Below are 58,740 nucleotides of genomic sequence, written 5' to 3' on the forward strand. Positions count from 1 at the left end.
CACGAAGTATTACCTCCGTCCTCAAATATATGTTCCAATTGACTTTTTTTGTGCATTCGAATTTTCATCTTTTCTATTAATATTTATGTAACTAGATAAATTGTAAATCAAATTTTAAGTACATTTAGTGGTAGATATAGTATTTACTTAACTAATTGAGTAAGTAAACTTTGTTGGTCAAAATTTGAGAAATGAATTCAATGGTTTCATATATTTATGAACGGAGGTAGTAACTTTCCTTCCAACATTGCCATCATTCAATCCAAGCGTTTGCACTCATGCATGTTAATAAATATGTATTCTTTACATGGTTTAACCAGAATATCTTTTAGAAAATAAAAAATTAACATAATAAAAAGGATAGAAAATACAAGATGAAAATAAATGCCTTTAGAAAGAAGAAACGGTATAATTAATGAGCAATTGGAATGATTCTAAAAATGCCTAGTATGCTACCTGGCACAGTAAACATTGGACATCAAAGGGGAAGAGACCGTCAACTGACCACTTGCATGGCCACAACAATTTTCCAGCCAGTAATTAAACAAAAATGTGTTTTTTCAATAATGGAAAAGCGTTAAATGCCTTCCACACACATAAGTAACTCAAAGATAATGAAAGTTGACCAACGACATAAGCCCTCATTACAAAATACCATATAAGTAAACACGTCCATGTCCACATTTATTTAAATGGCAAAGCCATATTATACTACAAATATTGCCCATTGTGCAGGATAATTGTTTCTCTCCTGCAAAAGAAATAAGCTATGAGAACAGAGTCTACATGAGTACATGATAAATACTCGATAAAAGATCATAAGAAAGGACAATATAAAACTTCATTTGTGAAACAATATGGATCTTTTTTTCATGAAAACAGAATATTGACCTTCAAAGCTTATTTAAACAACTTCCACCGGAGGACATCTTGTTTCATGCTTGCAGAGGCAAAGCGTGAACAAAGCTGCTCGAACTCTCGCAGATGGTGGTCTGGGTTCTCGCTACTTAACCCAGAGAAGGAAAGCTCCCGAACCATAGCGATAAGATCAGGACGAGGTTCATAGCCAGATGTGGAAGAGGATGGTGACTCATTGAACTCCCCCTTTGAGGCAGAGAGGCTGTGGAAGGATGGCTTCTCCATGGGTAACGGGGGTAAAGATAGCAGGAAGAAACTAAAGATGATACGGGATGAATCCCGTAGGGCAGAGAAGCTTTTAAAGAATAGCTCCTCTATGGGTAGCGGGGGCCAAGGTAGAAGAAAATAAAAGCAAAACATATGAGGACTACTAGGTACAAAGAAAGATACAATAACCGTTCCCCGACAATGGCGCCAGAAAGCTTGTTGGGTATTTTAGCGTCACGAATAAATCCACAAGCGCACGGATATTGTTGTAGCTTTCACCTCAGAGTATTCCAAGGGCTATCGAATCCACAGGGAACGTGTGTGCACTCTCTTCTATTCTAGTCGGTCCAAGGACACACCAAGATAAGTTGAAGGGAAGAGAGGATTCGTAAGATAGCACTATAGCTGAGTTAAACGTCGGTCTCTTAGGCACAATACTCGCTTCGGGCACCGGTTTACAACTGGTCTGCCTGTCGACTCCGGCCAACAGCTCTACGCTATATCCGAACGTGGAGGATTACAGAGGACCAATAGGGCTGTCACCACCTACGGCCTACCTTTACAAACCGTGGGATATAAGACAAACGAAGGATAACCCTTAGCCTAGACATCACGCCTACGCTATTGATTACTACTGCAGTCTAACTACGTATGATATCTCGTAGCAAACTACAGCACTTTGTATGAATACAGAGCGATGAACCCACGAGTAAGAGAACTGATCTCACTCAACTACAAGCACTACTAGCATATACTATACCAAGTATAAAATTAGAGATAGGAACCACGAATACTTACTATAGCGAGCATGTCGGCCTCCTTGATGGAGTGCATGCCTCGCTGTGGTGGTTGGAGGCGATCATCACTCCAACCTTAGTTGGACACCATCTTCTTGATTGCTGAACGCTCAAGTGTCCACAGCAGCCTTGTTAGCATAAAACCATTGCTTCGCTATCTCCAAGAGAGAGAATGGGAACAAACAGAGCTGGATTGCATTTTGTGATACACCCTTGATAACAAAAGTACTGCAGAGCTCTAGGAACTGCTGGAGATGAGCGCTGGCATCCTCATTGGCCTTGCCACAGAAAGGGCTGGCCTGCACCATTGTAATAAGACCCGTCTTGATCTCGAAATTTTCCCCTCCGGTGTTAACCTCGGGCCTGGTGGGGACCTGGTTAGCAGATAGAGCAGAGTAATCACAGAGTGTCTTTTGGGCCAAAGCTTGAGAAGCTGATGACGATGCAGTGACTGATTCGGCTGCCGAGAGTGAGATTTGAGGAGGTACGACACGAGGACGAACTCTTCTCAAAAGTGACTCTGGATTGGAATGAAAGTTTTGCGACAAGTCAAAACCGGTCATACACTACCCTGTTTTCATATCAACAAAGACAAAAAAACAAAGCCAAGTTGGCCTGTTTAGCAAGCGAATACCGATTTCGATTTTTGTTCATAACTTTGTCCATATACTTCAATCTTTGCCTTTCCCGGCAACGGCACCAAAAATGCTTGTTGGCGCCTACCAGCGTCACCATCGGGAAACAGCGATGACGCCCGCAGACGTCAATTAGGGTGGCAGGTATTTCATGAACCACAAATAAATCCGCAAGCGCACGAAATACCGCTGTAGCATTTTACCTGGGAGTATACTGGGGTGTCATTTATATTTCCGCAGGGAAAGCGGTGAATGAAGAGATATAGACTAGTTGATGAACTTTATCTAGATTGGGTATTCTCTTGCATAAACAGGGATAAGATATATAACGTGATAGGAGGTAGTGTGACACACACACAACTACCCTCAAGATAAATAAATAAATAAATAAAGATGCTATAGGCTGGGAGCAAGGCAGAAGTTAAAGCTCGAGTCAACTGTGCTAGGCTAGCTATATCTATGCTATCTTATGGTTAGATCGACAGAGATTAAACTACACAACAGGAAGACCGCTATCGAAGTAACGAGAGTTAGTTGCATAGAGGTAACAAAATCAAAATACTTGTCATTATGCTTGTCCACCTTGATTGGAGGTTGCTTGTTCACCTTATAGCCTGCACCCTTATCTGGTGTGAGCACTCGTCATGTCGTGGCTGTAGTATCTCGGAGAAATCCTTGTTGATTCTTAGTCAGCTGAAATGAGACATAAAATAGTCACAACACCATGCTGAGTATTGGAAAATATATTGCTGCAATAGATGTGGAAGCCTGATTCTTAAGTACCTTCTGTTTCTTTATTATTCTACCATCAGTTGGATTCCTTTTACGTGCATCAAGCTGAAAAGAAGCAAAAATATTTATATTTACATGCTGATACAGAATGTAACTTGCTTGCCATGACTGAAATAACATACCTTTTGTCGAGTAGATTGATTAGTAGAGCATTGTGGGGATGACGGTTTTGCTCCTTGATATGATACTTCCTTGTAAATAGGATCTTCTTGACAATGCTTCAAAAATAAATCTAGGTAATTTAAAACATGAGACCCATATAAAAAGTATATAAGCAAGTTAGAGTATAGTGCTGTTAAAAAGACAAGAAAAAATCATGATTACCTTTTCATTGGACAGGAATAAGTCATCATCATCATTGTTTGCTTTATTTCTTCTAGCATATGATTCTCTACATATGATGATGATCCATCTACTATAATTACATTAATGTCCCTAAAATGTCATGTTTTTCGGCCATAGACTTGTTTAGGAACTGGAAGCAATCCCATGACATGCACTTGTCCAGGTTTCTCTTCTCCCAACACCTGATGCAATGCATCGCCTTCCTATGCAACTCTCCCTTCAATATTTTGAGCCAACTCTGGTTGTTTATCTATGATTTCTAACTGAACCTACATATAACAAATGAGAACAGATAAAATTGTTCTTATATAAATTGAAACAATCTGAAAATTGCAAACATGATGCTCATATCATTGTGTATAAATCGCATACCGCAGCAGTATCCTCATTTGTCCCCAGGACCCTTTTCCTGTGAGTTGCTAAGTAAACCTGAGCTCTATGTAGTTTTTTTTTTGGGGGATCTGCCTGTCTCTAAAAAATAATGATAATACAACAATGATAAGAAAGATATACTACTGAAATCTATTGATCTACTAAAAGGACTCACCAATTCTTCAGACCAACGAGCATAACTCTTTGTACCCGCTGTATGTGGTATGTTTTTCATTTCACAGCTTATTTTGTTCTTCTCACTAAGGGCCTGTAGCACCAGTAAATTAGTTATATATTGAGAATTGTCTATTAAAAAGATATTAGAATAAACATTCATGCAATATTCCTTCCTTTCCTTCTGCAGACTTCCAATATCTTATTAGATTATCCCATTGATCTTGATCAACATCATGTGGACAGAGCTTGTACAAATAAGATTTTTTTCTTCTTTGGGTTAAATTGTTTCTTTTTTAATGTTGCCTTATATTTTCTCCAATCTCTTCCGATCGATTTCAAAATCCAATTCTCACATGTAGAGGATACAAGAACTTTGTCTACAATGAGATTACGAAAATGACTTAATATAACTATCTGCATCATTAAGTACTTATATTCATATAAGAATATCTTGTGAAATCTTGCAAACCTACAGTGTGGGTTTCCCTTGCTGTTTCTTTTAAATAAAACAATCTTGCAAACTTGAATGACTAGCATTATCCTTTTTGACCTTTCTCCAATCTTTGATATCTACAGGGCAATAACCACCATTTCATGCTACAGTGCCTAAAAATTGTCCTAGCAGACCACCTTCTTTTCCAATCGGTTGACCAAGATTATTGCATTTTACTACTATTCGTTTTCCCTCATACAAATTCCAAACATATGTCAAAATAGTCCCCTTTCGCATATGTAATTCATCACCATCAGCTACAAAAAAATAAACATACAATAGCAATGCAGTCCACATTATTTATATTAGAATGTAATGCAACTACATCTATACCTGATGGTTCTTGGATGTCATCATCATGCTGTTGGTCAATATCATTGGCATATTTTGATTTAGTTTGAATAACCAGCAGACACTCCTTGCTCTTTGCACCACTTTTTTCTGTGAATAAATGTGGGGCCAAACAATTATCAAGCGTTAAAAAAACATAACATCACTTGGTAAGTTATACTTGGATGGTCATACAAATCGAAATGAGTAAATGTGAGTTGTACCATACTCCTTTTAGTTTTAGTTGGTGCAGACTTGGTTGGTGGTTTCTTCGACTTAGATGCCATAATGGCCATTATCTGCTTTGTCACAAACAAGTTAACATCCTTTGTGGTTTCATTGTCTTTAAGCATTTCCATGACATCGGAATCCCATTCTATAGCAACCAAACTATCTCCTCTTGTAATACAAATAATCGTTTGATGTGTACCCATATTCCTGGACAAATTCCAAGTTGAAGAAACATATCATATCCTTGTCCATTTCCCTTTGCACACATGTTCCTGTCCTGGAGTTGCACCCTCACATTCAAGATGGAGAGTCCAAACATCTGAAGCCATGGTACCACAATCTAATTAAAATTGAACCCGAAGATCAGATAATATGGTTAGTGAAATCTGAATAACTAAAATTGATAATTCTTTTTTTCAGATTTGGGTGTAAACTGAAGATTAACTATCAAAAAAATGAGATACTTAGTTCAGATTTGCATCCTTTATCTACAACACTTATGCACGACAAGAAAAAAAATTCTTGATAAACAGATGTTGTGCAAAGATATTTGATCTCCAAATTCCTTCATAATATGAATTCTAAGTTCCCATTGATGGAAAATAATTTAGCATGGGTATATATAGTTTCTTCCTTGCTTGTATAATATAATATGACACACACTTGCTTATCAGCCTAGGCAACTAGAAGACCAAAAGATCATCTATACTTTTTGGAACAACACTGACCCGGCCACCTAGGCAACAAGAAGACCATAATCTGATCATCTATAATTTGGAACACTGACCCGGCCAGGGCCTTGAACTGATCACATCCAATTGAGAAGGGCTAGGGACTGCATACCAGTGGGGAAGATGCCATTGATCGTGGGACGACTTGACTGCCTGTTGAACCTGGGGAATTGAAAGCTAAAACATCAAGAGCAGCATGACCAGATATGTTAGTCCCTGTGGTTATGCTTCTACGGTTCGATTTTCGTTCGAATTCGTGAAGTTTTGAAGGAGTATTTTGAGTTTTAAGTTTGGGCGTTCCTTCACTGTTCTTGTGTGTTCCTTTTCTGTTCTTGTCCAGGCATCGAATGGGACACGAACGTGGAGGTGGTGCGCATGCGACAGCAGGCGTTTGCTAGCTTGGGGCATCGCGCGGAGGACGACCTGGCCGGCGGCAGCGGTGGCCGCGCTCGACGGACTGCTCTGCTGTGCCAGCCCTCAAGCGCACTGTAACACCCCTAAACATGCCCTAACAAGGATGCCACCAAAAACAACGTATATCAAGCCAAGAAGAATTTTTGGCAGCATCTCCCTTGTTTGAGTTCAAGCAGAAGCAACACCATAACATGATATATGATTAAATAAGCACACTAGCGGGATAAAACATTCTAGAGAGTAGATAACACCACCAGGGTCTAGGAACATCTAACATGATCCACGAGTCTAGAGTTTTAGTCTAATCAAATTCTAGCACTTCTTATATTACAACATAAGTTAAACTCGACAAAGGTGTGAAAGAGTGACGTGAGCTGCTATTTCCCACCCCTTCACGCAAAAGCCACTCGAGTACCTAGAAAGATAAAAAGGGGTGTGAGATGCAAGATCTCAGCAAGTAAACTGCCTTAACAAGCTATTTAATCTACAAGTTCATTATGCATCGATTTAAATTTCCAGTACAAGTGAACCAAAGAGGAGCAATAAAATATATCGATTTAAATTTCCACGTAAAGGATGAGATTAACCGTCACCAATCCTTAGTTAAGGATCACTTCTTACCAATATCTCCCAAAGTCATACTCCATGACATACAACTCACATCCCAAATTCACAATGCAAATGCAATGCCATGCAATGCAGTGCCATGTCTCCTGCCTTTGTACCCAACAAGGTATGAAGCTGCATCGTTATGCCCAATAAACGATGTTGTACCGGTACGGTCGGAACCATAGGTTCGCGACATAACTCCATATGCCAATGCAATGAATGAGATGCAATGCAAATGCCATATAAAGAAAAAGGTAAGCCATATATATATATCCTTAAGCAACCCCCATGGCAGAGAGTAAACATTATTTTATTCCACCACCAAAAGCATCATCAAGCCATAGATAAAGAATTATAGATTTTCCATCGAATCCATAGAGATGATATAACATACTAATCAAATAAGTTCAAATAGATGGTATTATATAAATTGTGGTTCTGAATTTTTAATGTGGAGGTAGAATAAATAACAATTTAAAGCGTGTAGCCACCACCGCCACATTTAATTGCCTCAAATGATAGAAGGGATGACCACTTTAGACACGATCTGAGGCACTACCACCTGTTTTAGACAATTCAAGATTAGATAACAACACATGCCAAAGAGATTTTCGGTAAGTAAAGAGCTCCTACGCCCCCTCCAAAACCATCATCCAACCCAAACATCAAAAAGTCCACAAGGCAATTGCAGCACTGCTGTTTCATTTTTTTGTATCTTATAATCTACACATGGTATGACTGAAAACGAGCACATTTTAGAAAGCCTAAGGAAGGATCTACAACCATGCAAAGGTCCTTTATTTTTAACATGACACCAAGAGGGATAAAACAGCATTGAATGTGAAGTAGAGAATCTATCTGAAATTCTGGGCAGCAGCATATAAAAATCCATATCTCCCAAACCTGTTGTCCGAATATTCTCAAATTTTGACAACATGTACATATTTGGAAGAACTACAACTTTGTTATTATGGGTTTCCTCTAATTCCATGGTTAAGGTCGGCTAACACACCTCTGAACATCTACTGTCCAAATCTGGACAATCAGGGACAGCGCCCAAACAAAAGTCAATAACTGATTATATACTCCACCAAAAAATGTGAAATTTTGACAGCAGCTAGATCCCATAAACCTCTACAAATTTTGTATAACCCACATTTGGAGGAAAAATCGTTTAGGTTGCCAAAACTATAAGGACAGCAGCACTGCCCGAGCTACAGAACAGCAGACCTCAGATCGGCCTTCAAATTGTGTTTTCCCCCACTAATCCACTAATCCCCATGACCAAGAACCATCTAAAAACATCAATTAGCAGGGATAAAACTAGATTCGCCTCACCTTGGTCGTTCCTCAAACCTAGGGCTGCGGGATTGGGGTGGGGAAGAGCAAGTCTATTCCAAAGATGCACCACATCTTGATCCTTCCCTCCTCCTCAATTCATTTTTCTCCTTTTCTCTTACTTATTGCTGCTGTGGTGGAGGTTCTAGAGAGGAGGGAGATGCTGAGGAGAGGGTGACGGGCGTTCCTCGAGGAAGAACGAATAGAAGGGGGAGGGGACAGCGCTGAGAAGGGGCTCGGCAAATGTTAGGAGTCGCTTGTGCTACTGGCAGTCAAACCATCGCACAATGCCCAACAACTATTTTTTTTTGTTCTGGAAAAAAAAAATTGTTCCCGAACAAATTTTTTGTATTGCTAGAATAATTAAAAATTATTTCGAAACAAAATAAATTTATTCTAGAACGAATTTGACTATGGGCCAGTTTGTTGGGTCAATTTAGACCCAGCAACATAAAATTTATAGTGGGTGACAGGTCTGCTGGGGTCACCCGCGTGACCCCAGCAGCGCCCCTCGGTCCCCCATAGGTTATGGGAAAAGAGTTTCGACTTAAGCCAAGTGTGTGGGCTGGTTTGTTAGGATCGGGCCCAAATTCGATTGGGCTCTTTTTCTCTATGTTTTTTTTTGTATTACACGCACGCGGCCACGTGGGGGCGAGCAGCTTGCTGCTGGGCGTGCGGCCCATGAGCTGGTGGCTAGCCCAACACGCGGCCCAAGGCCTTGCAGGCCACGCACAGGCAACTCAGCGGTTTTTTCTTTTTTATATTTAAAAAAATAAAATTTCAAAAATATATGTCCGTTTTGGAAAATTTCAAAAATATACCCCGGTCGCCCTATGGGGGGCGACAGGGCTCAAATGTAATTTTTTTTCTTCAAATTTGCAACGAAGTCCCTGGAGAAAAAAAAAGAGGGGGCCTGTTGCCCCCCAACGGGCGATAGGCCCCTGTCGCCCGTTGGGGGGGCGACAGGGTCCCTTCCCCCTATTTTAAACCCTGGCCACCCTTCGTCGCCATTCTCTTTGTCATTTGAGCCTAAAAATTCAGGATAAAAGAGAGGGGTGAGGAGAAGAAAAGCGGCGAAGCTCTGCCGAATTGCGTACTCCTGATCTACAGGTAACTTCCGTATGAATCCATTGATATTGTATAACAATTTAATTTAATTAGTGGATTAGCTGTATTAGATTTGGTGTTTTAGAACACTCGTTTAGTATTACAATTTCAGTACTATTACAGACTTTTTTTAAAATTAATTATGAATTAGAATAGAATTTTGAAAGTGCCTTATTGATATTGCAGCATAAGGCAATGGCTGCCTCAAATTGTGGAGGATTTTCATGGACCGAAGAAAAATCTAGTATAATACTTAATATCATGACCCATCTTTTTATCAGTAAGAAGTTGGATCCGTTAGCGGATGGTACGATAGAGATGGTGTTGTCCAAAGTAGTAGAGTTTAAAGATTTCACATTATTTCGAGGTATTACGACGCAAGATGTAAAGGGACACCTGATAGAACGTCGGAAGATATACATGAGAGTATGTGAACTAGCGAATCATCCTACTATCATTGGATTCTTACAAAGTTCTTCTAAGATATGGATGCGGCCAGAGGTGTATGAGATGCACATTAAGGTAACTCTCATTCAGTTGTAATCCCGTCCGTCATTTCGAATCCATATTTATGAAACAGTAACATTATTTTTTAATTATATGCTAGGATTACCCCGAGGACACAGAGTTGATTAACAAAACGATACCAAATTTCCGTAAATTGGTATGTATCTTCGGTGGTGGACTTATGCCGCAAACTAGACGAAGGAGGCGGATAAGATCTTCGGGTGATAGTACTTGGCCTGCGCAAGAACAGATGCCCGGAAGTTCGTCAAGTCATGTTGCACCACCTGCAGCACAAACTTGTGTTAACTGGGATGATGACATGGATGACTTCATGCCCCCCAAACCCTGGCCTCCAACACATGATGTTACTCCCCCTGTACATGAACCTAGAATCAGAATGGAGACAAAGGGAAAGGCAAGAGGTTCGTCAAGTCATGTTGCACCACCTGCAGCACAAACTTGTGTTAACTGGGATGATGACATAGATGACTTCATGCCCCCCAAACCATGGCCTCCAACACATGATGTTCATCCCCCTGTACATGAACCTAGAATCAGAAAAGAGAGAAAGGGAAAGCCAAGAGGTTCGTCGAGCCATACTACACCATCTGCAGCACCACCATCTGTCAACTGGGATGACGACCTAGATGATTTCATACCATGATCTATAACATATGATGTTCATCGGTTTAAGATGTATTCGCATTTAGTATTGTTAATGTTGTATTATGCTTGTATGTATGTCTCGTACCAAACTTGCATTCACTGGACATGTACATAATGTCGAGTTTGAATCGTACTTAGTCGTAATGGAGCATCAAAGTATAAACATATCATCTATTGATTGTAATGGAAAATACGAGAGTGATCAGAGGCGAACGTTGAAGTGTATAAATAAGCGGTCCACAGCTATCTCATTACAAATAAACATCAGAGATATGTAACCACCCCTATGGCATCGGACCCTCTTAGCCCTCTGCTGGGCACAGACATGGCACGAAATAAACATAAGAACTAAGAAATGCATTACGTAATGTGAACCACCAAATTTTACATCATAATACAATGATAATGAAACACACATCACACATGCAGTGGCATTTCAGAACCCGTTGCAAACTACGGTAAACAGATTCCAGACTAACCTAACATGCCTTAGGTAATTTAAAAAAAAACAGAACAAACACAATGATGCAGCATGTCACTAGCACTAGGGTAGTCCTAGTAGCCGTACCCCCACATAGCAAACTGCGTTGAGCCTTCTCCGCAGTATCCACCCATTGCAGGTGGTGCAGGCGGTGGTGCCGGAGGCGCATGGCCCTTCTTCTTGTGACAAGGGCAGTTGCAGTAAGGAATAGTGCATGGTTCATCCTGTGAACCGGCTGCATTGCTGGTATCATCAACTTCGTCATCTTTGTTACCCTCGCTCACTTTCTCATAATGGTTCACCTTGCATTCCAGATCAAAGATCTTTATCTGGAGGTACTCGATGAACTCCTGAACAGAATCAATTGGTGCAGGATCTACCCACCTAGTAAAACCACAGTTTTCTGGAGCATCGGAAGACTGCAAAATAAATTTCATGTAAGGTGTCTCATTAAAGATAAAGAAATGAAACAACCAAGTATTACCCATGCGTGTGGACATTTAAAGAAACGCCGACCGCCATCCATCCCGTCGGTGCACATTTGCACTAAGCAGTCCTCACCATGTCTGCATTTTGGCCACGGTTCTCTACGGTTATCGTATTGTCGAAGAGGAGTTTCATTGGTAAATTCACTCTTGTGCTGTGGCGGAAACTCAAACACTGGTTCCGGAAAGGAATCAGGTCCAAGAGGCCCCTCCCATATTATGGGGTCTCCCTTTCTTCCCCCTTTTCCTTTCCCAAAACCATAGTAATTCTTCCCGCTAGACCCACCTCCAGACATTGGGTATATAATGAGGTTTGATGTTTGAGTTGTGCTGGGAGTTCACAAACTTGGGAGTATTTATATGCGCACAAAAGTCTGATACCCGGAGTGTGGAGTGTAAATACACCTAAAAAATCTACATGACAACACAGTGAAGAGGCTAGCTGACCTAACACTGAAAAGGCTAGATTCAATTCTCGAAATGACTACTCGATGCATCTCTGTGCATGCAGACTCACAGCACTGCATTACTGTCGCTCGGTCGATCGCGCCTAGATGCCGCCTTCCCCACTACACGCCACAGACCTTCGCTGTAGAATGACAGGTCCGTCGTCCTCGCCAGAGAGACTGCTTTGAAGGTGAGCTGGTGTGGTTGCCGTGTTGTCACATCTTTTTGAAATGTTGGAAGAGCACTGCTATTGGGTTGTCGTCTTTTGTCACGTATGTCTGGGCAAAGAATGCGACATTTGGGAAACCCGTGATCGCCGTGCTGAGCAGTGGCAACCTGTGATCTCGTACTCACAGCTAGATATACTATGGTTCCTATTTTGAGCTATTCGAGCTTTTTAGCAGCAGACCATGATGTATTTCTTAGTTCTTAATTCTTATCGTTATATTAATAAAATGTGTGCTTTTTAATATTCTAGTGACATGAAAAGCTCCGAAAATATTAAGGAAAAGTTCAAAGATTTCATAGACTCCCGGCTACAACTGCAAATTAATGGTAAAGGCTACAACACACAGAGTTAAGCTCTCAACTTAAAACATAAACAACTAATTGCAGTGACATGTGCACGCGATAAGATAATTTCTTGTTGCATCTAAACCTACCATGCCTTATGGAATGTAAAATACCGGGATTACATGGTACTACTCTACTGAGTGCACCTAGGATATTTGCCCTTCCTAATTGCTTCGGGCCCGGCTTCCTTCGCACGGCGTGCCCTCTCTCGCTTTCTCTCCCTGTCAGCTTCACGTTCGGCCGCCGCCTTACGATCCACCTCCTCCATCCTCTTGCGGATCTCTTCTTGCTCTTTGTTGTGCTTCTCCTCTTGCTGTTCCTCTTGCTTCATTCGGCGCCAACATTCTGCAGCCCATCTTGCTTTTTGTTCCACAATGTTCTTTGCCTGCTGCGACTGCACGGTGTCGAACCACTGCATAAAATCACAAAGAGGCGGAGGAGACTTTGTCCAACACAAGTTAGAATCATAACTCAATGTTAGGTCATAGAGAAAAATAGCGTATGTTGTCCTACTACATTGGCCCGGTCTTTGCCATATCGCTTATGTGGATCATATTCGTAGTTCTCACACATAAAGAACCTCATGCCGTAGTCATCTCCTAAAACCTCAGATTGCATGAATTTGCATAACGAACCGCAGAAGCACATTGGCACATTAATTCCTTTGGGTACGGTGGCTTTACACTTGCTCCACGGAATGTAGGTTGATCCTGACGAAGACATTGGCGCTATAGTGTGGTGCGCCAAATAACAAACAATGATTTAAGCAATGCACATATCGTATACCAAATCGATGCGTGAAAATATAGGTACTGTTATAATTCTATTGTCTTATACTGCAATATCAATAAGGTACTATCATAATTCTATTCTAATGTATAATTATTTTATTTGAAAAAATCTGTAATAGTACTCAAATTGTAATACTAAAACAGTGTTCTAAAACACCAAATCTAATTCAGCTAATCTGCTAATTAAATTAAATTGTTATACAATATCAACGAATTTATACGGAAGTTACCGGTAGATCACAAGTGCGGAATTCGGCAGAGCTTCGCCGCTTCCGTTCTTCTCACCCCTCTCTTTTTTCTGGATTTTTTTCGATTTTTTGAGGTCAAATGAGAGGAGGGAATGAGGGGGAGGCCTTAGGCCTGACCCGGTCGCCCGTGTTGGGGCGACAGGCCCCCCCCCGTCGCCCTCAGGAGGGGTGACCGGCCCCCTGGCGCCTGTAGGCTAGGCCCATTGGTTGGTCGCCCCTGGGGTGGGCGACAGGGGCCTGTCGCCCGTTGGGGGGGCGACAGGCCCCCTTTTTTTTCTCCAGGGACTTCGTTGCAAATTTGAAGAAAAAAAAATTACATTTGAGCCCTGTCGCCCCCCATAGGGCGATCGGGATATATTTTTGAAATTTTCCAAAACGGACATATATTTTTGAAATTTTAATTTTTTTTAAATATAAAAAAGAAAAACCGCGGCAACTCAGCTAGCACGCCAGCAGCGCATGCACACTTGCGGCCCAAGGCGGAGCAACGCAGCAGCCCAAGCAGCAAGCAGGCCGGTCGGTGTTGCAGACCGGAAGCTACACGCAGGCAGGTGAGCACAGCTGAGGTGAGCACTGTAGGAGCTCCACTTACTCACTAGTAAAACATTGTTTTCTTGCTACAGTCTCTAATTATTGCTACTGCTAATCACCTCTGCTAGTGTATTCTTTCATTGCTAATCTGGATCTTTGTGACCGTGGTGATTCAAATAGTTTATTTTGCTGCAGGCTTAGCTTGAGTTATTTAGTACTTGATCTTGCTTTTTGCTTCTAGATCTTTGCATACCTAATTGACTTGTGTTAAGTAATTTTAATTGCTAGTCTTTGCATGCTTTATTAAGAGGATGTTTTTGGCGTTCAGTTCTAATTTTTTTGGTGTCTCAAAATTAGTTTTATGGATAAGCTTTGCTTCCGTGATATTAAGCTGCACTAATCATTGTTGAATCTTTGCATGCTTGGTCAAGTGAAAGTTTTTCGGCACTTTGGTAAATTGATTGCTTCCGCGCGCTTCGTGCTGTGCCTTGTTCGAGTAGATTGCTTTTCGGCTGCTTTTGCTTTGCATCAAGTTTTTCCTTACCGTTCTAGGGTGAGGTCGTCACGAGTTAGCTTGTGTCACCTTAGCGGTTAGAAGAGATCGACGTGTCGGATTGAATTCAGGACATGGACCTTATTTTCATTGAGAAAATTCTTTTTAAGAACTGTCATTCACTCCCCCCTGGCCGCACTCCCGGTCCTTCACTCTGCGGGCTGCAGGGGTCAGGGTCACGGCCCACCGAAAACCAATGGTGGGTGGCTTCTTCCTTGAAGGGCGCGTCACCTGCCCAGACTCGGCTACTTTGTTGCAACATTTTGATGACGAGGATGTAAGCAATGTGACGTGTTTTTTTCTGGAGACATGCGTGTTATTACTATCTTGATGACAAGGATGACAGCAATGCAACGCCTAGCTAGTAGTGTCTTGCGGTCTTATCTCTAGATGCACCTCCAAGGCTTTCGCCAACTAGAGATATTTTGCAATCTCAATAATTAATGGCTCCGGCCTCAATATTGCCAGTCATCTTCGAGGATGTAAAATGCCACAACAATCCTTGTAAACACTAGAAGAGCAAAGTGCCTTTTTATCACCACCGGGATGCTTGGGAGTACTGACTAGGATATTATTAGAGTGTTTGGTTCTCTTCCTTACTTTGCCCTACCTAACATGCCACGAGCCACAAAACAAAAAGCTACTGCTTGGTTCAGCCAAAAGCCGCGACAACCATAGACCTTCATAGCACAAAATCCGGCTACAACTGTGACGCCGATTTTCAGCGCCGCAGTTTAGGCGCTGCCACAGCAGTGTGGCAGGCTGTGGCTGTCACCCAAACGATTATCCTTCATTGATACTTGCTTGTCTTAGATACTTGCTTTTCTTAGATAAGAAATAATCAAAAGTTACAAGAGATCTTAGTCTCTAAACCTCAAATGAGGGTTTTCAAATAACCGACCTCTATATCCACTGGTGGATGTATACAACCAAAAGTTACAAGAGTTTTTTTGACTCTAAACCTCAAATGAGGGTTTTAAAATACAACAAAGAAAACTAAAAGACTAAGATTCAGTTTTCTTCATCGCTCCATTCATCCTTGCAAAGTCTTAATGCAATACCAAACCATCACATCTCATCTTCTTAGAAACATGATGCTCAAATCATTTGATGCTGCTAAAGTAACAAAACTAAACTAAAAGATCCCCAAGAATTGAGAAAGGATCTCGTTGCCAAGCTACATCGCACTCTAGCGATGTAACAGCTCCGACTTCCCAATGAACAAGCAAGCACGTCAACCATAGGACAGCCAAACGACGTTGACGAGATCCTCCAAGATGATATCTCTAGCAAGAAATTTGGTGTCCATGGACGTCGGCATCGCCACTCCGATGAGCCGGAGCATGTTTTTCGCCCAAAGGATCCACTACTACAGAAACAATTTTTAGGGGCGGATGCAGTACCCGCCTCTAGTTTTCACAGCTAAAAATACCATTTTCAGGGATGAGTAATGCACCCGCACCTAAAAATCATTTTTAGGGGTGAGTCATGGCGTCACCCGTCCTAAAAATCGATTTCTAGGGGCGGGTCATGCCATGGCCAGCCCCTACAAATTCTTGTCCGGAAAATCAAATAGGTTATAAAAAAAATCGAAAACAACAAAATAAAAAAAAATTATCCTAACCAACCAGCCACCACCACTAGTCCAGTTGTGTCAAGCTACGATTTTTTGACGAAATATACACACTACACTACACAAGCACTTGTGACTCTATGAGGTATGCTATTCTTTTATATTAACTCGGAAATTGATTTGTAGGGGCGGGTGACACCATCACCCGCCCCTACAAATACATTTTTAGGGGCGGGTGATGCCATCACCCGCCCCTAAAAATATTTTTCTATTTTATCTGAAAATTCATTTAATTATTTACATATAGCAAAAAAATTAAAAAAATGTGATTATCGATGCCACTATATGTACACGTATGCTAGGTACACGTATGCTTGCAGTTTCTGATTATCGATGCCACTATATGTACAAGCGATTCTTTTTTAGAAGTCTTTTTGTGGACCATATGCATGCATGTGAAGGGTGGCCCGATTCAGTATACCGCTGGACGGAACCCCCTTGGGCGAGCTGGAGACGGTGCTGGACCCTGGGTGCATGGCCGGGGAGTGGAGCTGTGTTCCATCAACCTGGCCTACCAAGGCAAGGAGTACCGTTATGTTTACGCCTGTGGCGCGCAACGGCCTTGCAATTTCTTCAACTCGCTCACTAAGATCGACATTGTCAAAAAAGAGGCCAAGAACTGGTACGAGCCAGGGTCCGTGCCATCGGAACCCTTCTTTGTGGCGAGGCCAGGAGGAACTGACGAAGATGACGGTAAGTTTGAACTGACTGAAATGTATTTCTTTGATGTTTTGTCATCTATTTGAGCCAGTAGAAAACTGCTATGAGATGCATTGACATGCCATGGGAACGGTCTGTACTGTGTAGGCGTTGTGATATCTATTGTAAGCACCACAGAAGGTGAAGGCTATGCATTGCTACTCGATGCGGCGAGCTTCGAAGAGATTGCGCGCGCATGGTTCCCCTATGGCCTTCCCTACGGCTTCCACGGCTGCTGGATACCCAAGAAGATTTGAACGCACCGTGTCTCATCAGTTTAATAAACTGGAATTGAAGCACAAGACAGCAGTTAGCTTCGGTCCATCGATTTATTCGCAAACAAATTTACTTTGTTGATATCGGTCCTCCTTCGCGTTGGTGCAGTTGTAGTGACCTATTTGTCTGTATTTCTTGATCTAGCTCCACGACAAAGTGACTCATATCATCTTCCAACTCGGGCCACTTGCTAGATCTCAATCAATGGATACTCAGATCTTGCAAGATTATATTAACATGACAATGTTCGTAGCCAGATCGCGTCCTGTGAAACTCCCTTGATAACAAAGGTACTGCGAAACTCCCTTGATAACAAAGGTACTGCGAAGCTACAGGAATTGGTGAAGATGAGCACTGAAATTCTCATTGGCCTTGGCACAAAAAGAGCTGGCATGCACCATCGTTATAAGACCCTTCTTGATCTCGAAATTCTCCCCTCTAGTGCTGACATCTGGCCCAATGGAGATGTTGGCAGCAGACAGAGCAGAAAAATAACGAAGCATCTTATGGGCCATGGTGTTGGACATTCATGGCGCAATAGTGACTGGATCGACCCCCGAGAGTGAAATATGAGGGGGTACGACACGGGGTCGAACTCTTCTGAACAATGACTCCAGATTCTGAGTGAAATTTTGCGGCAGATCGAAATCAGTCGTACACTATCCTATTTTCACATTAAAGAGAAAACAAACCCAAGTTAGCCCGTCTAAACAATGAACACCAGTCAAGAGTTTATTCATAACTTTATCTATTTAATTAACTTATGCCTTTTCCGGCAATGGCACCAAAAATTCTTGTTGGCGTTTACCAGCATCACCACCAAGTGGGTGTTCCTAGGCAGCAGCGCTTTGTATACCAATGTGGGGGTATTTTATAGATTACGAGTAAATCCGCAGGAGCACAGAATACCATTGTAGCATTTTACCCAGAACTACACCAAGATTGTCATTTTTATTTCTGCAGGGAAGGCGACGGTTAATAAAGGTAAGTTGGTGAATAATTCTTGCTTGGATATTTAATTGAATAAATAGGGGGGGGGGGTAAGATAAATTGCAGTATCAAGCTCTTGACAAAGATCCTAGCTGAAAGATTGCAAAAGGTTATTCTGCAGATTTTGCATGCAAACCAATATGGTTTTAGCAGGTCTAAAACAATTCAAGATTGTATAGCTTGGTGTTTTGAATACATACATCAATGTTAGCAAAGTAAAAGGGTCATTTTAGTGTTGAAACTTGACTTTGCCAAAACTTTTGATACTATGGAACATAATGCAGTTCTAGAAGTCATGAAGCACATGGGTTTCCCGGATAAATGGTTAGCTTGGATCAAACTAATCTTCAATTCTGGTCTCTCCTCAATCCTACTTAATGGTGTTCCTGGGAAACAGTTCAAATGCAAAAGAGGAGTGAGACAAGGAGATCCTCTCTCCCCCCTCCTCTTCGTGCTTGCAGCTGAATTACTTCAATATGTAATTAATGATGCTTATCAGCAGGGTCACCTCACCATGCCATGACGCAGCCTCTCTGTGCTCGTGTCCTACTTGAGCTCGGCAGGTTTGGGTTACCTTTCTGCATGGAAATTTTTGTCTTTGCTGCTTGGGAAATTTGGAACCTACGCAACTCCAAGATCTTTGACAATGGAGTCCCAACATTTCGACTATGGATGAAGAAATTTCGAGAGCAAGTCTACCTTCAGCTCGTGAGAGTTAGGGAGGATAAACGGTCTAATATTATTTGATGCCTAGAGTCAATCACCTAATTTTGTACCCTCTCTTGTTTGTACATTCTACCCCCTACCCTCCCCTGTAAGTATGAACTGTGTATAACTTTTCTTTCTTTGTTATAAAACCTACTGTGGGGAACACCCCCCCCCCCCCCCCGTCTTTTCGCTCAAAAAAAAAGATAAATGATGGATAAGAAGTAGTGTGACACACAAGCTTCATGCTCAAAGTTAAGATAAGCCTAAGGCAGGGGGGAGAAAGGAAGAAGTTAGCTGTACGAATTTTATGTACTTTTAGTTAATTATATAGCTCATATTACATAATACACCATTCAAATGATTATTCTAACTCTAGACAACCAGAAAATACCATGAGATCGCTCATTACTGACAGATAAGAGACTATCTAGCTCATCACGGTACTTTAAGGACTTCCTACCCCCCCCCCCCCCAACCGAACTTGGAGGATTTCACTGTCCAAAACAGGCTATCACCACTTGCTGGCTACCTCTACAAACCGTGCGAAAGGGTGACATCTAGCAACACCTGATTAACCTAGACACATTGTCTACATTAATAAGCGATACTCTAGTATCCCGCACGGAGTCCCCACCATCCGGATGGAGAGACATCATACTAGAGCAAACATTCGAATACTGGAATGGGTACCGGTGTACTAAAGCTAATTATCAGTCATGCAAATCATAAAAGTAAGAATACAAACTAATCATGAAGTATATGTCTGACACCGCAGGATATAAGTCATGTCAATATAAATAACTATAAGATAAGTCTGTTATAATTATCTGAGAATTACAAAGGAAAGTAGAAGCTAAACTCATACCGAAACTCCTGAGCAACCTCAGGGAACCGAAGACTAGGTACTTTAGCCAAACTCCACTAGCCTAATGGACTAAGCAAGAAAGGAATGAGCACTTGTGCAACTTGTGGTGTGTCTTCAAATGAACCCCCTTTCATATTTATAGTAGGGAGCTATTGGAGTGCGCTTGTCATTTGTGGGTGCACCGATCTTGTCCTAGGTCGGTTGCACCTGCAAGTGGTCGCTTTGATTTGTGTAAGCATGAATTCTGTGATCTGATTTGTCGACGTAACTTGGATCATAAGGTGCTTGTAACTTGTATTTCTGCTTAATTTCCAACATTGCATATTTTTCAGAGCATATTGGGTTTTAGCATTATTTTAGATATAATTATGTGTAATAAATACAAACTCTCTAGATTTTCTGTTCAAATTAATGATTAAAAATAGTCCGTAGCAAGCGTCAACAATGACTAACGTGAACGGGCTTACAAGCTTTTTTTTCTCGATATATGTCTCACCCCCTCACCCGCTCCTAAAAATGTCACTTTAAGCGCCCCTACAAATGACATTTTCAGGGACGGGTCATCCTCTCACCCACCCTTAAAAATAGGCGTCATTTTCAAGGGAGTGTGAAGCGGTGACCCGCTCCTGAAAATAATTTTCTAGGGGCTGGTCGGTTGCTACAGTAACCCCACTCCATGTTTAACAACGAGTTACATTTTGACCCGCCACTAAAAGAAATCAGAATATTACTACAAATTATTTTTGTAGTAGTGAGATAGAAATGTGCTTGGCAAGTCTAGTAACATCACGAAGTTTGCGGGCACTCATGGAACATGCATTTTTCCACTCATCAAACATCGAACACAAATCATCGAGAGAAACATCAGAACAAAAAACAGTACACATGTCCATGTCATGTGCTAGAATTTCAAACACAGTCACGACATATGCTATCCAACAACTTTGGACAGAATTCTACATAGAACATGGACTAGGCAGAAGAAATCAGTTTTGGGAGCCTGAATCATCAGAAGACGTACTCTGGCAGCTGCAGAGGGAATGGAGCAATCTTGACAGAAAATTGATTATCATCAGGTTGGTGGTGCCTTGAGACAGAAAGAAAAATGTCACAATAAAGGTGTGAAAGAAACAAATGCTTATGTTTGGCATATTCTATTATCTATTGACATCAATATACAAAGATTACAACAATAGTCAAACTTCTATATGTCATCAATCAACAGAGACTGAAACTCAAATCTTGTATTGTTATTTATTTTAAAATTTCCTTATGGAAGCTTCACCAACGGAAATTACCTCAGTGGAATGAATATGAGAGATCCCTCCATGGTCGCCGGTAACTTTGACACTAATATGTAATTCCCATACTTAAACTCATCTGGAGCATCCTTTACCAATAGACCACTGTACTGAAGACAGCCAACAGAGATGTAAATGTAATATACACAATTTAATAGAACTGTTGTATGCACTTGCATGACTTCATATTTGAGTATCGTCGCTTTCAGCTTACCTCTGTATCATCATGAAAGACATCATTTCCTGTACGAATAATTAGGCTACATGATTGAAACTGGGAGGAAGAGTAGCACTTGCCATCGACAATGCATGCATCAGGAAGTGATACGCGAATAAAGTAATAGTAAACATATTTGCATGGATCACCGTGGACAGAAGAATCTTCTGGAACAAAAACAGCAGATGCACGGACCTGTAATTTTTTCACAGATATCAGTAGCAGCCATTGCTGTTTGGAAAAATTATGTATCATCCTCACTAAAAAACTAATCTGAAGGTCCCTGATGTAGTCTCATGTGGATACTGTACACCTGAGCACGTGCACTGTTATAACACATTTTCAGGTACCTATATCATTTTTTCATTAAAAGGAAATGATCTAGCTTTATGTGAAAACTTAATACAGCCACCTTCAACTCAAGTGAGCAAGATTTTATTTCAGTTTTTAGTTTGTTTCAGGCATCGCATTTCAGCATTATGTCCACTGGTACAATGAGACACAGCTTTGCCCATAATATTTCCATTCCAAGATTCCAACAATGTTTATGCATTAGTCTTGTTGAAGTTGCGTATCCGCTTCAGGGGATACTTATGCTTTTGTCACTTCTTTCAAATCTACATTCTACAGGTGTGCATTATAGCTGAGAAGAGCATCAATATTCTTTACAATGTACCAAACTGACAGATGTACATGACAAATTTTTTTTCCTGATATCTCTTCAAATCATTCTTAATATACATCAATTAGGGTACCATGTGCCATGTGGTGTCAAATTTAGTTGATTCCTAAGAATGGGAGGGAAACAATATGCTGCAACTGCATATTATTCTAGTTAATTCATAGAAAAAAACAAATTGCTTCAGTTGTGATTTGGCACAAAGGCAAAGGCAATTATAATTCAATCAGTCAAATCAAGCGGGAGCATTGAAACAGAGGAACACAACAACATTACCTTTATACCATGTGTAACTGCGGTTGAACAGGTAGGTGGTGTTTCTGGATACAAACTGATGTGTCTTGCGTCCCTTCTGAAGTTAGAAATCTGCACCTTGACCAGGCCACTCTGTAGTTTCCTAAGGTGCTCCTCCAGCCACAAAAGGAGCATCTTGTGGCATATCGTTATTATCTGTGTGCAGCCTTATTAGTGAACTAGGTACACATGGCATCATTTCGCCATTCAATTTAAAATTGTTGGTGACAACGTAGAGTTGGCCACTCAGACAATCAAGGAGAAATGTTTTTGCTTCAAAAGAAGAATCAGCAACTACGATGTAGTTAGATCTCCTAATGGCACCATTGTCTGAGCAGAGCAACTTGGCACCCTCAACAGCTTGCTTGAGAGGTAACAAGTGCACATTAACCATATCATGGTAGAACTCATAGCCTCCAATGATGCCACACGATTCCAGGTCATTTCTCCAAAGCTGACCATTACAGAAGCGGTACAATAACTTTGTGGGTATAGGGAGCTGAAAACCAAGATCGTACTCTGCTATTCTTATCTCAGTATCAGAAAGACCTTCAGCTAGCGTTTCAAGTGCGTCCGGAAAGAATTCAGAAAGCCAGCTTTTTAACAGTGTCCAGAACATTTTTACCCTTTTTACTAGTGGCAAGTGATACATGCGAAATGATCGCAACCAAGATACGTATGTTGCCTGACAAAAATTTTACAAACATTTGGCACATGTATTAAAAAAGGGAAACCGAAGACAATACTGAAAAAAAAGGGTAAAGACAATACTGAAAACATGGCTGGTTTTCTCAATTCAGCGCTTGTTTCATAAAAACTGAATAGCACAGCGTATTGAACTGGATCAGTAGCCTTCATGCTAGGCAAGTAGACAATTTGCAATTCAATGTACCCAAGAACTAATAAAGGATTATTTTCAGGCATTAAAGTTGATCCTAATCATTCTCTCTTCTGCAGAAATTTAATCCTATGAAACATGATCCCATTCATTTGATATGAGAATCCTATTCGTGGTGCGCATAACTCTTCAAAATTAATTTATGTACACCAAGCACATTAGGACATATTTATCTCCGGTGCCAAATTGAAGCAATCATGTAAGTTCAGTTTTTCATGGAACGTAATTGTAAAAGAAAAACCAGGCACACATTTTTAGTATGTTGTGAATAATGAAAGTTCTTTGTCCCATCATTTATGTTTTGTAGCAAGAATTTCTATTTACTTTTATAATTACTTTAAACTCTTCATGAAGCTGATACAGCAAGCCAAATCATTGATTGGTCCTTGTGATCTAAGTATCTAACGTAGTATAGCTAATATATAGGTGTCAAAATTCTCAGTCCCAAATTTCTATTCTTTTTTAGACAATGGGAAAAAGAGTTCCCGGCTTTAACCTCAGCAAGAGGCTACAGCCAATACAAAGTTTGCAGACCAAATTTCTATTCTACAATTGATTTTCTATGTCCCTAAATACCGACACTAAAAACCTAACTAATATATTCTATCTAAATACGGAAACTGCAAAAACTAACTAGTATTCTGATTTCTGGATCGAATCTTAAATCTGATTTTGGGAACACCTGAAAGGGCTCAATATCTTTGGTTGATGATGACATAACTAGGCATGATGGAGGAAGCCGCAGCCATCAGAGAGTACCTTGAAGGAGGGGAGCACGCGGCCTTCAGGGTCCACTGGAGCATCGATGCCAATGTCGTCAGTACAGAACCGTCGCCACCGCTTCTCGGAGGATGCGGCAGCGTGGAGAGTCTTGCTGGCGCAGGCTAGCGAAGCGGCGCCGCGAGGACCGGCCCTCGCAATGACTGTCGCCAAGGCGACCGGCGGCAGGTTCTCCAGCGCCGACGGCGTCGCGTGGGCGTGGCGCAGCGTTGGCCGCCGTTTCGCTGGCGACGGCATCGATGCACCTGCACCTGCCGGGTGGGATTTGCGTTTTCCTATTTGGCGATGTAGGGTTTTTGGCAGCGCTCGCAGTTAAAAACTGAAAACTGACGTGTCAACGTTTTGTAGGTGACCCGGGCGGAGTACGTTGCCACATGAGTCAAGAATTTTTTAATTATTTAACTTAACTAATGGAGTGCTACGTGACTGTGCGGCACGTATTTAGTTTTCTTTCATTAACCAACAATATCATTTATTTCTTTTCCTTCCATAAACAATAATGTTAATTATTATCCTTCCAAAATAATAATGCAAATTATAAGTGAATGCATGTGCAATGGAAAGTAAAGTGTAATACACGGGTACAAGAGTTGGGTATATAAAATTGCTGGTATAAAAAATATTAGGATTTTGATGAAAATATTTTTATTCTATCGAAAAATAGGACCACACTCCCTTTCGTCAAACCTCTAGCCCTGACAAATGTGACCTCTACGAGGGCTATATGTTGGGCCTAATCTTGGTAAAAAAAATAGCTCCAATTATTTTAACTTTTATAGTATATAGATATAGAATACATAGATTATAGTATAGACAGATTGATCCGCGCCCCTGTTTTGCTACCGGTGATCAAAAATATAGTTTCATAATAATAAACAAAGCATCTGAAACACATGATATTTTAAACGGGCTTGCTAGCATCCGGAGGTCTAAGAGAACATGTTCCCATCGGGTCACTACTAGAATCCTCCGGTTTCCCTAGAGCTTGAATTCCTAGGGAAAGACAAGAAAACAGTAGAAAAACAGTTTACCGAGGGGTATTCCGTAGGGAACGATTCCTAGGGATGAGTTTGACGGGAAAGGCGGATGTGCCCTAAGATCCCACTGTGAAGCCGTAGGGTATTCCTCTTTCCCTAAGATTTTGACTCGTAGGGAAAAATATTGACATGGCAGCCACCATCCTACATGGAAAGGTAATTTCCCTAGGAATTTGATTCTAAGGGAGCTTTCTCGCACTGCCAGATGTAACCCTCTATTCAGGTAGTCAATTAAATATTGTTTTTAGTTTAATTTGAATTTGATTCAAATTCAAATTTGAGTCAAATTGAAAATATGAATAGCAAATAAAAATAAACAAGTATGAATCAAAAATTGAAAAAAAATCCGACCGCAACATCTCCTCTTGTTTCATGCACCATCGCAAACCTAGTCACATCATCACAAAATGAATAGGGAAGAAGAAAATACGAAACAATTGTATAGCACGGCTGCAGCAATTGCAGTGAACTGTTGCAACGTCCAAAAAGAAAACACTAGAAACACCTTATGACTTAGCACAACAACATTCGAAAAAAATTGTTGAAACAATTTAGGCTCCGATAGGGCTCCTGTTAGAATAATAGCGCAAAAGCGATAATCGAAGAATGCAAAACCAAATCACAAGGTCACACAAACGAGATCGACACCGAGACATAATATTTTTAACGAGGTTCGATGATGTGTCTACATCCTCAGAGCATGACTACGGACACTCCTTCCCAAAATCAGCAGCTACATTGGCATCTAAGCACCACCGCGCCGCCGCCCACACCTGCCGCCAAGTCGTCTCACAGTTACACGGTAGTGCCCTCATATTTATGGGCCCTAGAGATACAAAGTATGGCCCAAACTATATCCATAATCTACCAAATTACAACTCAAGCCCAATTATAATCAAATTGTACACATATTCGACACAAAATCCAACAAATTCCATCTTGGCGAATATGAACGCCACCTTGAAGTCATCCATGCTCGAACCTTCGTGTACCGGACTAGAGTCGTCTCCTTTTGCTGCTCACTTAGAACAGTCCGACGATGCCAATCTCGCCGCCTCGCCGACCTTCAAACAGAACACCACCACTGTTGCAATATCATCCATGACTCTGCCACAACGATTCTCATCATCTTGTATTGGTGTGTACTTGACTTCTCTCCAATCATAACTGTCTTGCCTTCCCGCATGACACTCAAGGTCTTCTTATCAGGCACCGCCTGATACAACCATCCTTGAGTAGAGTATGGATTACTCATCTCAACTTGGATATGGATAGATATATATGGATAATGCCTGTTTTACCCACGTACTTGTTAGTTCTTTTCTATTCTCCTATGCTCTGTAGCTCCGCTCTTGGTGTGAGGCCCACGTATCTGTGTACATACACCGCTTTGCACATAGTAGCTGCCGGTTATACTGAGTCATCTCCAACAAATTTTAGTCAACTTTGATAAAATTTTATAGTGTGAACGCAGTTTTATTTTCAGGTCTGGCTCTAAATGTGGGACCCACGTATAGTTCTAGCCACACTATTTTACGCAGAGTAACTGTCAATCATACTGAGTCATCTCTAATAAATTTCAGTCAATTTTGATAAAATTTTAGTGTGAACACGAGGTTTTATTTTCAGAGTTCGACTCTATCTGGAGCCCACGTATAGGTCTGGTCATACTGCTTTCCACAGAGTAGCTGTCAATAATACTGAATCATTTTTAACAAATTTCAATGAATTTTAATAAAATTTTATAGTGTGAACATAATATTTTATTTCTAGAGTCCGGCTTTTGATGTGAGATCCATTTCAACTCACCCCACTTGCAGGTTTATTGCTTACCTATTAGATTATTCATACCCATTGGCCAATTATTCGGAAAAAAATTCTGTGGAGGCGGGCAAACCCCGCACGGTGCGGCCCCGTCTGGATCTTTGCTGCGTGGACGAGCGAGAGCATGAAACGGCACCTTCCCTTTGGCTTGGCTCCGCGCTGAAAAAAAAGGCAATACGGCTCCGATTCCTTCAGTAGGCGGCTCAGCTTCCAGCTCGTTGCCACGATTGGCTTCCCCATCAGATCGTGGCCCCGGACATCGCGCCTCTTTGTTTACGAAATCATGTTTTGGTCTAATTACTAGAATATTTCTGAAACCATCACTCAATTAGATTGGTTTATTGTCATCACCCGATCCACTTCCAAGATGGTTAGTTTAATCATCCGTAGGGGCGACCCATATCATCTTGACTTGGTTCTGCTTAACTAAACTCATTTGGGATGAGTTTAATCCATTGCTCGACTAAATCAATTGGGCTGAGTTCATCCATTGCTTAAGTTAGGGGATAGAAACCAATTTGAGTTCAGACTTTTTGAACTACTGAAAGTTGGACAAGTCATTTTGAAGACTGCTAGAGTGTGAATGCATGCTGCAGGTTAAATGCTGCAAATTTATCTAAAGGGATTGCAACAAGTCTGACATATAGGCATTCAAACTGCAATGGAGAAGCTACATATTTAACCTATTGTCTAAAGCAGCAGCAGCAATAGGCATCAGTCATTTAACATCTAAATCAATGAACCAACAACAGCAGTATAGGAAACCTATTATCTAAATCTTTAAGCAATAAACATGAGAGCTGATGTCTCAAGGCAATCATATTTGTCAAAACTTGCTATAATCTCAGAATAATCTATCTTTTGTAACATATACATACATTGTACAATTTGAGAACTTGATCTTACAACAACAACACTAACAGCTTTGGTTCACTTTAAAAAAACATACAGAAACAATAAGATACTGCAATGCTGTCATCTGAAAGCCACCGTGATAAAGCATCTTCAAGAGTTCTTGTATCTTAGGTGAGTTTTCTAAAAAAGAAAAACAAGACAAAAAACCCTATCCAACAGAAACTCTATCTACTTCGTCTTCTATCCTCGTTTTCTGTCCAGAGGGTGCCGCTAGCCATTCCTTTTTGGATTTTGAAGAAACTGTTGGATTTCATCACTTTTTCGCTAGCTATTTTGTTTTACATAATAGCTAAATTAGGATTTTAGCTATTCATAAATATAAGAGCTCTTGGAAATGCTCTAAGCAAGAGGGAACTACATTGTCACTGTATCTGCTTGACAAAGTAGTCTTTACACAGAGGAACTATGCTTTCATCTCAGCTTGAACATTGTCAGTTATTTCAGCATCAAAAGATTAATTTTGCAGCCTCCTTTTCAGTCTGACTTCCCACTGCAACACTGATGCAATCGTTGGCCTGCTTCAACCATCATGGAGTGATCAGCCCTGCACAATATATGAAATAGGATGTGTCAAACACTGGATTAGGGCCCTGGATGATAACACTTATGAAAAAATTAGGCCTCAATTCCCAATCTAACCAAATAGAGGATCGGAAGGAGGTATGAGATTGTGCAAGTCAACCCTCATGCAAAGAACACGGAACAGAGGATTTACCATCGGCGTCCACACCCGCCGACGGCCAGACGCGGCCACTGCTGCGCAAGCGGACAGGCGCGCCCGTCGCCCGCCCGGCCCAGCCCCGCGGCGCCGCGGTCGCCTCCCCTCCGCCGCACCTCCTCCCCACCCGGCCGCCAAGCCCCACGTCGCCCACGGCCGTCTCCCCTCCGCCGCGCCTCCTTCCCGACCTGCACCACGACGCCCACGGTTGTCTCCCCTCCGCCGCGCCTCCTTCCCGACCTGCACCACGATGCCCGCGGCCGCCTCCCCTCCCTCTGCCGCGCTCAGCCTCGTCTCCCAATGTTGAGGCGCGATGTCCGCGGCCACGATCTGATGAGGAACGCAAGCGAGCAACAAATTGGAAGTCGATCGGGAAGCTCGTGGCAACAAGCTGGAAGCTGAGCCGCCTACCGTATTGCCTTTTTCCAGCGTGGAGCCAAGCCAAGGGGAGGTGTCATTCGATGCTCTCTCCCCAACGGCAACGTGACTGATTGCGGCCGAACAAAGTGCCATATAGGTTGTTTAGTATCTACTGCTATATCAAGTAACGAGCACACGGTTCCATATTTTACATTACTCCAACAAGGAGACAAAGATTGGTCCACCAAGCTAAGTACCTGGGAGAACCATCTACCACATAGATTACATTATTTCTCGCGACGGTCTTTAGAAGATGTACTCAGGCACCTCCAGAGGGAACGGAGCCACCATGACCTCAAACGGCTTCCCTTCAGGCCGGCTCAACCTTGCAAAAGAAAACAGAGGGGCAAATGATGAACACTGTGAGGCCTACGAATCATTATAGATCTCCAACCGGTCAAAAAAGGTAAGGTCATATAACCACATAACCTTACTGCAGAATCATAACATACTTGCCGGGCACAAACGAAAAAGAGCCCTCCACAGATCCAGGCCCTTTGGCCAGTGGCGTGCAGCTCTCGTAGACAAACTCATCCTGACCTGGTGACAGCACAGGATACTGCAGAGGACTAGCCCATTAGATGGATAAGCTATTTTTATCTTTCGAATGTACCTGAGCATTCAACAATAAATAATGTAGATTTGTTTTTCCTGATTTCTCCATACCTGTCCAATAACACCTTCTCCCCTCACATCAGAAACAACCCTGTCCCTTGATCGAATGGTCCAGTGGCGTGAATTAAGCTGGCATGAAGAATAGTACACGCCACCTAGCATGCAAGCCTCTGGAACTGACAGGCGAATTGAGTAAGTGTACATACAACTTCGCTGAGGGTCCCCAGGATGTTCTGGTACAAAGACAGCAGATCCGCGTACCTATCGATATCACACATATGTCAGAACAAAGCTGAAAAGAGATAAACCATGAGAATGGTATACATGATACAATACTGCTGCAGTTACAAAATTAGCGCATATGAAGAAAAAATTAGTCCACACACTACACGTGCAAAAGATAATTTTGGTAGATGAACCAAATGTGTTGCCATTGAAGTATAAGCATGAAGTAGAGGAAGTTATGACACCTTCAAGTTCAACTAAATGATTATGTAACTGTGCAGGGAGACAAGAATACAACCTTAACACCATTTGTCACAGCTGAAGTGCATGATGGAGGTGCTTCTGGATATAAGCTGATATACCTTGACTTCATCAGCATACGGGTTTTGATCATGCCATTCTGTAAACGTCTGAGATGCTCTTCTAACCACAGAAGTAATCCATCTTGGGGCAGATCATTATCAGTTAGCTTTATCAATGCTTTAGGCACACAAGGCAGCATTTCTCCTAATGGTAAGTTGTTTGTGCCAACATAAAGTTCACCATTTGAGCAATTCAGGAGAAATGTTTTTGGATTAAACCATGAAGTCGCCACTATAATGAGCTTGCGCCCACTGAAGACATCCGGGAACTCACGATAAAACTCTGTTGTCTCTTCAACTATTTGCTCAAGTGGTGATAAATGCACATTTACCCAATGATCATAAAACGCATAGCCCCCAATTATTCCATGAGTGGCAATGCGTTTATTTACTTCATGGTTTTCACTAAAAGGCAGCTGAGCATTGCAAAAGCGATACAACAGCTTTGTGGGCATAGGAAGCTTGAAACCAAGGTCATCCTCTGCTGATTTTAGTTGAGCTTCGGTAACACCTTTGCACAATGTTTTGGCTGCGTCAGGGAAGTTTTCAGACAACCATATTTTCATTGAACTCCAGAATTCTTTCACTCTCTTTACCAGAGGTAAAGGGTACATGCCAAAAGACTCCAACCACACTTTATACGCAACCTACAAAGGAGATTTAAGTTTGATGTAATGACACCAACAGATGTTTGGAATTTAAAATTCTAGATATAAGAAGAAATAACACCACAGATAAACACAACAACAACAACAACAACAACAACATAGCCTTTTGTCCCAAGCGAGTTGGGGTAGGCTAGAGATGAAACCCAAAAGACACAAAGGTCACGGTTCAGGCACGCTGATAGCTAGTCTCCAAGCGCTCCTATCCAAAACTACCTCTTCAGAGATATTCCAATCCTTAAGGTCTCTCTTAACCGACTCGTCCCAAGTCAGTTTAGGTCTACCTCTACCCCTCTTTACCTTATCGACACGCTTTAGAACCCCACTACGCACCGGCGCCTTAGGAGGCCTCCGTTGGATATGTCCAAACCATCTCAACCGATGTTGGGTAAGTTTCTCCTCAATTGGTGCCACCCCTACCCTTTCCCGAATAACTTCGTTCCGGACTCTATCCCTTCTTGTGTGCCCGCAAAACCACCGCAACATCCGCATCTCTGCTACACTCAGTTGCTGGATATGTCGCCTTTTTGTGGGCCAACATAAGTAAAAAATTGCAGGTTCATAAGTAACGAAGTCTAGAACTAAGAACTACACCATATGATTTCTCCCCTGGCTTGTTCCTTTAGAATTACTACGATGTGGAACAAACATTAGGGGTGCAAAAAACCAAACATTCACAACAGACAACAAATATAGCATGGAGATTGCATACCGTTGCCACCCTAATGACTTGCATGCTCCTTAGAACATGAATGAGAGGTTGTCAAGTGACTACTGCTTGTCCAATATCCTTAAATGTTCGTTTGGGTAGCTAAAATGCATCCTGATGCTTAGCCTAAATATCTTGCTTCCGAGAATCTATCATGTAAGAAGATTGAGGAACATCACGCAACACTGAGCAATAAGTTCAAGTGTTCACGAGGATGCAATTAAGAAATATATTCACTCAACTCAACAGTCAACACCACATGTAAAAATGCATAAGTCCCCACATGAACAACAGATATAATGGAATAAGATCGACTTCATCATGAAATTTGTGGTAATGGTCAGCCAGTCAAATACTCAATCTTTACGAAAACCAGCAGGAACAATTAGAAACATAATGAATTAATCCTTAGACACCTAGAAATATCACTACTGGTAATGCTTTAATAAATTTTGCATAGGCTTTCCCTTTTTTTATGCTGGCTCACTTTCAGATTTATCTCTGGCCACCCCAACTTTCTTGGAACTAAAATACTTGGTTGTTGTTGTTGTTGTTGTTGTTGTTGTTGTTGTTGTTGTTGTATAATAAACCAGCATTAGGTATAAAAGATGTAACAGTATCAAGTCATGACACAAGAACAGATGTATTGTCATACTCTAGTATCCCATACACACAATAGCTCCTGGATTCACATCCAAGATCATGAGATAACCACATAAGAATGTTTAGTCTCATGAATGCCATAGATGAAACCCTAGATACAGCTAAAACAATGGCACCATATTATTCCCACACACAACTTCGAAAGAGTATTCTACTCCCTCTCTAACAGCCTCAAATATTTTCCCTAGGGGCCTGCGAATTCCTTCCATGTATATTTACACAAGAATCTGCCACCAAAGAATAATAGTTTTCTTCAAGTTGATTCTACTAGCTTTGCATAACTTTGATTGGATTTGGTTTATGGACTCACGTGCTTGCAATTATAAAGGCGTGGAAAATGTCCCACTCCAAAATGAGGTAGAAGTACAACTAACAGATTAGGAGTCCTCTTGCAATTATAAAGTCCTGGAAAATGACCCACTCCAAAGTGAGGTATAAGTACTACTAATAACATTAGGAGAAGTCCAAGTAGGTTTTAGAAATATGAGTGGAAAACTTCTTCACGACATAATAGGAAGGGGGGATATGCCATGACACCCTAAATGTTGCTCTACCTGGTGAAACTTCCGTTTAAGGACAATCAAGGACGGAATTATTCTAAAAGTCTAGAACTCGATCCTTCAATCCTAATGGCATCATTGCGAGAAATAAAGTTCTTTTTGTTGCAGATAGTAAATGCTTATTTGTTTTCATACAAAGAGAAGAATGAATAAACAAGTTTTTCGTCTTTTAAACAAGGATATCATAACCTTTGCTGCATATAGATTTAGACTACTGTAAAATGTAAACGGGGTAGTTCATCACAACAGGAGGAAGATATAGTCCTTTGAAGATAATTGCACCACCGTGATTTTTGACATTACCCTTTTCACTATCATTTTCAAAGCTAATGCAATTCTCGTGCCTTCCAAACCCGATGTATTCTTGTACGTGAAACATTACAACCCAAATCTAATTACATGTCTACATTCTAAAAATGATAAAGCTGCTATCAAAACAGGTCCTAAGTGCTTGTCCCATCCATGGAAGAACTAAAAATCCAAAATGAGAAATTGACAAGCTCTGCAGCATCACCACTCTCATCCACTCCCTCACTTCTAAATTTGAAAATGGATTCCTCGCTCTGTATGAAATGAGCTCTACAATTCCAGCAACACCCCCCCCCCACCCCCTCCCCTACAAATAAAATAAAATCGTCCAATGTTCCTATCACAATTACCGAGCAGCATGAAGAAAACAAGAAACGATAACCGCGTCACGCAGAATGATCGCTCGCTCTTTGATTCCTGCAATTCTCTCTTTTTTTTTGAACCGAAAGATTCCTGCAATTCCAACAAAGGGGGGAAACAAAGAAACCAATCAATCAGAGCTAAGATCGGCTGACCTGGAACGACGGGAGCTGCTGGCCGTCGGGGTCCACGGGCGCGTCGAGCCCCAGGTCCTCTGCGCAGAAGCGGCGCCAGAGGGATTCGTCGGCGACGGCGGCGCGGAAGCGGGTGCTGGCGCAGGCGAGCGCCGCGGCGGGGCGCGCCCCGGCCTTGGAAATGATCGTGTCGAGGACGAGCCCCTCCATGCTTTCCAACCCCGCCGAGGCAGGCGGCGCTGCCTCCGGCGGCGACTGGGACGCCATCGGCGTGGCGGCGCGCTCCGGTGGTGGGGGGAATCCAGGAGGGGGTTTGTTGCTGCGGTGGTGGAAACGGAATGGGGAGGAGCTGACCAAGTACTGGGCAGGTTCCCCAAACCGTCGGTTACCGGTCAAACCGGTGCGGACCGGTTCCGGTTTGGTTTGATACGAAACTGGTCCAAATTCAAAATTTAAATTTAAATTCAAAAAATGAAAAATTTTCAAAAAATTCCTAAAAATACTTCAAGATGCGACAAATCTAATGGTGTCAAATTTTCTCAAAAATTCGTTCGTTTAGTATAGTTTGCGGGGATTTGAAGTTAAACAAAAAAACGTGCATACAAAAGTATACAAATACAATATAAAGTAGTACAAAAGAAGGGTTGGAGGGTTCATTTAGACTAAAATATTTTATACAAACATTTATTTAGTATACTTTGCGGGCATTTGAATTTAAACCAAAAAAGAAAAAAATTTGAATTTGACCGGTTACCAGTCAAACCGGCCGGTATACCGGTACAAACCGGTTGAACTGGGAAGTTTGAATTCAAATTTGAATTTGTCCGGTTCCGACCGGTAACCGGCCAAACCGGACCGGTATACCGGAACCGGAGGCCGGCGGTTACCGGTTAGCGGTCGGATAGTTTAACCATGGTACCGGGAGCTACGGTGGGCCCCGCCGGAGTAAAAGAACAGAGGGTCGGTGAGACATTTCTTGAAGATACTAGCGACAGAGGGTCGGTGAGACCGGGAAACGCGTAGCAAAATCGTTTGGTTTGGGCAGGGCGCTTAGGCCAGTCTCAGTCATTATCAAAAACTAAGAATCGATAATAAAGATAGTGATTACCAGTAGTCTTTCTGTTGGATCGATTATAATCTTCATTGGCCATGTTTGGATCCTCCGGCTAAAAAAATAGTCTCGAAGAATCTTGCTATTTTGAAGTACTAGATGTAGATTACCGACAAAACCTATTCTACAACTCCTAGGCTATTTTGTGAAACGAATCTAATTAGCCTAATTATTTTATAATTTACTATAGTGATGCTACAGTAAATAAATGCTAATCGTAGATTAACATACATCGTTAGATTCGTCATGCAAAATAGCCTAGGGTTCTGCAAATAGTTTTGTGCATAGACTTTATTTAATACTTCTAAATAGTAAGATTCTCTAGGTCTAAAAAATAGCTTTGGGATCCAAACAAACCCATTATAGTATTCGTGAAACAGTACATGGACCGAAATAGAAGAAAGTAAGAAACACCAGCAGAAGATCAAGGGAGATGAACTTTCCTGCTTTGAAGGAGACGACAAAGCAAATGCACGACAGCCTTTCTCAACTGAGGTCATGTTTAGTTTCAAAAAAAATTGTACAGGATCTGTCGCATGGAATTTTTGGACATATGCATGCAGCATTAAATGTAACTGAAATAATAACTAATTACACAGTATAATTGTTTCATACGAGATGAATCTTTCAAGACTAATTAGTCCGTGGTTGGACATTAATTGTCAAATAACAATAAATGTGCTACAATACTAAAATTTAAACTTTTTGCGAACTAAACAGCCTGTGTTGGGCCCGCATGCAGGGAAAAAAATGTGGTGGGATGTTGGAGGGAGGATTGGTGCATAGGTGGGAGTGGTGGTGCATTTCTGGTCGAGGGCTGGGACCTCGTCGTGGAGGAGGAGCCGTCGGTGCAGGAATCGATTAACCAAGGAGACCGAAGGGAAACTAGACTGATTTCATTGCTTAGCTTTCTCTGGATTACAATTAGCCCATATATAGAGCTCATACACTTTCTCAAAAGAAAATAGTTAATCATCCCTAAAATAACTTTGAGATATTTCTTAAAATCTTCTAAATTAGCCATGTTCCTCGGCTTGCATAGGGATGGCAATTGAACCCGTGGATGCGGGTACCCGCGGATTTCAGACCCGGTGGATGTAGGTGTGGATTTCAAATTCAACCCACGGGTGCACCCGCACCCGCAACCGCAATATGCAGGTGCGGCTGCGGGTTTATAATTTCACCCGCGGATGAACCCGCACCATACATAAATTCTGGCCCAGATAACCTTTAGGCCCAGCCCATTTATCCAACACATATATAGCTGGTTGTAACTCTAGCTCCCAATTTCCAATCCCCATTCCCCCGACCCCCACCCATCTCAGCCGCCAGGTAGGCAGGCAGCCCGCACGGGCGCACCGCGGACCAACGCACGGCCGCAGCCGCACCCCGCAGCCGCTGGCCTGCTGCTTGCAGCCGCCCGCCGCCCCGCCCCCTCCCCATCCCGGCTCCTGGTCCTGGTGGCCGGCCGCCGGTGGTCCAGGAGGCAAGCGCCCAGGCGGCACTCCGCACTCCGCCGACGCCCAGGAGGTCAGGCGGCCCTCAGCAGGCACGCAGGCAGTAGACAGCAAGAAGGTGGTGCCTCCCGCCCTCACCAGAGACCCTCCCCCTCCCTCGCCACTTGATTGATTAATTCAGATAGTCTTATGTATTGATTTAGTTCATCTTATTACTAAGCTGAATTGTGATTTATTGTTAGCTTCATCTTATTACTATGCTGAATTGTGATTCTTATTATAGCTATTGTCAAATCCGCGGATACCCGAAACCCGCCCGAAACCCGACGGGTGCGGGTGCAGAAATGCACCCGCGAGTCTACCTGCAGGCGGGTTTTGCCCAGCCCCGCGGGTTTGCCTGCGGGCGGGTTTTTGCCAAACCAGCACCCGCATCCGTGGGTGCCATCCCTAGGCTTGCACCGTCTGCTCTGGTTGTTTGGCGTAGTGAAATCTGGTAAGTGCAGATTCGGTGCGCTGTACAGCGGCTGTTGTAGGGTGTGGAAGGCCGCAACTGCCTCCTCAGTCCAGCAGAAACCCTCCTTCTTCAGTAATTTAGTGAGTGGAGCAGCGATCAAACCATAGTTCTGAATAAAGCGACGGTAATAGCCAGCCAAGCCAAGGAAGCTTCGAGCACGCACTGTCTTGGGCTGCGGCCAAGACAGGACAGCCTGCACCTTGCTTGTGTCCATGGCCACTCCCTGCGCTGAGATAATATGGCCTAGGTATCCCACTGAAGGTTCCCCAAAGGAGCACTTCGACTTCTTCAGAAAAGCTGGTGCTGCTATAATGTTTCAAACACCGCCTGAATGTGCAGAAAATGGTCCGTCCATGACTTTCTATAGATCAAGATATCATCGAAGAAAACCAGCACAAAGTGCCTGAGGAACGGTCTTAAAACCAAATTCATCAAAGGTTGAAAAGTGGCGGGTGCATTTGTCAGACCGAATGGCATCACCAGAAACTCAAAGAGGCCCTGGTGGGTGCGAAAAGTTGTCTTCTCCATATCTCCTGAACACATGCGCACCTGATAGTATCCCGAACGAAGGTCCAGTTTGGTAAGAACTTGGCACCATGCAATTCATCAAGCAACTCTTCGACAACAGGAATAGGGAACTTATCCTTGATGGTAGCAATGTTGAGATCCCGGTAATCAATGCAGAGGTGCCAGGAGTCGTCATGTTTCTTGACTAGTAGCGCCGGAGAGGAGAACACTGACGTGCTGGCCCGAATGATTCCTTGTCAGAGGAGGTCCCCACACTAGCGCTCAAGCTCGTCTTTCTGAAGATGAGCGTACCTGTAACGCCTGACTGTTACTACGTCTGTGCCAGGCTTAAGTCGAATTCGATGTTCGGTGGCCCTCTGTGGCGGCAGGTCGTGGGGTTCCCTGAAGAGTCCCTCAAACGCCTGAAGCAACTCCGATAATAGGTCACCAGGTCGTGCCTCCAAGGATCCGAAGGCGAGGGGGGACGGCCGGTCAATGCTGCACCACAAGATCCTCTTGTCGACCACTCGAAAACCGAAGGTCTGCTCCCTTAAATTCCATTGGATGTCACCAGTTGACTCATCCAACTTACTCAAATCACCATATCGAGGGATCCAAGGGAAGTGAGTGCGAGTCGAACCAAAATTAATCGCCGCCGACCATTCCTTGAACTTCTGCCAACCGACCTGGGCTATGCACCATGTCCCTATTGCCAACTTTCACATTCAGAGCATCACCGGGATAAATGGGAATGCATAGTTCTTATGCTACTCAAGTGTTTATGAAATTCTTTGAGGATCCTGAGTCGAGCAAGGCAGTCAGGTGCCAGGAACCAATGAACACCCAGATGCGCATATAGGAAACCTCTTCGTTGGGCTGAATGCCTATCAGCGCATGTAGAGAAATGCACGGGGTCTTGCCATCCGACGGCTGCGGGTTAGGGGGAGCATAAAAGAGGTTGAGCTCGTGCATCTGAATCCTCTGGAGAGTCAGCAAGATCATCATCATCTGGATCAATTTCAATAACGTGCAGCTGCTTGCACTTGTGTCCTGCAAAATATTTATTCGGACAATTGTAGCATAATCCTTCCGAGCGCCATTGCATCATTTCAGCGGCCGTCAACTGGCGTCATGGGAGAGCAGCAAGGTGGTCTGCCCCTGGCGGTTTGGCGAGCACTGTCGGATTGAACCCGGCTGGCACTGGGGGAGCAGCGACCTGTCCGGGCGGCCTGAAAGGCTCGTGACCTCCCTGACACCGTGCTGGCTCCAGGGCGAGGCGCTGTTCATAAGCACGGGCAAAGACGACCGCTTCATCAATCGTTGTCGGCTTCTTGATCATCACATCCGTCTTTAGCGGGTTGGTGAGGCCAGCGATGAAGAATCTGCTAGCATTCGAGAATGAGCGCTAGCTCTGTTGGCAGCGCTGCTGGTGTGCAGCCTGCCTGCCAGCGTTCGAACCCTGAGTTCGACACTGGTGTTTCTCACCAGGGTTCTTCCCCATTTAAACTCTGCAGCCTCTCATGCTTGGAGCCACATAGGGAATACAATGCGCCCGTTGCATACGGAGTCATTCGGTGATCTCAAGATAGACATAGTTTGTTAGTCTAAGTGTAGTTGTAGGTTTGTTTGTACATGTGGGGTGTGAGTGCGTGAGGTGTGCATGTGTAGGGTATGCGTGTGTGCATGTTTGAACGGAAATTACAGCTGTACCAAAATGAGAGGATTCAAAAAAAAAAGAACGTGCTGGCTGTAACATCCCGTAATTTTTATGGAATGTTATAAACTCCAAAAATATGAGTTTTCAAAAAAATTTTGTGTAGGAGTGAAAATAGTTAGAAAGGCTTAAGGTTGGCTTCATTTTCCCTCCCAAATTCCTAGAATTTAACGCCTAATAAATATAAGGATAAATATTGTTAGTGTGAATCATTTGGAGTTATTTGATTTTTATTGGATCTACCATGTTTATTTGAACTCAGCTGAATTTATTTTCATTGTTTGAAATTTGTGTAGATTTCAAGTTTGAATTGAGCCATTCAAACTTTGAAATCAAATGCTAATATCTAACTCAAAACCCCCTAAAACTAACAGGCCTAACCATCTAACCTAAGTTTGAATTCAAAGCCGGCAGTGCAGTTGCGTGAACCTCCTCACTAACGGCTCGTCCTTGTGCAGCAAGCGCAGCACCTTCACGAAGTCCACACGTACGGGAAGAAGCTTCGCACTCCAGATTGCTAGATCCGCGAGAACGAACTAGGGCTAGATGCACGAGGAGGAGGAACAGGGAGGGGTGCTACTGTAGCATGCCGTTACTGTCACGGTACTGTTCATCCGCATGAATAGTAGCAAGGGTTAGGGTTTTTAGGCGCCCCCTTCCTCTTTTTATATAGCCCCTTATGTGGGCTGCCTTGGGCCCCACCTTGGGCGCCCCCTTTTGGTTCTAAAAGGCCCATTAGTGCACTTAAACCCAGTCTAATTCGGATCTCATCATATCAGACAAGCCGCCACAATATCATATATATGCTGTTCCCTTTGCCTCACGATATTTGGTCTAGCTTAAAGCCGACCACTCTTTCTCGATCCTGTGATTCGGAATCCTTGGTTAACTCTTAACCCTAGAATGGCCATGCATTTCCAGATCCGAATCACTCGAGGGGCCCAGAGATATCTCTCTTGTAGAGCGGGGCAAATCCCATCTTGACCGACTATGTCTCACGGCATGCTTCTTGACAGATCCAAAAGCCACCTTTATGACTACCCTATTACGGTGCAGCGTTTGATGGCTCCTAAGTAAGTCGGTTCGCATCTTGAGTATATACGATGATCTCAGGTCTTAGGACACAGCGTACATATTGTGTAATGAGAAGTCATCATCTCGTGTTGGGTCAGTTCAGTCTCATGTCTCACATGAGCCCACATTATTAGTTTGACATCCCCATGTCCATGACTTGTGAAACGTAGTCAATCAACTAATACATGTGCCAGTCTAATATTCATGTGTGTCCTCACATGAACTCCGACTAGGAACATTTTAGAATATCCATACAAGTAAAGAGTTCCACAAATACTTCACATAAGCATTAATCAATACAAGTTGTCATCCATGGATATTCAAAGAACACTTTGTTAATCATGAATACAGGTAAATATGATTGCCTCTAGGGCATATTTCCAACAGTCTCCCACTTGCACAAGAGTCAATCCAGAATGTATCTAATACCCATTGCTCTTGTGTGCCTCTCATGCTTGGGCTGTGGAAGGGGTTTTGTCAACGGATCTGAAATGTTCAGGTCCGTGTGTATTTTGCATATCTTGATCTCACCCCGATCGATGAACTCTCGAATGAGATGAAATCGTCGCATAACGTGTTTGCTCTTCTGGTGATTCCTTGGCTCCTTGGCTTGTGCAATGGCTCCACTGTTGTCACAGTAGAGATCCAGCGGGCTAGAGGCATTAGGGAACACACCAAGCTTAATAAGGAACTTCCTTATCCAAACAACTTCCTTCGCAGCTTTCGAAGCTGCGATGTACTCGGCCTCTGTCGTAGAATCGGCCACCGTCTCCTGCTTGGAACTCTTCCAGCTAACAGCACCACCATTTATTGTGAACACGTAACCTGATTGGGACTTTGAATCATCTTTGTCAGTTTGGAAGCTAGCATCGGTGTAACCCGTTACAACGAGCTCTTCCTCACCTTCATAGACCAAAAACACATTCTTAGTTCTTCTTAAGTACTTAAGAATGTTCTTCACAGTTGTCCAGTGACTCTCACCCAGATCAGACTGGTATCTGCTTGTAACGCTTAGAGCATAAGAAACATCTGGACGGGTATTTATCATTGCATACATAATAGATCCAATTGCCGAAGCATATGGAACTTTGCTCATGCTATCCCACTCATCAGTTGTCGTAGGACACTGACTCTTGCTAAGATGTATGCCATGTGACATAGGCAAGAACCCTTTTTTCGCCTCTTCCATGTTGAACTATTTTAACACTTTGTCAATATAAGTATCCTGGCTTAATCCTATAAGCCTCCTTGATCTATCTCTATAGATCTTGATGCCCAGTATGTATGCTGCTTCTCCTAAATCCTTCATCGAAAAACTATTTTTCAATGAAGTCTTTACGGACTCAAGCATAGGAATATTATTTCAAATCAGCAGTATGTCATCTACATACAAGATTAGAAATGTAACATAGCTCCCACTTTCCTTCTTATAAACACAAGCTTCTTCTTCGTTTTTAATGAAGCCAAACCCTTTGACTACTTCATCAAAACGAATGTTCGAACTGCGAGATGCTTGCTTTAATCCATAAATGGATTTTTGAAGCTTGCATATCTTTCCATCATTGGTTGGATCGACAAAACCGTCGGGCTGCATCATATACACGTCCTCAGTCAGATTTCCATTAAGGAAAGCTGTTTTGACATCCATCTGCCAAATTTCATAATCGAAATATGCAGCAATAGCTAGAATAATCCGAACAGATTTAAGCATTGCCACGGGCGAGAAAGTCTCGTCGTAGTCAATTCCTTGAACTTGTCGAAAACCTTTTGCGACAAGTCGAGCTTTATAGATGTGAACATTTCCATCTATATCTTTTTTCTTCTTATAGATCCATTTGCACTCGATTGTTCTCACACCATCAGGCGGGTCTATCAAGTTCCAAACTTGATTTTCCTTCATGGATTCTATTTCGGATTTCATGGCATCTTGCCATTTCTCAGAGTCAGGGTCTGCCATCGCCTCTGCATATGTCTAACAATAATAATTCCCGCGCTGCGCGGAGCCTTGCTGACCTTCGTAGTTGCGGAGGTGCTTCTGTTGCCATAGGCATCTCAACTTGTTCAGCTACATTAGCATCACTTGTAGAGTCTTGTCCTATTGGCTCATCTCGAACTTCTTCGAGTTGCACCGTTCTTCCACTTTTCTCTCCTCTGAGAAACTCTTTCTCTAGGAAAACTCCGTTCCGAGCGACAAACACTTTGCCCTCAGATTGATTGTAGAAGTAATACCCTAAGGTCTCCTTTGGGTATCCCACGAATATGTACTTAACCAATTTGGGTGCAAGCTTGTCAGACTGGAGTCATTTGACAAATGTTTCACAACCCCAAATCTTTAGAAAAGATAAATTGGGAGTCTTGCCAGTCCATATCTCATATGGTGTCTTATCTACGGATTTAGATGGCACCCTATTTAATGTGAAAGCTGCTATTTCTAGAGCGTAACCCCAAAACGATAACAGTAGGTCCGACAGGCTCATCATTGATCGAACCATGTCCAACAGAGTTCGATTACGTCGCTCAGACACACCATTTCTCTGAGGTGTTCCAGGCGGCGTAAGTTGTGGAACAATTCCGCAACTCTTTAGATGATTGCTAAACTCGTGGCTTAGATATTCACCTCCACGATCAGATCATAAAGCTTTAATTTTCTTGCCACACTGATTTTCAACTTCACTCTAAAATTCTTTGAAATTTTCAAAAGTTTCAGACTTATGCTTCATCAAGTAGACATAGCCATATCTACTCAAGTCATCAGTGAAAGTTATGAAGTATTGGAATCCACCTCTAGCAATCGAGCTCACTGGTCCACACACATCAGTATGTATGAGTTCCAGTAAGTCCGATGCTCTCTTTGGAAAACCTGTGAATGACGTCTTGGTCATCTTGCCTAGCAAACAAGCTTTGCATGTCTCGTATGACTCAAAATCAAACGAAGTTAGAAGTCCATCCGAATGGAGCTTCTTCATGTGTTTCTCGCTTATATGACCGAGACGACAATGCCACATGTAGGTAGGATTCAAAACAGCAAGCCGAGGTCTTTTAGCATTAATATTACAGATAGGTGAATCATCAAGATTTAAAAGAAATAGCCCATTCACAATGAACGCAAAATCCACAAACATATTATTCTTAGAGATAGCACAACCATTGTTTTCACTCGCAAAAGAATAACCATCCTTCATCAAACATGAAGGAGACAGAATGTTTCGACTCAAACTAGGAACAAAATAACAATTACTAAGCTCCAAGACAAATCTTGACGGTAGGTGAAGTTGCATCGTCCCGACAGCCACAGCAGCAACTCTTGCATTATTGCCTACGCAGAAGTCAACTTCTCCTCTTTCAACGCTTCTACTCTTTGTCGTTCCCTGCATCGAATTGCATATATGAGCAACCGATCTGGTATCAAATACCCAAGAATTAACATAAGAGTCAGCGATAAATATTTCTGTAATATGAACAACAAGCGTACCCGAGGTGGAAGAATGATTCTTCTGTGTGGCTAGGTACAGCTTGCAGTTCGTCTTCCAGTGTCCTGGCTGGTGACAATGAAAGCACTCTTTGTCTGCAGCTGGTCCAGGTTTAGACTTGGGTGTAGGATTTGGCTTGGGGTTCACAACCTTAGCCTTGCCCTTCTTCTTCTTCCAAGAAGAACCTTTCCTCTTGAAAGTAGGCTTATTCTGGATAGCCATCACATGACCACCACTTGTGCTTTTCTTGATGTCACTCTCTGCCGTCTTGAGCATGCCGCACAGCTCATTCAAGCCCTTCTCAGCCCCGTGCATGTGGTAGTTCGAGATGAAGTTCCCATAGCTTGGCGGTAAAGAGGCGAGAATAAAATCAGTGGCCAACTCTTGGCCAAGTGGGAAGCCCAGCTTCTCCAACCTCTGTGTGTAACCAACCATCTTGATTACATGCGGACCCACTGCAGTGCCTTCTGTCAGCTTGCTCTCGACAAAGGCCTTGGACACATTGAACCTTTCAGTCCTGGCCTGAGTTTGAAACATGTCCTGAAGTGCCACGATCATATCGTGTGCCTCATGGTTTGTCTCGAACTGCATATGTATGTCAGGTTCCATGCAAGCGAGCATAAGGCAGCTTACTTCAAGGTTGTTGTCACAAGCCTTTCTGTAAGCAGTCTTTTCCTCAGCAGGTGCATCATCAGCAGGCTCTTCTGGTAATGGGGTATCTAGAACATCTTCTTTTTTCTCTGCCCTGAGAACAATTCTTAGGTTGCGGATCCAATCCGCATAGTTAGTCCCATTCAGTTTGTCCTTCTCAAGGACCGAACGCAATGAAAAGGATTGGGTGTTATTGCAGACAATGATCACAACAAAATAATAATGCAAAATACTGAGACAAATGTATTTATGATGGAGTGAACGATATTAAGCAATTAAAAGAATTTACTCCCACTAAAATCAATATCCCTCTATTGATTCTTAGCGATTCAAGACCCACAACTATCAAGTCGACTAGTGAGCTTTATCATCACCGCTAGAAGACTAGATAGATCGGTAAGCAACTCTTTGCTAATCATATCACATATGACTCTTGTTGTTGGGTGACATCTCCATGTCTCACTCCCAACCTTTATGCCCCTAGGTCCTTAACCATTAAGATGACCTTGTCAAGCTAACCAACCCTTTATGCGTGCATGTATCCGATACAGCCTGTCTAGTCAAGAAAAACCAGTGGCACCCTAATTTCATAGTCCCACCACTAATCGTACAAGACATGTGACAGTGCAAGGTTTAGTTGGTAGGGCATGATAGCTCGAAGTTTGTGAGGGATCGTTCTACTTCTACTATGACGCACATAGTAGTAAAACGTCAAAAACGGCAAGCACATAATTGTGAATCAGTATGGCCCTTGTTCTTCTGGTGATCTCCATCTCCATAGAACTTGTTCACCATGTAGATCTCCATCTTCATGGAACTTGTTCACCATGTTGATCTCCATCTCCATGTACATATGCACCATCCTCCATGTGATGAAAACTCCAAGAACTAGAACTTGCTATTACACCTAATAGCTAGTAAATAAAATTACATTCACGACTTGGATCATCACAGGTTGGCACGCATGCCATTAAATCAAATGCAACAATTCATATGGCTCTGGTCAAATTGTCATAATCACGACAAGCAGGTCATGAAACAATTACACACATGCATCACATACACATAGAGGCAATACCGATCACAAAACCTGCAAAACAGAGTTTTGCGATTCCGATGTCCAAACTTAAAACACTGAAAACTCTATCTTCTGGGTCGAATTTCGCAAATCTAAATTTCGCAGAAACAACATGTTGTTTTGAACCAAGTCTAACTTTTTCTGTAGATATAAATCGATATAAAGTTCTCCTAAATCCGAGTTCGTTTGCAAAAGTTATGACTGTTTTACTGTAAAACACGCTTTTGCAACAAAACGGAATTCACATTAGATCCAATCTACTGCCCTATGCATTTCATGCATCTGGCTTATGCTCAAAGTTTCGATTCGACCAATCACATTGATCTCCAACTGCAGTGACCGGGTTTATGTGCATCACTTAACTCCGATGGCGGAAAACCGACCGGTAGGAGTATGTCGTTGCACAACCTTCGCAGCTAGTTTACGAAACTCGGTCATAGATCGATCTGAAACTACGCATATCTCCATATGCACATATCCGAATCTATAACGAGACAACATTGGCTCTTGATACCGCTGTAGGAATATGGGGTAGCAAAAATAAAATTTTCTACCACATAAACCAGGATTACTGCTGTTATAGATCACGGGATTACCACTAGACGCGCGGTTGCGGAACTTCTGTAGCGCGTCGGTGTAGTGCAGATGGAAGCCGGCAGTGCAGTTGCATGAACCTCCTCACGAATGGCTCGTCCTTGTGCAGCAAGCGCAGCACCTTCACGAAGTCCACATGTACGGGAAGAAGCTTCGCACTCCGGATTGCTAGATCCGCGAGAACGAACTAGGGCTAGATGCACCAGGAGGAGGAACAGGGAGGGGGTGCTACTGTAGCATGCCGTTACTGTCATGGTACTGTTCATCCATGTGAATAGTAGCAAGGGTTTGGGTTTTTAGGCGCCCCCTTCCTCTGTTTATATAGCCCCTTAGGTGGGCTGCCTTGGGCCCCACCTTGGGCGCCACCTTTTGGGACAAAAAGACCCATTAGTGCACTTAAGCCCAGTCTAATTCGGATCTCATCCTTATCAGGCTTCTTTCCCTTAAGTGTGTGACCCTATGGGCTCACATGCGAATAGACAAGGGCCGAGTACTCTTACTCAACCTAATAGTAGACAGTGGCCTCTAGCAAGACATGTCAACTCCTATATGCACACAAAGATCATATCAGACGAGCCGCCACAATATCATATACATGTTGTTCCTTTTGCCCAACGATATTTAGTCTAGCTTAAAACCGACCACTCTTTCTCGATCCTGTGATTCGGAATTCTTGGTTAACTCTTAACCCTAGCATGGCCATGCATTTCCAGATCCGAATCGCTCGAGGGGCCCAGAGATATCTCTCTCTTGTAGAGAGGGGCAAATCCCATCTTGACCGACTATGTCTCACGGCATGCTTCTTGACAGACCCGAAAGCCACATTTATCACTACCCTATTATGGTGCAGTGTTTGATGGCTCCTAAGTAAGTCGGTTCACATCTTGAGTACATACGACGATCTCAGGTCTTAGGACACAGCGTACATATTGTGTAATGAGAAGTCATCATCTCGTGTTGGGTCAGTTCAGTCTCATGTCTCACATGAGTCCACATTATTAGTTTGACATCCCCATGTCCATGACTTGTGAAACGTAGTCAATCAACTAATACATGTGTTAGTCTAATATTCATGTGTATCCTCACATGAACTCCGACTAGGAACATTTTAGAATATCCATACAAGTAAAGAGTTTCACAAATACTTCACATAAGCATTAATCAATACAAGTTGTCATCTATGGATATTCAAGGAACATTTTTTTAATCATGAATATAAGGAAATATGATTGCCTCTAGGGCATATTTCCAACATCCAAGCCCCGAGCGCCTGCGCACACATTCGCCTGAACCACGCCGCCGCGGCCCCGGCAAGCCGGTTGCCCGCGTGCCTACCTTCACCGTCGTTGCTTGCCGTCGCGGCCTTGGTTTTCCCAAGTGCCTGCGTGCGTGCCCTCGCACCCACAACCACCTAACCATGCCCAACCTCGTCTAGACTCGCCCGCGCCACCGCGTTCCGGCCACGGAGCGCCACGCGCGCAACGGCTGCGCCGGGCCTTGGCTTCCCAAGTGCCAGTGCGCACCATCTTGACGAAGGCCGTGCCACCCCGTTCCACCTCTCCCTGTCCTTGGTCTCACCCGGGCTTCGGCAAGCTCCGCATGGCCTTCGCCTTTGCCCGTGGGGCGTCGAAGCCGTCCGTCGTTGTCTGCCTTGTCTCGCACGCACGTGCACGCTCGTGTTCTACCCTAGCCGTGCTGCCGGAGTGTCGTTCCGCCGGTCCGCTCTGCCCTGCTGCCCAGTTCGCCGTGGCTAAGCCTGGACCTTGGCCTGCCCTGAACCTGAGTCTAGCTCGCCGCCTAGCCGCGCACACACACACGAACCTGAGCCCTCGCCGCGACCCGCCGTCGACTTGCTTTGCTCCGCTTCACCACCGTTGAAGCCCTTGGCCCTGACCACCGCCCTTTGGCGCAAGCCCTGCCGCGGTCAACCCATGCCCGCGTCGAGCCAAGCCGCTTAGCCCCGGCCTAGCCCTTGCCCTGCGCCACTTGCGAGCCCCACCGGCAAGCTGTGCCACGACGTCCCGCGCGCACATGCCATTGCTCTACTCCGCCGCCACCGGACCCTTGCCGTCGCCGCCGGACCTCACCTTGACCTTGCCCTGTCCTCGTCGGAGCTCTGCCGTCGCTCGCCGCTGTCCTGCCCAAGACGAAGGGGCGAAGCTTGTGCCGCCGCCGACCTGCCATGCTCCACCTCGGCGTGGGAAGACCACCGCACACTTGTGCCACAAGTTGGACCACACGGCACCGAGCCACACCAGATCGAGGAGAGGGCGCAGAAGATCCCGCTGCCGATGACATGGGGCCCTGCAAGCCAGAGGAAGGAAGAGGCGCCGGCAAATGGGACCAGGAGGTCAGCGACAGAAGCAAAAAAGAAGAAGGGAATAAAAGAAAAAGAGGGGGAGGAGAAGTGCGCTGACATCTTTTCCGCCGGCCCAGTCTACCGACCCAGTAATCCGTGGCCCGAGCCGGCCTGAGAAGCCTTGAGCCGCAACCCTGAGCCGAGCCAAGTGGGCCAACGAGCCGGCCTGCTTACACCTTGAGCCTGTTACACCCTTTCCCCTTTTTCTTTTCCTTTAATCAGACCTAATGTGTGGGGCCCGCCCATCAGCGACACAGCGCCGCTGACACATGGGCCCAGCTGACCCCGTTCGGACGTGGACCCGTTGACCGTTGACATGGTCAACGTTGACCAAGTCAACACTGACGTTATGATGACATTAGCAGAGGCTGACCCAGTGCTGATGTCATGCTGACGTCGGCATGACACGTGGCGCGCCCAGAGGCTGCCACGTGGCTGACTGTGTGATTTTCTCTTTTCGAAAACCTTTTATTAATTTCAAAAATTATTTTAAGCTTCAAAAATTCATAATAAATCAACCGGAGCTCCAAAAATTATGAAACCAGTTTCATAATTCTTATAAAATCATGATCTACATGTTAGAGTAGGTTTTTTTGTGAGTTGAATCTTATTTGGATAGTTTTGTGCATTCTTGCACTTTGGCCCCTATAGTAATTCATAATTACGAATAGGTCCTGGTGCTAAAAAGAAGACCGACGACCACATGAGTTCTATGAGGAGCATCACCCATCTACAACTTGAATACCTATTAGGCATTGCTTGCTAGAATTGCTATTGCTCTACTTGTGTGTATGTGAGATAAGCCTGCAAGGCCTATTGTTTACCGTATTCCTTGCTCCCTATGAATCCTTGATTGATTCTTAAATGCTTTGGCTACCATGAGAGTGAATGGGCACGGGAATTCCATGATATGATAGTCTTGCATGCATGAGATCCACTTTGTGAGGAGTCAGAGATAGAGCTTCTAGCGGGGCCAAGTTACTGGCCGGAAATGTGTATTGGGCACATTCTGGGGAGCACCTGTGGCGGGTGCAGGAAGAGAAAGTGGGGCGGTACCTGTTATGGGTGCCCAAGGAGAGGCGAGATCTGTTATGGGTGCCTTTGGCGGACCACTGCGGAGGACTGCGTGAGGAGAGCTTGCCCCGTCTCTTATGGACATATGCGGTATCTAAGATTTGTAGGACTTTTCATGCACGCCACTTACCCACTGTGATGGTGGATCCAGTCCGAGCTAGCTATGCGTGTTACCAGACCTGTCAGGAGTAGGGTAGTGCGGGGAGGCCCGATGCGGGAGGAGCATGGGCGCTTGGTAGAACTTCGGATGGCAGGGGCAGGGCCACAAAACTCCAGGGCGCCCCAACCACGAGGGGGTTGCATCCCAACCTGGGGGGACAAGAATGGTGCCATAGCGGTTAGTCTCGTTCCGGTGCTTCGGAGTCAGTCAGAGTAGCTTGCTGGCTGGATTCGGGGCGAGTGGGTACAGGTGCGCAACCCCTGTAGGGTGAAATTTATACGTATATCCGCATACTCGGTCATGTACATTTCCTACTCTGTTGTTACCTCATTTAGAGTAGTAAACCCTGATTTCTATCTCCCTCTATTCCACTTTCCCCCGTGGAGTCAGATGAGGTGCAGGGATTCGGATTTCGTGCACCGACCTGGGATGGGTGAGAGATATGATTATGGATATATTTATATACTTGTGCTTGCATAGGAAACCTCAGCCTATCCTTGTGTACTTTTATACCTTTGCATCCACTTAAAACTTGCATACGGATGGTGATGTGAACCTATACCGTCTTTGGGGAAAGTTTGGCAAGTTGCAGGATCCAATCAAGAGTTCGATGCCAACAATGACGGATGGTACGACTGAAGCTTAGAAGCCCGTGCTACGCTCAAGTGCTGACTGTGGAGAAGAAGTTTGAGGTGAAAGATGGCCTAAAGACCAGCTACCGCTACCATTTTCTGTTTGTTCCAGTTTAGCCCAATGGGCTTGTAATAAATTTGTACTACAGATCCTATGGATTTTGTAATAATTAAATCCATGTTTGAACCTCTTTTAAGTGAGTATGAACTGATTTACTGTTTGAAATGAGTTCTGTATGTGAAAGCTACTGATCCAGAGACTATCACACGATACAGGGATTCGAGTTCTTCGTTCGAAGACCTAGGTCGTTTCACTGGCGTTCCGTCAATTTAACTTAGCGGCATGCCAGGGAAACAAACCGTCGAGTATAATCTTCCACCGTGCCAGTTCGGCGTAGCAGCGCGAGCTCGCTCAACGGGGACTTCGTGATGGAAGGTCCAAAATGTCGGTTGAGCAGCTGACAGAAACGACGCCATTCTGGCTCTCCACTGACAGTCTCCAAGTGATAATACCACATCTGAGTGGCGTCCGTCAAATGCAGAGATGCCATTCATACCTTTTTCGTGATGGGAGTATTGTGCCCACGAAAATACAACTCGTGGTGGTTGATCCAAGGCAATGGGTCCCAAGAGCCGTCGTACGAGGGGAACACCATCTTTGGTTTCAGCAGGAACGGATCGTCCTCATGCACATCCTTACGAGAGCCCGAAGTATGGGAAAAAATCGGTGGCAGCGGAGGTGGCCTATATGGCCGTTGTGGCGGCGCCCCCATTAGACCATCACCCCCAGACCCTTTGTGCTTTGCCGATGATGATTAGCAGTCGCTGGCCTCCATACGCTTCACCGCACTGCTAACCGACTCGAGATGAGTGTTGGCTTCCTTCACGGTCTTCTGCAGGGTATCCACCAAAGTGGGCAGAGCCACCAAGGTCGACGCACTAGGCACCAGCGGAGCAAGGCAGACACCGTGGTGTCCATCTTCTCCATGAGCGCCTTGAGATCGTTCATGGACTTCTGGAGATCTTCGATCGGATCGGAGCCCGAGCAATCTGATACTAGGTTGTTATGTGGTGGGATGTTGGAGGGAGGAATGGTGCGTAGATGGTAGTGGTGGTGCGTTTCTGGTCGAGGGCCGGGACCTCGCCGTCGAGGAGGAGCTGTCGGTGCAGGAATTGATCAACCAAGTAGACCGGGGAAATCAGAGAAGAGGATACAGAGAATTAGATTGATTTCATTGCTTAGCTTTCCCTTGATTACAATCAGCCCATATATAGAGCGCACGCACTTGAGTTTCTCATAACGAAATAGTTAATCATCCCTAAAATAACTCGAGACATATCTCTTAAAATATTTTTAGTTAATGTTTACAAAAATGGTTTTCTAATTATAAGCTAGTTAAACTATACCTCAGATTTTCATCCTTAAAATACATTTTTCAATTATAATTTATTTAGTTTAACATGAACATAAAGTCATATGCTGAGATGTTTCCTCACATGTATGTTGGCAATGATTCGTCTCACATGAATACGATTTAATCTACCCTATCACGGAGTCTTCCTATGCACAATCCGGATGGCAAGCTCATTTATTTTGCGTATATTGCTAAGTCCGAGAATGATCATAGTGAGAATCAAGTTACGTGGTATTCCGATCATTGGAGAAGGAGAATAAATAGTTGGCACAACTTTACATACCGGTGTGCACATACTGTCAGACTGATTTCGATGGTTTTGTTACAAATGCAATTTTAATTTTATTATTGCATAGCTCTCATTGAGGCGATCGAAATACACACACATACATACATGTATATAACTTTCGGATAGGAGAGTTAAACTTTGGGGAAGACTCAAACCCAAGTCGGACAAGTTGGTTAGGATTAGGGATGGCAACCGGACCAGCAACCTGACACTACTACAAAATTCGTTTTCTTAGACGGTTGGAATGGGTTTTTCGAGCCGGTTTAGTGCCCGCCTCGATAAATAAAAAACAAGAAAAATAAAAAATCCACGGGCAAGCCCGGCGAGCCCATCCACGGGCCCGCCACGCCCATTGATGGTGGAGCTGCTGCGCCAGCCGCCGCCACGCTCGTCTCCGACCTCGCCCCTGCCGGATCTGGGGAAGAGGAGGGGGGAGGAGGAGGAGAGGGGAGGGCGCCGGATCCGGCCTCCCCACCGTCGCGTCCCACTGCCACGCCGCCGGATCCGGCCTCCTTGGGCATGCCACTGCCGCTTGCCTGCCGGATCTGTGGACGAGGAGGAGGAGGAGAGGGGATGGTGCCGAATCCGCCGCCGCCAGGGGCCTGCGTGTGCCCCTAAGCCGCGGCGTGCCGCCGCCGCCGCGGGCCTCCCCTCCGCGAGCCGCGCAGCCCCACAGGCTCCGTGCCGCCGTCACTGCAGGCCTCTGCCTCCACGAGCCGCGCCACCCCGCGGGCTCCGCGTCGCCGCCACCTGTTGCTGGAAGCAGGCGCGCGATGGAGACCGGCGTCGGACTCGGGAGAGAGAGTAACCTAATCACTAGTTTCCCACTCACGCCTTGGCGTCTCGGCTGTTACGAAGAAATTAGAACTAGTGATCAATTTTTATAATAGTTAATTAGATTAGTCATTAGGTAGTTACTTTTCATGAAAGTGCCATCACGAAAGGGCCAAGCCACGAAAGGGCCAACTCATGAAGGGGCCATCCCGAAAGGGCCACACCGAAGGGCATGTCCCTTCGGCCTCCCTTGATCTTGTATATAAACAATGATCTCTATCAATCAAGACAATCCAACCATTCCATTCACTTTTACTTCTAACACGTTATCAGCATGATGCTCTGCGCTGAGGAACCAGGCCATGAGGCGAAGGAAGAAGACCGGAAGATCGGCGGCCACTTGCTGGAGGCGACAAACGAAGAATGAAACAAGCACAGCCGGCGACGACGTCTCCGAGAACAGCCTGCATCCATGGACGTCGTTTCACGGCACTGCAACCCGCAAGGCAATGGACAGAAGAAGAATGGAAGGCCGTCGAATTGCGTCATCACTCCAATGTAGACAAGACAACAACGGCCATGCTGCAATCTTCTTCACGGCAAAATGCAACCGCCGAAGCCTTGCACTGAAACCAACGCAAGGGCACAGGAAGCATAACCTCCATATAAGATGGATCACGCAAGAGAAAAGCGGGGGCTATTCGGCCTCCAGGAACAATATTATTTTTATGTATTTCTTGTCACTTTGGTCCTTGCATCACTAATCACACGCATGCAGGAGAAGAACAGAGGCATTTTTGCCTCATCGTCATCCATGAAAATGGAGGAAGCAAACCATCTTCTCCGCCCAGGACAACACCTTTGCTCTAGTGAATTCGAGAGACAAGAATCAAGAATAGAGGGCGGAAAGAAACAGGAGTGTCTATTCATCGCTTTGTGCGATTTACCGTCGATACATCGCAGAAGCTCCCAGTGCCGCGCCCCCGCCTCCCCCGGCTCCGGCGCCGCCTCCGGCGCCGCCCTCCACCACTGCTACGCTAACCGAGCTCGCCGCCGCGCGCCGCCGCCTTCTCCTCGCCCCTGCCGCCGGCACTGCCCACCGGTTGTCCGGCACTGCCCGGCCGGCGGTGCTCCCACGCCGCCGCTCCCTCCGCCGGCCGAACCACCGCCACTGCCTGGCCACCGCCGCCCCCGACCCCCTCCTCGATGGCCGGCGGCCATGGAGCCGCCCCACCCCCCAGCAACACGGAATCATAAGGCCGCCGCCGCCCTCCACCACCCTGGCCGCCGGCGACCTCTCCGGCGGCCGCTCCGCCCATCATCCACCCCTCGGACCCCGGCCACCCCCCTCCCCTAACCCCGGCGCCAACCACCATCGATGCGGGAGATGAACAGGGCCTGAACCCCGGCCGGAGCTCGCCGGGGAAGATGAATAGGGTGCATTGCGGCGCTTCTGCGACAGCTTCACTGCCACCCGCGCGCGCGATGAATAGGTTTCCCCGAAAGAAACAGCAGTTTTGTCTTTGACTTCGCCAACATCACTTGTTCTTGCAGATTGAGAAGAATTAGTGAAGAGGAAACGGCAACTTCTTCCGGACGGCAAGTAAGACGACGCGGCAAAAACAAGGCCAACCTTCTGCTTCGGTATAGAAGCGCTCCCTCTGCTTCTGATTGGCCATCAAGATAAGTGACAAATCGTCGGCTTCACTTGCATTTTAACAAAAATTGTTCTTCTTAATTATGAATTTCTTCATTATCGAGGGATTGTGCAAAATTGTTATATACATATCTTGGATACATTTGGGATCCTAATACAAGTAATGGAGTCCTAGGCATTGGCTGCACTTAATTCATATTGAATTATTTAGCCCAGAGACCATGCCTATGGCAGCGACTTTTCACCCATTGCTGAGAGGTCTACATCTGTTTATTTTAACTTGATGACTAACTACATTGTGTTCTCTCAAATAAGTGTTTTGGAAATATACGAATGGTATACTTTTATGGTGATTACCATCATTCATTATTAAAGATTACACACAAGTAGTAGAGTCTTAGGTATTGGCTGCGGTATATTCATGTGGATATATCAGCCTAGAGACCGTGCCTATAGCAGCAATTTATTTGCCTACTACTGAGAGATCTACTCTATGTTTCGGACATAGAGATTATCTACTATGTGTGTGCCATATTAATAATGATTGTTTGTGAGGTCTACTCACCTTGTGACTACCTCTAATTGCTGTGAGGTTTAAAGTTTTGTTGACTACTTTCAACTATACAAAATAAAGTGAAGATATGGATCCCTCTAAATTTTGCATTGGAGATTACAACATCATCATATGATTTTTAATTTACCTTAGGTGTAAATTAATTAAATCAATGGGCTGTCACATGTTGGATATTAACTTCAGAGGAGTTTGATGAACTCGCTCTAGATTGTATCATTATCCTACATGGACAGTGGAAAATAGCAATAGTTTTATCCCATTGACTAAGGGAAGAATTTCATGAACCTCAATTAGGGGTTGTTCGTTATACATCAAATATATTGTTATACTTATTGTCAATGCATAAATATTGTAGATATCATATTAATAAATTTGATACTTGCTAATATTTATGGATTTCTATATATTAGATGAGAATTTCATTGAAGTCTTGTCATATATAGATATAGGTCGTATGTGAATCATTCCAATGTGGGAATGATATGTGCCTAGTGGATTTTGTTACCACAAACTCTTCAATTGGGGAAGCAAAATGTTCCTAGTTCTTATGACAAGAAGAGGGAATATTTTTTGCCATCGTTGATGCGATGCAATGATAGTTTGGTTTGTTCTACCACTATCATTCTTCCTATGGATATGAGTTAACAATTGAGGATATTTAATTATGTCCTAATTCGACTCATATATTACCAAATTATAGAGATATCCAAATGTGTTTTCGTTTGGAAACACAAGAAGACATATTGGATATGGCATATAAGTAATGAGATAAGTCTCATTTTGGCTGTATTATACATATAATCATTCCCGCATAAAATGTTGTGTATAAGATAATTTTTCACACTGTTGATGCATTCCAAATTTGGAATGATCAACTTGTCCATCATATGGGATGCATTCCAAAAGTGTGGCTACGACAAGTGCCACAGACAGATTTTAAGACCCTCTTATCTTAAAATCATATTTCAATGTCTTAGATTCCTTGATCATATTCAAGAGAATATGTTTGAGTCCGATACAAATATTGTATGGACAGTTCAGACATTTCATGGTTGTAAAGATTCATCTATAAGATGATCTAGAGTGTGTGAAGTATCCACACTCAACCATGCATTTGGTAAATAATGGCTCAGGTTGTGAGCTCATTATACTGAACTCTACTGAATTTATATGCCTTAAAACAATTGTTTTGGCTTTAGAATTTAGTTAAATATCCAAAGGGATAAATGGAATCTATACGAAAGACATCAAAATAATAGAGAACTAGTATTCGAGAATTGCTATTTGCCAACTTCATGTTGGGGTCAGGTAGATTTACACACTCCTAACTTATGATTAACAGCATTTAGTACGTGGGAATCCATGAAGATTTCCTATTCGCGTAAGATTGGGTTACGTAGTATGCGTACCAGTCTCACCACCACAGCGTACATTGATGGGTATACACAGAAAATTTGGGATCAACATAAGATTTCAACCTCCGTCAATCATAAAGTATCTAGAACCTCTCAAGGAGGACCTATTTACGCTGGGTTTATTTTAATAATGAGCATTTCCAGGCATTAGGGAGAGATTTGAAGTACCATATATAATGCCAGGAAAATATTTAGAATGCTTAAGGCATTTCAAGCTCAGGATCACATACTAAATGAATTGAATTTTGAGTTCAAGAAACTGATTTGCAAAATATTGCAAATAAACTGCCACATGCATTTACTAACCACTAAGGTATCTTTTAAATTTGTTAATCCTTTGCAAGTATGTGCCAGAAAGAGTGGAGATACCAAATAAATCCACTCATCTCCCAATTGTGAATAAGAGGGGGAGAAGTATGGCCATAAAGTAGGATTATTCATTGCTAGCAACAGAAGGCTTTCCTTCTAAGATAGTAAATGCAGGTCAACCTATGGTTGGCGACACCTTGTGGGTAAATATTGGTTATTACCTGATGGATGAATGTCATCCACAAATTTAGCTCAGAGTTGCACCTAAATACTGATGCTAGGATATCGGAAAGCCATAACTCTCGTTTCAGGAAGTCACGATGAGTCGTTAATGGTTCTTTTGAGTCTTGATAGACTAGAGAATTATATGATAGAAAGGCTACATCTGTCGACACATATTTCTCTGAATAAATTGTATACAACATTCCAAGTCATCCAGTTAATAAGACCATGGCAGAGTGTTTCGAACACTCTTATTGGAACTTGTTGAATGAAGTAGTACATATAGAGATAGTCTTGCTCACCAAGAAATAGATTTTTTAGCCTATGGAGCTAACATCTCAAGGTATTTTTACTGTGGAATACATAAGTGTTTTCATCCTAGAATAAATCGAGAACAATATGGTGGTGAGATATAAGGCAAGACTAGTAGCACAAGGGGTTTATGCAAAACCCAGGCATTGATTTTCAATGCAAATTATTCTCCTAAATAATTGTTATAAATTTTCGATACTATCTTTTGATTGGCAGTACAAAAGCATCTATCATTGCAGTTGATAGTTGATAGATGTAGTGGTTGCATATATTTATATGATCACTTGGTTTGGCATACTTGTGAAGTTTCTGGGAAGGAGTTCACATACCAAACCCTCATACATAAAATCGCAACATATATTGTGTATTACTTAAGTCAATATATGGCTTAAAGCTGTTAAGTCGAATTTGGTACAATCGACTTTGTGTGTATTCCTTAAACTTAAGGGATACAAGGTTGATTACACATGGGTGTTCATTTTTGATGTCCTTGATTGGACTTCATAGTCTTATATGGTGATCAATAAATTTGACACCATTATTGATGAACACACATTAATAGCGCGTGATAATCAAAGACGGAGTTTAAGATGGAAGATATAGACTAAACCAATACTTTAATTTGTGTTTATGATCTAAGCATCTTCTCTCAAGATTTTGTATAAAGCTTCTATATCCTGATCATATTGAGTGATTCAATATGAAGATTTCCTATGATTGTTCCATCTCTAAAAAGGAGAAAAGTTATTGTATGCCATAGTGATTGAGATGAGATAATAGGACATATGGTTCATTATCTCTATTCTATTAATGCGCTAATATATCTTGCAAAAATTCCCGGCCGGATATTATTTTGCAAAGATTTGCTTTCTAGTAGCAGCGCTAGTCCAACCAAATATTGGTAGATTGGAACTAAGAGTATCTTTTGATATCTCAAATAGCACATGTGGTGTTGATTCTATTGAATCAATAGTCATTACCTATAAAGGTAATGCAACTTGTATTGTGTAGATGAAGACAAGTTACACTTAGTGAAATATTTTTGCACTAAGATGGTTCTGCTCCATAAGTAATATGGACATACGAACACTTGCAAACTAAGTAATGTGATAATCTCGCTGAGATATTCACAAAATCTACCATACTCCACATTTCTTATGTGTTGAGTGCATTGGTATGAAATTACTTTGAGATTTGCAAGTATCAGGGGGAGAGTCTCTCTGAATAGTAACTTGTAACAAACATCATATTGCACTCTTTTCTTTCTATGAGTTTTTTCTTAGGGTTTCTCATATAAAGTTTTTAACGAGACAATATCAACACAAGGTCGTGCCATATCATCCATTTTTCCCATGGGGTTTTTGGTGGATGATACTTGGACATAACATGCATTGTACTCTTTTCTTTATGTGAGTTTTTCCTTTGAGGTTACTCATATAAAGTTTTTGATGAGGCAATGACAGCGCAAAGGTATATGCTATATCATCTATTTTCCCCACAGGGGTTTTTGGAAAATGATATTGGAAGCATATTGACCATAGGGTCAAGATGTTATTAGACTAGGACTTTGGGTTTGTCTCAAGGGTCTACTAACATTGATAATTGTATATTATAGTGTTTCTCCTTATTTTTCCCGCTGGGTTTTAAGGAGTTTTGCCTAGTATACCAGAATTACTTTGGTTTTTCCCATAGGGTTTCCAAAGATTCTCCTCACATTGTTCCTGAAACGTTTTTGGCGGAGTTA

The 58,740-nt window shown here is 43.3% G+C and overlaps 4 protein-coding genes across 10 annotated transcripts; all 4 read right to left on the reverse strand.

Annotated features, from left to right (window-relative positions):
* Window positions 1–4,247: 4,247 nt before the first annotated feature.
* LOC120646226 lies at window positions 4,248–5,622 on the reverse strand. Of its 4 annotated transcripts, none has more exons than XR_005664326.1 (3): window positions 5,291–5,622; window positions 5,070–5,177; window positions 4,248–4,334 (listed from the first exon to the last, which is right to left on the reverse strand). XR_005664326.1 is itself a non-coding variant. In XM_039922899.1 (3 exons), the coding sequence occupies exons 1-3, from the start codon at window positions 5,498–5,500 to the stop codon at window positions 4,327–4,329; spliced, it is 321 nt and encodes a 106-aa protein (XP_039778833.1). In that variant the 5' UTR covers window positions 5,501–5,622; the 3' UTR covers window positions 4,248–4,326. The 4 variants fall into 4 exon arrangements, 2 of the variants coding, with proteins under 2 accessions (XP_039778833.1, XP_039778832.1); XM_039922899.1 differs by having other exon boundaries at window positions 5,296–5,622; XR_005664325.1 differs by lacking the exon at window positions 4,248–4,334 and adding an exon at window positions 4,761–4,993.
* A 15,043-nt stretch (window positions 5,623–20,665) lies between these two features.
* Window positions 20,666–24,355, reverse strand: LOC120645564 (F-box protein SKIP16-like). Its single transcript, XM_039922346.1, has 5 exons — window positions 24,098–24,355; window positions 22,423–22,596; window positions 21,465–21,662; window positions 21,248–21,360; window positions 20,666–21,036 (listed from the first exon to the last, which is right to left on the reverse strand). The coding sequence occupies exons 1-5, from the start codon at window positions 24,353–24,355 to the stop codon at window positions 20,958–20,960; spliced, it is 822 nt and encodes a 273-aa protein (XP_039778280.1). The 3' UTR covers window positions 20,666–20,957.
* A 3,461-nt stretch (window positions 24,356–27,816) lies between these two features.
* Window positions 27,817–29,164, reverse strand: LOC120644213. The gene is made up of 3 exons (XM_039920776.1): window positions 29,024–29,164; window positions 28,610–28,942; window positions 27,817–28,438 (listed from the first exon to the last, which is right to left on the reverse strand). Exons 1-3 carry the CDS (start codon window positions 29,123–29,125, stop codon window positions 28,433–28,435), a joined length of 441 nt encoding a protein of 146 aa, XP_039776710.1. The 5' UTR covers window positions 29,126–29,164; the 3' UTR covers window positions 27,817–28,432.
* Window positions 29,129–33,974, reverse strand: LOC120644212 (F-box protein SKIP16-like). 4 transcript variants are annotated; one of them, XR_005663502.1, is made up of 5 exons: window positions 33,656–33,974; window positions 30,171–30,881; window positions 29,699–29,908; window positions 29,485–29,601; window positions 29,129–29,357 (listed from the first exon to the last, which is right to left on the reverse strand). XR_005663502.1 is itself a non-coding variant. In XM_039920774.1 (5 exons), the coding sequence occupies exons 1-5, from the start codon at window positions 33,899–33,901 to the stop codon at window positions 29,279–29,281; spliced, it is 1,353 nt and encodes a 450-aa protein (XP_039776708.1). In that variant the 5' UTR covers window positions 33,902–33,974; the 3' UTR covers window positions 29,129–29,278. The 4 variants fall into 4 exon arrangements, 2 of the variants coding, with proteins under 2 accessions (XP_039776708.1, XP_039776709.1); XR_005663503.1 differs by having other exon boundaries at window positions 29,462–29,601; XM_039920774.1 differs by having other exon boundaries at window positions 29,485–29,591.
* Window positions 33,975–58,740: the final 24,766 nt, after the last annotated feature.

Source organism: Panicum virgatum, chromosome 8K, assembly GCF_016808335.1.
Source record: "Panicum virgatum strain AP13 chromosome 8K, P.virgatum_v5, whole genome shotgun sequence".
NCBI classification, from domain to species: domain Eukaryota; kingdom Viridiplantae; phylum Streptophyta; class Magnoliopsida; order Poales; family Poaceae; genus Panicum; species Panicum virgatum.

What these genes read in the sequence shown, in the direction of transcription:
- LOC120646226 (XM_039922898.1), bottom strand. Translation starts at nt 5,500, where the DNA reads ATGGGTACACATCAAACGATTATTTGTATTACAAGAGGAGATAGTTTG. An exon ending in ACCAACTAAAACTAAAAGGA is followed by an intron (nt 5,178 to 5,295) that starts GTATGGTACAAC and finishes ATTTATTCACAG; the next exon opens with AAAAAAGTGGTGCAAAGAGC. An exon ending in TGACATCCAAGAACCATCAG is followed by an intron (nt 4,994 to 5,069) that starts GTATAGATGTAG and finishes ATTTTTTTGTAG; the next exon opens with CTGATGGTGATGAATTACAT.
- LOC120645564 (XM_039922346.1), bottom strand. Translation starts at nt 24,355, where the DNA reads ATGCCGTCGCCAGCGAAACGGCGGCCAACGCTGCGCCACGCCCACGCG. An exon ending in CAGTTACACATGGTATAAAG is followed by an intron (nt 21,663 to 22,422) that starts GTAATGTTGTTG and finishes AAAAAATTACAG; the next exon opens with GTCCGTGCATCTGCTGTTTT. An exon ending in TCTTTCATGATGATACAGAG is followed by an intron (nt 21,361 to 21,464) that starts GTAAGCTGAAAG and finishes GGCTGTCTTCAG; the next exon opens with TACAGTGGTCTATTGGTAAA.
- LOC120644213 (XM_039920776.1), bottom strand. Translation starts at nt 29,125, where the DNA reads ATGGCACTTTGTTCGGCCGCAATCAGTCACGTTGCCGTTGGGGAGAGA. An exon ending in CGCTGGAAAAAGGCAATACG is followed by an intron (nt 28,943 to 29,023) that starts GTAGGCGGCTCA and finishes GTTCCTCATCAG; the next exon opens with ATCGTGGCCGCGGACATCGC.
- LOC120644212 (XM_039920774.1), bottom strand. Translation starts at nt 33,901, where the DNA reads ATGGCGTCCCAGTCGCCGCCGGAGGCAGCGCCGCCTGCCTCGGCGGGG. An exon ending in CTGTGACAAATGGTGTTAAG is followed by an intron (nt 29,909 to 30,170) that starts GTTGTATTCTTG and finishes TGATATCGATAG; the next exon opens with GTACGCGGATCTGCTGTCTT. An exon ending in TTTTCGTTTGTGCCCGGCAA is followed by an intron (nt 29,358 to 29,484) that starts GTATGTTATGAT and finishes TTCTTTTGCAAG; the next exon opens with GTTGAGCCGGCCTGAAGGGA.